This window comes from Thamnophis elegans, chromosome 5, assembly GCF_009769535.1.
Source record: "Thamnophis elegans isolate rThaEle1 chromosome 5, rThaEle1.pri, whole genome shotgun sequence".
Taxonomy (NCBI): Eukaryota; Metazoa; Chordata; class Lepidosauria; order Squamata; family Colubridae; genus Thamnophis; species Thamnophis elegans.
Window position 1 is genome coordinate 85,393,288 of NC_045545.1, and position 72,089 is coordinate 85,465,376.

The 72,089-nt window shown below is 42.7% G+C and overlaps 1 protein-coding gene across 1 annotated transcript; it reads left to right on the top strand.

Annotated features, from left to right (window-relative positions):
• Positions 1 to 15,910: 15,910 nt before the first annotated feature.
• C5H20orf85 (chromosome 5 C20orf85 homolog) lies at positions 15,911 to 42,061 on the top strand. The gene is made up of 4 exons (XM_032217481.1): positions 15,911 to 16,113; positions 22,007 to 22,088; positions 25,310 to 25,408; positions 41,906 to 42,061. The coding sequence occupies exons 1-4, from the start codon at positions 16,067 to 16,069 to the stop codon at positions 42,059 to 42,061; spliced, it is 384 nt and encodes a 127-aa protein (XP_032073372.1). The 5' UTR covers positions 15,911 to 16,066.
• The last annotated feature ends 30,028 nt before the right edge of the window (positions 42,062 to 72,089 follow it).

Consider the following 72,089-nt stretch of genomic DNA (forward strand, 5'->3'; position numbering starts at 1 on the left):
TTCATCTCTTCTTAAAAGGTTGGGTCTTCATTGAATACAACTCATTTTTTGATCTGGTGGTGGTATTCAGCTGGTTTGGACCGGTTGGGGCAAACCTGCAGTGGTGACTTGCAGGTGACCCCGCCCCAGCCCCCCAGCTCTATGTTGTCCTATTTAGCCACGCTTTCTAAGCCGTGTGCATGCATGCAAGCCGCAAGAGAGAGCAAAGCACAGACGTGAAAAGCACCCACATGCACGAAGCATGTGTATATGTGTGCATGCTAACAGTTTCAGTGTTTGGCGAACCAGTGGTAAAATTATGTGAAACCCACCTCTGATCTGAACCCATTTCATTAGCATATGAAACTGTATGATGCTCAGTCAAAGCATACATTCATAATACTTTGGAAGGATTTTAATCAGATTTGATGCTTTTGAATGAAATGCACACTTGGCTGATGTCTCTCAAAGAGGGGCACATAATCCTACAATCATTAAAACTCTGATCTGGGTTTAATTGATGCTAATGACAGGATGTCTATTTATTGCCTTGTTCCAAGATCAGAGTCCAGATATTCTCCTAAATTATATATGTTAACATTCTGGCTTCTGCATAAGCAGGAGGAAATGAAGTTGAGGAGGGTGGGGGGAGAACAATAGAGCCTCGCGCAAAATAAATTGAGCAGCTCAAATGAGTTGCTAAAAAAAACAATCTTCTTGTTTATTTGCAAAGATATTTCTGTAAGACAATAAAGATCAATCACTTGCTTTTGATTGCTTAATAGCATGCTAATACATTTCATCTTTAACATTTTAAATTTTTTCCCATAGAGCTCCTTAGTCACTGCAACTGAATTTTTGTAAGCAGCTCATAACGATGAAATCTATATTGGGAGCAATATACTGCATGAAATAACCTAAAATGAAGACACTTTGAAAAGATAGGTCCCCTTGATCAAAACAATGGGGAGAATTTAATTTATGGCATATTGACTTATCTACAGTAAACCTTATTTATTTGTTTGCTTGCTTGCTTTATTTGTACGCCACCGATCCCCCAAGGCTCTGGGCAGTTAACAATCAAGATCAGCATAAAACAAAAAAACGGCATGCTCAAAAACCATAAATAAATCCGCCTGTAATATAAACCAAATTGATACCATCAAAATAATAACAGAAAGTAAACAAAGTCATTGGGCCATCAGATTCCAACTTTCGCTCACAATATGGCTCTCTTCTATGCTAGATGGAAACAACTGGGTCCTAACTGCTCTCTTGAAACCTAGGAGAGAAAGGCCAAACCAGATTTTTATGGTGAGGGATTTCAAAATGTGGGGCCCGTGATTGAAAATGCCCACGTCTGTGATCTTGCCAAATTTGTGACCTTGTTTAATCAGATGAGCAAATGATTGTGATCAAAAACAGACCTTCAAATTGCCTGGTCCGAGCTCCATGTGGCTTTATAGGTGACAAACAATATATTGAATTGCACCCAGAAGCCAACTGGTAAGCAATGCAATGAGATCTCTCATGTCCAGTGGTAGGTTTCAAAAAATTTTCGAACCTACTCTGTGGGTGTGGCCTCCTTTGTGGGAGTGGCTTGCCGGCCATGCAACCTGGTGGGAGTGGCTTGCCGGCCATGTGTTCTCTCTCTCTCTCTCTCTCTCTCTCTCTCTCTCTCTCTTTCTCTTTCTTTCTTTCCTTCCTTTTGTCTCTCTTTCCCTTTTTCCTTTTTTTCTTTCATCTCTCTCTCACTTTTTCTTTCTTTTTTTCTTTTTTTCTTTCTTCCTTTTTTTCTCTTTCTCTTTCTCTCTCTGTGTGAGTCTGTCTGTCTGTCTGTCTGTCTGTGTGTGTGTGTGTGTGTGTGTGTGTGTGTCAGTGGTGGGTTTCAAAAAAATTTGGAACCTCTTCTGTAGGGTCCACTGGTGGAACCTCTTCTAACTGGTTCGGTAGATTTGACGAACCGGTTCTACTGAACTGGTGCGAACTGGTAGGAACCCACCTCTGCTCATGTGCCTCGGTGGTGCAGTGGTTAGAGTGCAGTACTGCAGGCTACTTCTGTTGCCTGCCGGCTGCCTCCAATTTGGCCATTCAAATCTCACCAGGCTCAATGTTGACTCAGCCTTCCACCCTTCCGAGGTGGGTAAAATGAGGACCCAGATTGTTGGAGGCAATATGCTGACTCTGTAAAACCACTTAGAAAGGATTGTAAAGCACTGTGAAGCAATATATAAGGCTAAGTGCTATTCCTAATAATGGGATACACCATAATTGCCCAGGCTGTCTTATTTTGTGCCAGCAAAACTGTAGCTTCTCAAACTTTTCCAGGGCATTTCGAATGGTTTATGGCTCTGTTTTTTAAACTAGGCAGCTTGAAGATGTATGGACTTCAAGTTCCAGAGTTCCCCAGCCAGCATGCTGCCTGGGGAATTCTGGGAGTTAAAGTTCATGCATTTCAGATTGCCAAATTTGATGAACACTTCATTACAATAATCCAAGTGGGAGGTGAGTAATGCATGAGCAACTAGGGATCTAGGGAAGGCCACAATTGGAGCAGAATATGTAACTCTACAAAATCCCTCCTGGCTCCTAAGTGGTAGAGACAGAATGTACATCATCATATGAAAGTGCTTTTAGATTTTTCTCTCAAAGGGACCTTTCCCCGTGGCTTTTTTATGACAGATATTGTTATCTGTATCGTTTAATATAGTCCTGCTGACGGTTCCAAGAAATTCTGAAACTTACTGCTTGATTCCTATGACCATCCCTACCACCCTGGCCACTATTCCAGATTTACATTGCAAACGTAGAAGGAAGTTGGTTTGTTTGTCAGTGAAGAAGAAACACAATTTAGTGGGCTATGATGCAGTGGTGGGATTCAAACAATTTTACTACCGGTTCTATGGGTGTGGCTTTGTGGGTGTGGCAGGGGAAGGATACTGCAAAATCCCCATTCCCTCCCCACTCCACTAACCTGCTTTCCAGCTCTGTTCTCCTGTTCAGGGCAACAAAAGAAGATCAGCTGGGAGGCAGCAGGGACAAGACAGCCTAATTGCTGGTTCTCTGAACTACTCAAAATTTCCGCCACCAGTTATCCAGAACCTGTCAGAATTGGCTGAATACCATCTCTGGCTATGAGAGTAACTTTCGGAGACAGGAGGAAAAGGATATCTCAGCCCACATAAGGAATGGAGGTAGAACAAGCAACAAAGAAGGCAATAGCAATAGCAATAGCAGTTAGACTTATATACCGCTTCATAGGGCTTTCAGCCCTCTCTAAGCGGTTTACAGAGTCAGCATATTGCCCCCCACAGTCTGGGTCCTCATTTCACCCATCTTGGAAGGATGGAAGGCTGCGTCAACCTTGAGCCGGTGAGATTTGAACCGCCGAACTGCAGATAGCAGTCAGCTGAAGTGGCCTGCAGTACTGCACTCTAACCACTGCACCACCTCGGCTCTATAAGGGACACCCCTCCCCCCAGTTCTCTGAAATGTAAAATTAAAGGAGGTGGGAAATCGTTTCAGACTTGTAAGATTCTGTTAGTATAACCTTTCAATAAAGGGATGATTAGTACTCATGATTTTGGTTTCATTTCTGGATAACCTCAAGCTGACATAAAGACTAGATAAAGGTTTCCCTTTCAGTCGTGTCCAACTTTAGGGCACAGTGCTCATTTTCATTTTTTGGCCGAGGGAGCCAGCATTGTCCATAGACAATTTCTAGGGTCATGTAGCCAGCATGGGCTATATGCCAAAGGCATAGAGAATGCTGTTGCCTTCCCACCAAAGTGGTACCTATTAATCTACTTGCATTTGCATGCTTTTGAACAACTAATTGGGAAGGAGCTGGGGCAAGTCATGGGAGCTCGCCCATTGCATGGAACTCAGGTCTCAAACCCAGGCTATCAGCTCTCCAGCTGACAAACTCAACATCTTTAACTGCTGAGCCATCACAGTTCCCTGACACAAAGACTACCTTCAAGTCAAATTGAACATGGATATATACACCTACATGAAAACAATGGCGAAGTGGGTGCTTTCGGGATCTCATTTCAGCTTTTTAATCTACCCTCAGCCAAGACATATTGAATCTCTGGGTAGTCTGCCATTCTTGTATTCAAGAATTCAGAATAGAGCAGGAAAGGACCTTGGAGGCCATCTAGTCCAACCCCATGCTCAAGTAGGAAACCCTATGCCATTTCAGACAAGTGGCTGTCGGGTCTCTTCTTAGAAACCTTCAATGATGAAGCAGCTACAACTTCTGAAGACAAGCTATTCCACTGGTTAATTGTTCTCACTCTTAGGAAGTTTCTACTTAATTGTAGGTTGCTTCTCTCCTTGATTTGTTTCCACCCATTGTTCCTTGTCCTGCCCTTTGGTGCTTTGGAGAATAAGTTGATCCCTTCTTCTTTGTGGCAGCCCCTCAAATACTAGAATATTGCTATCCTGTCACCTCTAGTCCTTCTTTTCTGTTGACTGGCCGTATCTAAATCCTGCAACCCTTCTTTATATGTTTTAATATGCAGGTTTTTGATCAACTTAGTTGCGCTTCTCTGCACTTTTTCCAAAGTCTTAGTATTATTATTTTTTTGTAATGTGGTGAGATCAGAGGTGGGTTCCTACCAGTTCGCACCTATTCGGTAGAACCGGTTCATCAAATCTACCGAACCGGTTAGAAGAGGTTCCACCAGTGGACCTGGAAAGCAGGCCACACCTACAGAAGAGGTTCCAAACTTTTTTGAAACCCACCACTGGTCCTTGGATATGATTATTCTACACTATCATGCTCATATTTATAAAACTCAGAGCCTCTGTGAAAGGTAAGGATGACTGCTGTGTTTGTGGTGCAATCAGAACATTGCGTGTGTTGAAGTTGTTTTAACGCAAACCAAAGATGCCTTTTAAAAAACAAGTTTACATCATATTCTTATGCATGCCAGTGCTGTGTGTGAGGTAATTTAAGGTGGTTCTGACAAGTGTCGTCGGCATCTTCATATCCGGTCACATGGGCGGCAAGCCACTCCCATCCAGTCACATGGGCAGCAAGCCACTCCCACAAAGGAGGCCACACCCACAGAGTAGGTTCGAACAATTTTTGAAACCCACCACTGGGTGAGATCCAACATTGTTTAGCTCTTTTAACATATTTCCCCAAAGTCTAGAAAGCAATTTATAAATACAATTAAGCAAGCAGACAAACAAATGCTGAACACCTGCTGGAAACCTAACAGTGTGTACCTTTGCTTTGTTGCACAGGATGTTCCCCTCAGTCTGTCTTCCTACCATATGAGGCATTCTGCAATATATTATTTTTCCTGAAACTTATTCCTTTTTCTTCCAAATCTCTTTAAAAAGGATTTAAAGAATCTTTTAAAGATTCTTTTTAAAATGCCTTGCTGTTTGGTCCTTGTGATCTCCTTAGATTATATTATTCCTGCTACGCTTTCCTTGATGTTGTACTAAAAAAAAAAAAGAAGACCAAGACTTTCACTTTAAAAAAAAAAGACTATGGAAAACCCCACCTCTTTCTCTCCTGAAATTGTCCCTTTTTACCACGCTGCCTGGTTAAAAAGAGAAGCAGCAACGCTGATGAAAGAAGAGGAGGTGTAACCAAGAATAAATTATGTAGGTTATCTGCCATCTTGATTTTCTACAATTCTCCCTGTCGTAAGCACCCTGCACCTTAGAATATATCTAGAACTGCAGTATGAGAGAAAGAGAAAGTTCAGAAAATCAAGCGGAGCTAATTTTTCCGTTCTATAAACCAGTGTTTCTTTTTTTTTCCTAGAAAGTTTTTATTTTCCATTTTCATAGCATATAATCACATGTATACTATTACGTAGTCATTATCATGTTGTATTATTAAGTAATTACATCAATTCCTCTTACCATCAACTACCAAAGAAAGAAAAAAGAAAAAGAAAAACCCAGTTATTGGCTCTACTGCTCTCCAAACACCATATTTATACCTTATCCGACGCTTTCTTCCCCCTCTCTCCTCCCCCTTTCTACATCCTGTCTTCCCTCCAACATTTTCTATTCTACTTCCCCTTCCTTTCTCCTTCTCCTCTCTCCCCTTACCACTCCTCCTTATACACCTCTATAAACCAGAGAGTTGACGTCCACGCAACCTAAAGTTGCTCTGTTGACAAACACTGGGACAAACTAACAGCACCTAGGGAGTAGATTCTTAAGTTTCATTTTTGAATGTCACTTGAGTGGCGTGGTGGCCTAGTGGTAAAGACTCTTGCTTACCACTTGGAAGATTGAGAGTTCAATCGTAGGTACGTAGTGGCAGATGTTTCTCTCCTAGGGCTCAAAGAAAGAAAATACCTGGTGGTAGAGGATGGTAGAGGAGAGGAAGGCCTAGAGCAGTGGGTCTCAATCTTCCTAATGCCGCAACCCTTTAATACAGTTCCTCATGTTGTGGTGACCCCCAACCATAAAATTATTTTATGTTTTCCGTATTTTTTTTTGAAAATATGTGTTTTCCGATGGTCTTAGGCGACCCCTGTGAAAGGGTCGTTCGACCCCCAAAGGCGTCCCGACCCACAGGTTGAGAACCACTGGCCTAGAGGAATGTTGTCCATGGGGTCACGATGGGTCGGACATGACTTTGCAACTAACAACAGCAGCAACAATTCTGCAAATATAATGGGTGTCAGCTGAGAATGGCTATACAAGAAAACTATTCTTCTCATATTGTAGTCCTTATCTTGATTAACTATGTAGGGTTATTTGCTACATTACAGGGGAAAATATTCATCTTTCATTCCTCATGCTGTTTCAGGAATTACAAATCTTTCAGATGGCATGTTTTAAATATATTGGACAAACAAGGTTGGATAATATAAGAAGTAACACTTCACAAGCTCCATAATAACTTGGAAGCTTCCTAAATTGCCTGTCTATTCTCATAGTCAATAGCGGAGTCTTAAAAAAGCATCACACATGCAGCCTTTGCAAATTATTATACACTTTCCCCCTTTTAGAATGCAAATTAACATTTTATATTTGCGTATCTAGAACAAATTTCCTTAAATATTTAATGGCAAGTCAAAATATTACATTTACAAGTTCAAATAATAAAAAATTTATCAGCGTTTTGAAAAATTCAGTGGCTGGATTATACAAATTTGAACAGCGCCCAGAGATATACCTTAATGGTAAAGAAATATATTCTATTCAGAGCTACTGTTTGCATCTGAACCGCTTCAGATGAGCCATTTTGTGTGTATCTGTTTCTAAAATTAAAAAATGTACACAGGGGTTTTAGCACATAGAGAAATAAACAGAATTAGGACCAGATGCTGAGAAACAATGAAAGTATTTCAGCCAAATCAGATGTCTGGTACTTTGTTCTTCTATAGTATTGTGATATGTGATATATAATGAATATGCATATCAATGGCACTTAGACTTATATACAGCTTCATGGTGCTGTACCAAACTCCCTAAGTGGTTTACAGAATCAGCGTATTGCCCCCAACAATCTGGGTCTTCATTTTGCTGACCTAGGAAGGATGGAAGGCTGAGTCAACCTTGAGCCGGTCAGAATCGAACTCCTGGCAGTGCGGCAGAGTTAGCCTGCAACACTGCATTCTATTTGGTATATATTCACTATATCACATACCACAACATGTGTCGGTTTGTGTGTGTGTATACTGTTCATGTATACATGCACACATCAGAGGTGGATTCCTATCGATTCAGACCAGTTTAGCTGAACCGGTAGTAACTTGACAGCCTGGGTTGCTGGAACCGGCAGCACCCTAGGCCTGCCACGCCCCTGAACCGGTTCTCTTGTTTTTGCCTTCTGTGCATGCGCAGAGCAATTTTTGTTGTATTGTGCATGCGCACATGCATGACGCATCCCCGAGCAAACCAGCAGTAGCGGCAGCTGGAACCCACCCTTGGCACACATCCACACACACATATGTATAATGCACTCAGAGGTGGTATTTTAACGGTTGGGACCGGTTCACTTGAACCAGTAGCGGAAACCACAGGTGGCTCCGCCCATTAGTCCCAGCTCTATGGCATCCCATATAGGCCATTTTTTCACCAAAAGTGCATGTGCGAAAGGCTATGCTCATGCGTGGAGGTGGCACGCACACACTCACATTTGTGAACTGGTAGGGAACGTAAGTGAATACCACCCCTGCATACACTCACTCACACACACATGCTAGAGAAAGGGGGGTAGGATATGTCATAGACCCTGCTAGTTAAAGAATTTTTACTGGTAAGGAGTAGCCTTCTCAGCTGTTGTCCCCATTCTATGGAACATCATGTCCTCAGAAGTGAGGTTGGTTTCCACTCTTCTGCCACTCCAGAAGAGTTTGTAGACCTGGCTCTGCCCACCGGCATGGGGGATCGAAGAATGGTATTCAAACTTGAGGGGGGCTAGTGGTTTGAGGGTGCTCCCTCTGTCTCTTGGCTCCTTTTTAGTTCAGGTTTTTCAAATTGTATGTTTTTGATATTATAGCTTTTATTTATAAACCATCGTTGAACCGTAGGAGCCTCGGTGCTCTCTGAGCTTGGATGCTTTTCTTGCTGACATTTTACTACCAAACTAGGTAACTTCATCAGGGCACATCTCCAGGAAAACAACCCAGCTCAGAGAATATACCAAGGAACCTCCCTCTACATTTATGTATTGGGATATGTTCCAGCCTGTCTGGGCTTAACAGGGGGAGAGCATTTGGAATGTAGCACAAGCTAACATTGCTGGGACTTAAGAAACAAAACCTAAGAAATACAGGTAGTCCTCAACCTACGACCACAATTGAACCCAAAATGTACATTGCTGAGTGAGAAATTTGAGGGAGTTTTGCCCCATTTTATGACTTTACTTGTCACGTTGGTTAAGTGAATCGCTGCCGTTGTTAAAATATGATAGCAATAGCAATTAGACTTATATACCACTTCATAGGGCTTTCCGCCCTCTCTAAGCGGTTTACAAAGTCAGCATATCACCCCCAACAATCTGGGTCCTCATTTCACCCACCTCGGAAGGATGGAAGGCTGAGTCAACCTTGAGCCAGTGAGATTAGAACCGCTGAACTGCAGATAACAGTCAGTTGAAGTGGCCTGCAGTACTGCACCCTAACCACTGCGCCACCTCAGCTCCTTAAACGATCACGGTTATTAAGTGAATCTGGCTTCCCCAATGACTTTGCTTGTCAGGAGGTCGTAAAAGGGGGACCCCAGGACACTGCAACCATCATCAATGTGAGTCAGTTGTCAAGCATCCAAATGTAAATCGCTTGATCGTGGGGAAAAAAAGGTCATAAGTGGCTTTTTTCAGTGCTGTTGTAACTTCAAATGGTCACTAACTGAACTGTTGTAAGTCGAGGACTACCTGTATTGTTATTGGTGGTTTGTTGCAGAGTCAGCCAGATGTTCATACTGGATTTGTCCAACTTTCGAGTCTTTCCCAAGGGCCTGCGACAGTCAGATGTGTTATTATGTTTAGGCATAAAATTAGGCAGCAAGGAGAGGTTGGTGGATACCACTGTTCTGACCTAGGCTTCACCAAATCACAAAGCAGACTCCTTGTCCTGACAAAACCCCTTTTTATTAAACTAATGTGAGTTCCTCTCATTCACATCCAGCAAAGTCCCAACAAACAGTCTTTCAAGGGTGACTTTACAATCACAGACTTTATTAGGCTTGGAGAGCTGCCAGGCAGATATCTTCCAAACACAATGCTTTACAAGAAAATACTTGGCAAAGGAGTCTCTGAGAGCCAACAAATCTTCACACAAATTAAGTGAACTAATTGTCTCCTGCAAACTCCACTCCCCTTTCGCTCCTCTTTTATTTCCTCTGGGAGGGGCCATTCACTGTCCACCTGTGCCTTTATTCTCAAGTCGGCCCTTGTTCCTTAACTGTTTCCTTCTCCTGACAGCTCTGTGCATGCACACATTGGGAACAGGCTTCAGCTGTTCTTCTGTCCCACTGATCTCCAACTCCAAAGGCAGCTGAAAACTGTCGGACAGCCCTGGCCCCGTCTCTGCCTCCGACGCAAAGCACTCATCAGAGCCTTCCCCAGACTCCAGGACTGGCCCATGTTCCTCCCCAACTTCCTCATTGTCTGAGTCTGCCACCAGCTCCGCTGGCTGCTGGTGGGCCACCACAACCAAGGACTTGTTGTGGGCCTTGGCAATGATTGCTGATATAACAGAGGGAGATAACCCTGGATCCTTCCACCAGCATGAGAAATAGAATTATATCCTTCCAGGTTTCTGAGCTAAGATAAATCTCTGCTTTAGCAGTGCTTCTGTAAGTGGGGTATGCCTGCTTACTGAGGTGAACTAATGGTCTGATTTGCCAGGAAACAGTTTAATCCTGTACAATAAAATCATAGTTCATCACCAATTAAGGGTTTTTACCCTGCCTGTTCATTATCTTTAAAAGAATATTTAATTTGCTGTCACCAGATTATGAATTAATGGCATTCGCTTTTTGTTTCACTGTCAAAGAATTGTTCATGGAAATTATTGGTATCTACGTAGGAGTGGTGACATCACCTTCACCATTTCAGAATGCCTTTTCTGCTTTAACTTTCATGGAAAGCATTAATTTCCCACCCTCCAAGCAGAGGAACTCTCAGAATTATTACCCCAATTAATAAAGCGGTATTAAATGCTTGGAAATAGGCCGTGGCACCCACATGGATGGAGTAAAGAAAAAGCGACATGGAGGAGCAATGTTGTGATGCAAGCTTGACCATTTTTATATGCATTTCAATATGGCAAAAGGGGGGGCTCCTTGTATCATGACTAGACATCCATCAATGGAACAGAAGTTGCCTTCAGAAGTTGTGGGAGCTTCATCACTGGATGCTTTCAAGAAGAGACTGGGCTGCCATCTGTCAGAAATGGTGTAAGGTCTGCTTAGGCGGGGGATTGGATGAGATTAGGGGTGGGTTGCTCCTGGCATTACTGCCAGTTCAGTGCGCATAAAAAGTTGATCTTGCCCAGTAATTTGAATGTAGTAATCTTATTCTTTTCTATTATCAAATCCCACGAAATATGATGCACCAGAATTTCTAAATTAAACATCACAGAATTTTTTAAAAAATAACCAAGTTTTATATCCAATCAGCTAGTATCAGGATCTAGAAAACGTCACCATTCAACCATTTAAAGAGAGACTAGTGTTACGTTTTATGGGGAAAATGGTAAAAAGGAGCAGGTTTCAATCCCATGACGTCTCCCACTCAATATATACTATTAGGAATGTAATCTAACAGTTGGGTTGGCAATATATAAACCATGATAGTAACACTGTATCTTTAATTACTGCTGTAAATGTGATTGGTTGCTGTTTCCTCAAGCGGCCATAAGATGGAGCCAGACTGATTGTTATATGTTGATTGTTGAATGATGATTGTAGATGTGTCATGTATTGCTCAGCGTGAATTACTGTGAGTTTTGCAACTGTTAGCGACTTTTGTGTATTGAACTGTTTATATGATTCTGGATTGTGCTTGTTGGATCACCCCTTAACTGTGAACGTTGATGACTGACTGTCTTAATCGTGTATGAATTGGACTCTGTATACCTCTATTTCCACAGAAGTACAACACTATCTGCTTTACAATTCAGTCTCTCCGTATGCTGGTTTATGTGTTCTTCTACACCACTCTCACTATGCTTCTCTGCACGTACTCGTTCTCCTAATGGGGAGCTTACCTAACACTATGACCAATAATGGCCTAAACATGAAGATCAGAGTTGTTTCTCACTGAAATCTAATTTTCCATCCCCTGCTCTATGTTAACCCAAAACTTGAGGAAGGAATAAATAAACATTGTCTGTATACACTACACAGAAGCCAAGAACCAGAATGAAGACTATTCAAATCCATTCATTCTTTCACTAGGGATTCTTAATCTGGTACAAATTACTCTGTGCAACTTCTGGATCTGTGATTCAGCCAAATTGAGTGCACGTTGTTAGAGAAATAATAAAATATAATTCATCGTCAATATGAAAGCTCTGTTTGGCACCTAAATAGACAGTGTCATTCTTATAGAAAATACTGAGATAGCATTCTGCAGTCTAAAACTAAAATTTAAATTGTAATGTTTTCTGACGTTTTCTAAGGGAAAAAAATGTTCTTTTGCTCTCAAAGGATTCAGATAGAATAACATCAGTGTTGAGATTATTGTGATTATGGTACACTGACAGCTAGCATCCAAGGACCATTGTTTATTAATGTCCCATGCATACAATTATTTCTGTGTACATCTATCGTCTGTCTGTCTGTCTTTCTATCGTCTGTCTGTCTGTCTGTCTGTCTGTCTGTCTGTCTGTCTGTCTATCTATCTATCTATCTATCTATCTATCTATCTATCTATCTATCTATCTATCTATCTATCTATCTGAGGCTAAAACATATAAAGAGGCTAAAATATATGTAGAATGGTTGCAGGATCTGGATGTCTAGTCTTATAGAAAAAAAGGACTAGGGGTGACATGATAGCAGTGTTCCGATATCTCAGAGGCTGCCACAAAGAAGAGGGAGTTAGACTATTCTCCAAAGCAACAAGAAGCAATGGGTGAGAACTAATTAAGGAGAGAAGCAACTTAGAACTAAGAAGAAATTTCCTAACAGACAGAACAATTAATCAGTGGAACAATTTGCCTCCAGAAGTTCTGAATGCTCCAACAGTTTTTAAGAAGATGTTGGATGACCATTCGTCTGAAGTGGTGTAGGGCTTCCTGCCTAAGTATAGGGTTGGACTAGAAGACCTCCAAGATCCGTTCCAACTCTGATATTTTGTATTCTATCTATCTATAAACATTTTAAGCAATTCTCCTGCAAAGAAACTATATATCATAATAATATATTTGGAAAGTTAAACATGAGAGTCATTAAAATATCTTTGATTTTTCATCAAAAAGAACACAAGGAATAGTCCTGATATGAAATGCAAGTTGAATGACAAACAAAAAACTACTTTTGACTGGCATTAAAATGGGGACCAATCCATGAAGCCCAGAAAACTACTGTAGATATGTTTTCCAAAATAATAGTCAACTGATGTTATTTCGCTGAAATGTCAAAACATATGATGGCTAACGGAAACTTTCCCAAATGCACCCAGTCAGAGGATCATGGGACTAATGAGCCTCTTGCAAATATTTAGGGGAAAAGTCTTAATTCTGTCTCTGTTGCATCTCTGACTTCTTTTATAACAGGTGTGTCAAACTCACAGCCTGCGGGCCAGATGAATCACTCGCTGGCAATGCCCATACTCGGTTTAGTGAAGGGAGGGAAGTCACGTGATGACGCCGTGATGCGAGTTTGACACCCGTTTTACAAGGTAATGGTGATAAAATTCCTTAGGACTGGAAAATCCACCAGCACTCTTACACAATAAGCTGTTATTTTCTTAAATTCTCTTTTCTAAAACATTTGTGAATGCAGCATTTCCTAGCCAAACATTGGTAACGGCAGAAATGTTCACAGATTCACGGTCTCACTATCAAACCCTGACAGTCTCAGCAGTGGTGCAGCTGTCGCTACCGGATCACCGGAACTGGACAGAACCGGCTGAATACCACCTTTGAATCTCATATAGATGAATGTCCATATGCAATGCAATGGTCATAAGTCACTTTTTTCAGTGCTGTTGTAACTTTGAACAGTCACTAAATGAACTATTGTAAGTCTAGGACTAACTACTATGTATACAGTTAGTCCTTGATTCACAGTTCATTTAGTGACTGTTCAAAGTTACAACAGCACTGAAAAATGTAACTTACGACCTTCTTTATACTTACGACTGTTGTAACATTCCCATGGTCATGTGATCAAAGTTCAGATGTTTGGCAACTGCTTCATATTTATGACAATTGTTGGGTCCTAGTCATGTGATCACTTTTTGTAACCTTCTGACAAACAAAGTTAATGGGAAAGCCAGATTCACTTAACAACCATGTTACTAACTTAACTGCAGTGATTCATTTAACATCATAGCAAAAAAAGTCGTAGAATGGGACAAAGTTCACTTAACAATTGTCTCGCTTAGCAACAGAAATTTTGATCTCAATTGTTGTCATAAGTCGAGGACTATCTGTAGTATCATACTATATGCTTGTAAAATCAGTGCAATTAAAATCAATATAATTCAGTCTTTTTATTGCCACCAGAAGGGGGAAAGTTGAGCTAAATTACTGGAAATATGACGTCCAAATCCTGACTTAATAACACTTCAAAGACAGAGGCACACATAACTGTTTCTCACAGTACGACTGACCCTAATACTATACAATTAATCTCCTCAACGAAAGATTTTTTCGTATGTAGCAAACAACAAAGCAAAATAATTGGGAAGGGGGGAATGTGTATTATTCACTGATTTTAGATGGTGGAGAAAAGAATGGCTGAACATACTTCCTAGCTATATTTGAAAGTCTGAGAAAATATTTACAGCTTGTAAAAAGTTCACTATGTTCTAATGTATTAATATTTTTGGCTTTCTATCAACTTTCCAGAACATTTATTTTTCATCTTGCAGTGGCTGTATAAAACATTTCAACAACAACAAATGAAGCCAACTGTATTTTTCATTTAAATAGTTCACCATCCACTTTCTTCTTAAGAAGGGTTTTCTATCGAAAACACAGTGATGCACTGATTTATACTGTGAGGCAACTTATACTCAGTTGTATAAGTAAATGCAGCACAGAATGTAAGCAGGCTTTGTTTAAACCAGGGGGACTATGGGCCTTTTTCAGTCTGTGAACTTCAACTCCCAGAATTCCTCAGGAATTCTGGGAGTTGAAAGTTCACAGACCATACAAAGGCCATTGTTTCCGATCCCTGGTATAAATTGTAACAGTTCTCATTTATTATTAATCCTATGTTAATCTTAAAGTTAGACTACTGTTTCTTTATAACATCTGCTTATTTGAAGTAAGCAGGAATTTAATAAAATGTATCATTCAACTGAGCATAGGAAGGAAGTGAATGATGAAATCAAAAAGTTTTGTAAGAAATGGAATCCTAATTTGCATGATAGAAATGTGTTTGATGAGCTATAAAGTTAAATGCTAGAATGTAGCCTTTAAATTGTTATTTTGAATTTGCCGTATCATTTCTACATGGCAGAAAATGTGATAATTCTGCACAGCTAAATAAGCAATAAAAGTGTTAAATCTGTAGGGCCAAATGCTTTAAAACAATACAACATGATGTTCTGAAACAGCTGTTCACAAGCAGGACCTTAGCTGTTCTGCTGTGATCTAATAAAAACTACCTTTAGGAAAACTCAGGACAAAAGCTAAGACTCTGTGTGTGTGTGTGTGTGTGTGTCTCTGTCTCTTTCTCTCTCCCTCTGTCCCTCTTTCATTATTTCTTTCTCTCATTCTCTCCTTTTCTCCCTCTCTCCCTCTCCCTCACACTCCTTCCCTCCCTTCCTCTCTTTCATTCTTTCTCATTCTCTTTCATTCACCCTCTCCCCCCTCTTTCATTCTCTCTCTCCCCCTCCCTCTGTTCCTTTCATCCTTTTCTCTCTCTCTCTTTCTCCCTCTCTCTCACACTCTTTCCCTCCCTCCCTCCCTCTCTGTCCCTCTTTCATTCTTTTTTCTCTCGTTTTCTTTCTCCTTCCCCCTCTCCCTCACACTCCTTCCCTCCCTCTCTCCCTCTCTCTGTCCCTCTTTCTTTTTCTCTTATTCCCTCCCTCTCTCATTCTTTATCTTTCATTCTCTCTCTCATTCCCCCCTCTCTCCCCTCCTCTCTTTCTTTCCCTCGCTCTCGCTCTCTCTCTCACACACACACACACCACTGTTTGCCCTCTTATCTCAAGCGTGAAGCCAGGATCCTGCCCTCCTCTGCAGCAACTTCATCCATCCAGCCACCCTTGGCAGAAGCGCCCGGGCTCCACCTTCCGTCCCTCCGCGTTGCCCAGCCGTCGCCTGGCAACGGAAGCCGCCGCAGCAAGCCCGACAGCGCGTCTCGTCGCTGCCTTGTGCTTCGCCGGCTTGTGCTTTGGACCCGGCCCCAATTGAGTGGGACGTTTGTCTTCCTCCTGGCCGGAGACGTTGGCTAGTTCGAGAAAGCCTCGGCCATGTCCCAGAAAAACAAGCTCAACTTCGTGGCTGAAGCGCAGATCTGGTAAAGTCGCCGCTGGACCACCTCCACCCCGTCGCCTCCTCTCTTTTTTTTTTACATCTCTCCCCCCCGCCCCCGTTCTGGTATGGGATGGCTTCCCGGGCCCCACCCTTCTGAATTGCTCCAAAACTGGGGATATTAATTGCCTTTCCCAGTATCAGCCTTTATATGTGGACTTCAACTCCCAGAATTCCCAAGACATCTTAGCCATTGCTAAAATTTGGAGAGTTGAAGTCCTTACATCTAGAGCAGTGGTTCCCAACCTTTTTTTGGCCATGCCCCGCCTAAGCATCTTTAAAATCAGGATATCCCCCCCCCCCCCAAAGAGGTGCTGGCTGCAGATTAGGGAAATCCAAGTTTATTTATGTTCCATACCAAATCTGAACATCTAGCAGTCACAGAATTTCCCAAAGCCACTGAATTTTTATATGTACAGACATCAACGCATTCACTCGTGTCCTTTTTCTTAGAAAAATCTGGGTGACTTTTCAAGGAAAACGAGAAAGTGCTTGAATATGACACAGTGACATATAATTCTTACTTTACTCAAAAAGTGGACTCTACTCAACGGAGAAAGCCTAAAAGGCCATTAATTAGGTTTAAACAAGGTTCAAATTGCCCCCATTAAAAATCAAATTGCCTCCCTGTGGAGCCTGGGCCCCATGTTAGGAACCACTGACTAGAGTGTGCCAAGAGGGGCAAAGTATTCTGATGGAGTGAATGACCTCCAGGTGTGTTGATAAGGGATTCTGAAAGTTGAAGTCCAACATATCTGAGGACATCTTGAGGAACACCTTGAAAACCATCTCCCACCATAGTGGAAGTCTCCAAGATCCAGATGTTTACTCAGGCACCTCAGTAATTGCAGTGTATCTCTCCCCATTTTCTAATTACCTTGTGGCTAATTTGTATTGGACGGAGATGTGAGAAGATACCACATTTCTGTGAGAGAAGATGGTGGAAGACAGTAAGGTTTTAATGCAGACTGAGGAATCAGTATTCTAGCATCATCTTAGACTCCCCAGAAGATTGATGCCACAAATATAAATACCAATCATCTCCAAAAGGGTACCTTTCAGAGGTGCTGGCTGCAGATTAGGGAAATCCAAGTTTATTTATGTTCGTACCAAATCTGAACATCTAGCAGTCACAGAATTTCCCAAAGCCACAGAATGTTTATATGTACAGACATCAACACATACACTCATGTCCTTTCTTAGAAAAATCTGGGTGACTTTTCAAGGAAAACGAGAAAGTGCTTGAATATGACACAGTTTTGTAGTATTGCTCTAGCAGTGTCGGTTTTATGACACAAAAAGTATAGTTATCACAAGAGGCAAAAAGCTGTTTTTAAAACTGACAGTATTTCACGCGGACAGCCAAAGTCAAAAGCTTTCTCTACATTCAAGATTCCAGCCTCAATGTTTTAAGAGCTCTTGTCATAGAAAGAAACTATTTGGTTTTTTATAAATCTCAAAAGGCAACAGGGTAAAAGCTTAGCCAGAAGGCCATTCAAGTCAAACTTTCTTTTTAACAATTGCATTGAAGAGAAATAAATTTAGAATGCTAGGATATTAGGAGTTCATTTTTTTTTTCACTTTTTAAATGATCCACCTGTTGTTTTCGACTATTATATAGATATATTTCCTCAAGAAGGTACTTCTATTCCAAGGGAGACATAAAAACTGGATGAACAATGTAGTGTGTACCTGAGAAAACATGATATTTCTCTCCATTGCATCTAACTAGAACCACCTTTTTAGATCTGGTATATCCCGATTTATGTGACTCCCTATATAGCAGTATTTCTCAACACTTCTATAACTTTAAGATGGGTGGACTTCAACTCCCACAATTCCCCAGCCAGCCATGGTCATGGAAGTTGAAATCCACACATCTTTAAAGTTACCAAAGTTAAAAAACACTGCTATAGAATATTTTATGGTAATTGTAAATTAATAATTTTAAATAATTCAATTTACTAGGGTTTTTTGTTTAGTCTGCTTATTGCTTTTATTGATAATTGAAGATATCTTTTTTGATATATTGATATACTTTTTGGTATATTGCTTGGGGAGAACTGATATCATTGATAATCACTATCAATACAAAAATATTCTTGTATCCTACTGAATGCTACATGAGGCATGGGTATGTTTGAGACAGGTAACCTAGCCAACAGGTAAAAGGCATTATGTAAAAGTCTTAATTGCTCTAAATCATGATGAGTAATTGAGATCCGTATCCATGGCCCTTTCTTGTGACAACCATGGAATATGGAAGACTGCTACTTGAAAGTTAGAAAGAGTATGTGGTGAAGAGGATGAATTAAAAGAAATTAGACAAAGGAAATAGTTTCATCAAAACATTACATTACTAAGAGAAAGGGGAAGGAAAAATGTGAATGATCTTGTGTGATTCAACCATATAATAATGCGAAATGTACTGAAGCATAAGGTTAATTAAGAGTGAAGCAACTAAATGATGATTCAGGAAGTATGAATTAGCATCATCATATTGTTGGGAATATGGATAAAAGTAGAAGATTATAGATTGTATAATGGAAATAAAAAATAACAAGGAGCCAATTATGGCAAAATATGCCACATTCTATATTAATGGAAGAGAAAGAGGGTATTTTGGTTGATGGGTGGAAACAAGGGGAGAAAGTTTTTTTAAGTCATTGGTGAGTATCTACTTTTAAAAAAGTAGTACTAAGGTTTCGCACAGAACTCCATACTTAGAAAAAGGTCTCTTTCAATTACATGGTTTAAGTAAATTCTGTTCATGTGTACACTTGGCAAAGGAAGAAGTCTAAATCTAAAAGCATGATTCATTTGAACTTTTGTGATGACTGGCTGAGAGAATTAATAAAGAAGAGAAAGGTTAGGAATGTAAGACCGACTCTACTCTGATAGAGTATGTGTTGGGAGGAAATGGACATAGAAGAAAAAGAAGAAATGAGGAAAAAAGTAGAAAGGTTGTTGGGAAGAGAAAATATGGCTCATGTTTGAAAAAACTATTAGAATATAAATATATGGATTGACCGGAATAGATGACTCTTCCAACTGAACAAATGCAAATTGGATGTAAAGAATGTTGATATGGAAGCTACCAAAAAAGTATATGGAAAGAGCCTAATAGGGACTATAAAAAAAGAATAGCCAAAATAATATAGTGGAAGAGGCTGAAAGAGAGGTGTATAAGAGAATGTTGTAAAAACATTAGAGTGACTACAACTATTGTACATGGTATGTATAATATCTATATTTTGTTGTTGCGAAGTCATATCCGACCCATCGTGACCCCATGGACAACGTTCCTCCAGGCCTTCCTGTCGTCTACCATCCTCTGGAGTCCATTTAAGCTCACGCCTACTGCTTCGGTGACTCCATCCAGCCATCTCATTCTCTGTCATCCCCATCTTCTATATAATATCTATATAAGTGGTGAAATTCATTTTTTTTTTACTACTGGTTCTGTGGGGGTGGCTTGGTGGGCATGATAGGGAAAGGTTACTGCAAAATCCCCATGGGGGAAGGATATTGCAAAATCTCCATTCCCACTCCACTCTGGGGCCTGTCAGAGGTGGTATTTGCCAGTTCTCCGAACTACTCAAAATTTCCACTACCAGTTCTCCAGAACCTGTCAGAACCTGCTGAATTTCACCCCTGATCTATATACTACAAGTATATAAAGAAAAAAAACAGTGTTAATTTGTTAGATTTATATAATTTATCCAATTTGCCAGAACAACCCTGGGAAATTCACAATAAAAATATAAAGCAAGGAATTAAAAATAAAGCTATAAACAGAAAGCCCAATAGAATAAGCAAAATAATAATAGCACCTGAGACCCATCAACATATATCTCATTCAAGGGTTTTATGCTCTACAGAAGTTTATCTTACATTACAGTCCAATGCTTGGGGGAAAGTTCCTTGGGTTTTCCAGAGAGACAGAGGGACTGTCTGAATCTTGGGGGATGTCCCATAGAGGAGGCATGGTGACAAAGAAGGTAGACCCCAGGGGCTCACTAAGTGGCATTGTTTCATGGAAGTAACCTGAAGCATGATTGCTGTGCTGGATTTTATGGGACAGTAGAGACGTTTGGAGACAGCCAGTCCCACGGGTAACCAAGCCTTGTGCCATGAAAGAGTTTAAGAAGGATAACCAAAACCCTTAAAATGCACCTGGAAGCGTATAGAGAGTCAGCAGGTGTTAAGAACAGAAAGAGACTTGAGCCCTGGAGATCTTCCATAATGTAGGAGCCTTAGGCTATAATCTCTCATTCCCAACCTTTCCAACTGGGAACAGCCATGGAGGGAGGGAGGAAGCCAACGTAGCACTGTATTCCCATTTTTAAATCTTGAAACTGGTTCCGAAGATAGATTTGCATAGAACAAAGACCAGAGACAAAGTTTAAAAGAGGCAAAGAAAATGCAAAGTGATTCTGATGGAAATATAACATAGTTTTTGCAAGCTTCCAGAGTATAAAGGGGCCTCTGAAAGAGCGAAAGTAATTGAGAATAAAAGTGTTTCAATGATGTGGAATGAAACTAAGGTAAAGGAATTCTGGAAATATATCAGGGATCACCTTCACATCTCCCTAATTCAGCACAAATGTGGCCCAGTAATTCTTTTTTCTTTTGCTTGTGCTCATGACATTTCTTTCATTTCATCCATAGCCCATAAATTTAGCTAGTTTCCTTTTTTTTTCTTATCTCCTGACATTAAATTCTTTTTTCCACTGCTTCTCACTTTTTTGTGATCTGCTTAATACAGATAGTCCTCAACTTACAACAGTTTGTTTAGTGACCTTTCAAAGCCATGGCGGGTTTCCTGCATGCACAAAAGCGTCGGGCGGTTGGGCAAAGCCTCCCGCCACCGCTACTACTGGTTCGCCCAATCCGGACTGAACCGGGAGCAACCCACCTCTGGTTCAAAGTTACAACAAGCCTGAAAAAAATTACTTACGATTATTTTTCACACTTACGACCATTGCAGCAACCCCCATGGTCACCTGATCAAAATTCAGATGCTTGGCAACTGGTTCATATGTGCAACAGTTGCAGTGTCCTGGGGTCATGTGATCCTCTTTTTGCAACCTTCTGAAAAAATAACTTAACAACTTCAGTGATTCACTTGACAAGTTTAGCAAGAAAGGTCATAAAATGGGCAAAACTCACTTAACAAATGTCTTGCTTAGCAACAGAAATATTGGGCTCAATTGTGGTCAGAAGTTGAGGACTACCTGTATTGCTTACCCCAAAGAGGAACTGTATGATGGATACCTAGAATAAATGTCTCATCACCAACATGCCATGTGCCCAGCTGTGCCATTAAAACAACTAGACAATGATACTCTGGAACATTCCTCCTCTACATGGCCACTAAATGCAAACCATATTAGGCTAACATGACCACATGAGTGCGCGCTCACCGAACCGGTTGTTAAACCAGTAGGATCCCACCCCGATCGTAGGCCTGGAAGTTAACCCACTTCAGAGGAAAAGGTTACAATCTGCTAAGCGCATACTTCAAAATGTTTTGTGCCATTGCTTTACATTTAATAAGCTGTGAATTGCTGCAACGCGACACACATGGACAAAGAAAAGGTATTTAATAAAACTTGCAAGACTTCTTTTTATATGTGGTCGTTTCTTCACTGATCAGAATGATGCATTTTAATGGCAGAAAGTATCAAGTTGACTTAACCTACTAAATCCTTCTCAAGGACTTAGGGAGAAAATATCTACAGTACAGCATGCAAGTATAGCCTCAAAGTTAGGACCCAATACATTTTGAGGCTCTGCTTGACCAGGGAAGCAATCTAAATGGTTTTGTTACATGACTTTGCCAAGTTTTACAAACACTTTTTTTTTGCTTGGAATAGGAAGAATCACATTGAAACAGAGCGGGAAGCTGCCCGAAAATGGCCCAAGCGGTGGGGATTTCTGTTGACGCCACTTGAAGAGGTATCATTTATTTCTCTGTAATATTTATATATGAAGAATGGATGTAGTTCATGACCTGTGTTGGGACGCTTATGCTAGAAGAATAGGATAGGATGTAATTGTGGTTTTTCTGAAGGAATACTCTCTCCCAGCCTTAGCAAACGGCCTCAAGGTAGTTGGGGCAATGAATTAGCCATTGAAATAATTTGTTCTGCAAGAAAGTAAAATGGAAGTGTAGGAATTGTTGGAAGAAATATCCATCTGGTTCAATCCAAGCCGAGAGAAAAACACTGGAAACATTTAGGCTGATTGGAAAGAGGGTTTAATGGTGAAGCAGAAGCACATGGCTGGTTCTGGGCAGCTGACCACATGGAGTTGAGAATGAGGGTTATACCTTCTCTTGGGCCTTGCCCTTGAGCTTCCTGTTCCTGTGCAAGAAGATGTATTCTATTGGCTGTAGAGGTCATAGCTAACTCTGTGTAGGCTATCTGAGAAGTTTGGTTGAAGCCTGGAGCGTGATGCAATATCCCCAGGTGATTTTGCAATGTGGTGAGTTCTGCTACTAGATAATTCTATTATGTCCTGGAGGGTCATGTCTAAATCCCATCACCTTGGATCCAAAGGTCTTTTCTTTTGTAGATAGGTTGGCCCAGTCTTTCTCAATGGGCACCAAATATTTGCTGGGGCAAGGAGCTGAAGGTCTGGGTTTCTGTCTCCCTTAAGATTTTTTTTATTTCTCTTTTATCCTGTCTTTTTTCTAAACATTTCTCAAAATATTTCATTCTTCTAGGAGGGGTGGCTTCCCTCAGATATAACTGCATGACTTGAGTGATGCCACGAGTTACTTTGTAGGCCAATCCTAGCTACACCTGCATATCATTTGAACATCAAAAGGAGACTGGTAGCAGCATTTCAGACTGATAAATGCTGTTAATAAACTAATAATAGAATTTAATAACATCTGTAAGTGGGATGGAATGTTATCCAGAGGAGTTATTCCAGAAGAGCAAGAGACAAGCGTACAGAGTTTGTGTGAGAGAAAAAGGATGGAGGTGGCTCCTCCCTAATAGTTCCCAGAGTATATGTTTTATAGTGCAAATAGTTTGCTTTAGTTTGGCAAGATTTCGGTCTACAGATAAGGAACATTAAAGAAATCTGCTTAGAAGAATACAATACAATAGCAGAGTTGGAAGAGACCTTGGAGGTCTTCTAGTCCAACCCCCTGCCTAGGCAGGAAACCCTATACCGTTTCAGACAAATGGCTATCCAACATCTTCTTAAAGACTTCCAGTGTTGGGGCATTCACAATGTCTGGAGGCAAGCTGTTCCACTGATTAATTGTTCTAACTGTCAGGAAATTTCTCCTCAGTTCTAAGTTGCTTCTCTCCTTGATTAGTTTCCACCCATTGCTTCTTGTTCTACACTTAGGTGCCTTGGAGAATAGTTTGACTCCCTCTTCTTTGTGGCAACCCCTGAGATATTGGAACACTGCTATCATGTCTCCCCTAGTCCTTCTTTCTCTTAAACTAGACATCCCCAGTTCCTGCAACCGTTCTTCATATGTTTTAGTCTCTGAATGACAAGAAAAGCCCAGTTGCTTCTTGAAAAAGCACCTTTGGGACAATCATAATCTGGATGACTGAGGATCTCCATAGACAATGGTCATTATGTGAATCAAAGCTTCACTATGGATGGAGCTTTGCTGAAAGCCAGAAGCAAATGCGGAGCTTTGGCAAAACCATTGGAAAACATGTCGGTCGCGTGATCGCAGGATGCTACAAAGAGCTATAAACATGGGCTGGTTGCCAAGCAAAATGTCATGTGACCATGGGAGGAAGTGACTGTTGGGATTTCAAATCCAGGTCATAAGGTACTGGTCAGAACTTTGAATAGTCACTACTGACAAGTTATAAGTCAAGAACTACCTATAAAGATGTATACTATAGTGATGGCAAACCTATGGCCCCAGGTGACACACAGCGTCATATTTCCAAGGTGGCACAGTGGTTAAATGCAGCACTGCAGGCTACTTCAGCTGACTGCAGTTCTGCAGTTCGGCTGTTCAAATCTCACCGGCTCAGGGTTGACTCAGCCTTCCATCCTTCCGAGGTGGGTAAAATGAGGACCCGGATTGTTGTTGGGGGCAATATGCTGACTCTGTAAACTGCTTAGAGAGGGCTGAAAGCCCTATGAAGTGGTATATAACTCTAACTGCTATTGCTATTGCTGTTCCTAGGGCCATTATTCGCCCTCTCCAGGCTTCAGGAAAACCTCTGGAGACTGGGGAGGGCGAAAACCAGGCACAATGGGCCAACTGGAAGTTCGTTCCCGAACTTCTGGTTGGCTTGTTGGGGCCATTTTTCGCCCACCCCAGGCTTCAGGAAAACCTTTGGAGACTGGGGAGGGCGAAAAATGGCCCCAACGAGTCAACCAGAAATTTGGGGACAGGTTTGGGAACAAACTTACATTTGGCCCATTGGGCCTGTTTTTTACCCTCCCCAGCCTCTCCATGAAGCCTGAGGAGGACGAAAAACAGCCACAGTGAGCCAACCGGAAGTTCAGAAATGATCTGTTTCCAGCTTCCAGAGGGCCTCTGAGGGCCCGGGGGAGGCTGTTTTCACCCTCCCCGGGCTTCAGGAAAGCCTCAGGAGCCTGCAGAGGGGTCGTGCGTGCATGGGCGGTGGGTTGCACGCCCATGCGCGGGTGGGCAGGGATGATTGAATTGGTGTGGGCACGCGTGCGCCCGCAATAGCGCGCGCACACAAAAATTTGGCACGCCGTAAGAAAAAGGTTCGCCATGACTGGTACAGTGTAAGTTACATTACTTTTAAGCTATATTACATTATTTAAATCTGGCCTCCAGATTATCTTGCTAGCTTTAAAATGAGACCTGTTTTTTCGATATAAAAGATGCATTTAAACAGCATCCAAAGCAGTGGTAGGATTCAAATAATTTAACAACCGGTTCTCTGCCCTAATGATTTCTTCCAACAACCAGTTCACTAAGCAGCTCAGAAAGTTAACAACTAGTTCTCCCAAAGTGGTGCGAACTGGCTGAATCCCACCACTGTTCCAAAGGTACACAATAAATATCCTTGTATAGTATCAGATGCCAAGTACGAGGTCTTCAGGTACTGCTCAGATAGATATAAATATCTAGATGGATATGAACTATTACGTTATCACAAAGCATGATTCAGCCTGGAGTGCCAATTTATTTTATTACATTTTTCTATTTTTAGTTGGTAAAAGATGAAAAGAAACAACTTGCTAAGCCGAAGATCCCACTTCCAGAACACCTGCAGATCCGACCTCTGACACCGGTGGAAACATATATTAAGGTTAGATATTTGTGAAGCAGTTTCAAATGACAGCACATCGGTAAAAAAAATAACAGTACTTTTTCAGAGACCATCTTAAGTTTGCTAGTAAAGGTTGAGATCCTAAGAACAAGTTTTAAAACACTCAAGATAGGAAAAACTGCCTTTGGGTGTTCTGATTATTGGAGATTTCATTGCACAAACTTTAGATGACGCAAAGAAGTTATTGTCCTCTTAAGATATAAAGTTTTATGTACCATGGCTTACTGACCTCATTGTGTTAGAAAAAAAGATAGGAGCCCTTGTCTGTTTCAGTTGCTTTTTTTCAGATTTGTATGAACTAGGAGTCCACAAACTCTTCAGTCCATCAGTGTAGTGGTGAGTTCCGGGCGGTATGCCCAGGCATACTGGTGGTAGTTGGGAACAGCGTGTACCGTACCGTAATGGTGGCTCGGTTGGCCCACCCATGTTCCTTACAGCTTTTTGATGCAAATGGGCCAATTGTGCAGACACGCACAGCATGTGGCGCCTGCGGGACCTCCGCCGAGCAGCTGGGTGTTGCAGGGTGGTGGTGTGGGCAGGTGTGCGCAGCACGTGTGCCCGATGAAGATTCCCAGCCCCACGCAGCATCCGGAACTCCCCACTGCATCAGTGTAACAGTAGTGCTTTGGGAAAATCTGCAAGAAATGCACCACTGCTCTGCAAGCAATATCTGATTGGGAGCACAACATAGTGATAGAAAAGAGAAAAGGAACAAGATCTTTTTTTTCCCCCAACCTTTCATGCATTTCTCACTTTAACGTTGCATTTCATAGACCAGCAATTCCAACGCCTTCCAGATGTGTTGAATTCTGACTTCCAGAATTTCTCATTAGCATGGGGGTTTTTTTAGACAAGAGTGGGAAAGGTGTTTGAAGTTACTATCTCAAAATTCTGGGGGCTGCACGCTGGGAGAGCACCGTTTTGGGAGACTGGCTTAGATTTAGTACCATTTTTTATTACAGCTTTTTATGAAAAGTGATCATATATTCTATAAATTAAAGCAATCCCATCAGGTTTTCTGAGGAATAGTTCCCCAGAATCAAGCAATGAAAAAAAAAAGCTTTCTGTCTGTAGAAACTCATCGTAGTTTATTGCACCACCGTGTTTACAACGTGGGAATTCCAGAGACCAGAGAAGAAGGCCCGTGGGCACATTCATGTTTCCCAAAAGGACAGGAAACCTGCCTGCGTTCTTTGCCCTTCCTTCATTGCATCTGCAGTTTGTTTCTTGGCATAACATGTGCGCTGGCAGTCTGGACCTCAGCTTTTCTGTGCATTGTTTACAAGAAATAGCTTGCTCATCAAAAAAGAAAATAAAAGCTAAACAAAAGAAAGCAAAAAAAACAACCCCAAACCACATGGATTTGGGGATTAGATGGAGGACAATACGATCCGTTTAAACAGCTGTGGCTCGCAATCGTAATTTATTTTCTCTTATGAGCCTGAAAAGCTGCATCCATCCCTTCCCCTGGATGGTCTGTGCAAAAAAAAAGGCTTCAGCCCCTTTGGGCTTCCTCGGATGTAGAGCAGCATGGAGGCACGCGGACATAATTGCCTCCATTGTTTCCCTCCATGGGTGGTGTGCGTGGCCACAGGAGGGAAAGAAAGACGAGGCAATCCTTTCAAAGGGAAAATGCTCCACCTTGAACATCACCCACATTTTCTCAGCTTTGGCTCAGGAACAAAGCCAAAAGGGCCTTGGCAACAGAACAAACCAAAACATTGCTTTCTTTCGCTGTGGATTGCTGAGCGGGGTAAGTCCCCAGATGTTAAAAGTGTTATGGGAGAGAGGACATTCCACATGCATTATGGAAGTAATTCAGCCCAACAAGCACAACGGCGGGGGCTGAGATGAAGAAGGAGCTTCAATCTTTATTCCATGCCTCCTCCTCCTACACCCTCCTCTAGATTATCCATTTTAACCCCTTTCGTGTTTAGTAAAGTTGAGGGATCGGCACATTTCCCCAGCTGGTGTGCTCCAGATGTGTTTGACTGATGAAGCACAAACTCCCCAGAGTTTGCCCATGCTGTTGAAGAAGAGTGTCTGCTCGCTGGCACCTCAACGTGGCCCAGACATGGCTTGATAACATCATTTTTCTGTGGTCTGTGATCACATGGCACTATCTCATCCTCTGCCCCAAGAATGAGAAGGGCTAAAGTCATCTTTAGGAGTTGTGGTGGCTCAGTGGTTAGAATGCAGTATTGCAGGCTAACTCTGCCCACTGCCAGCAGTTCAATTCTGAACTGCTCAAGGTTGACTCAGCCTTCCATCCTTCCCAGGTGGGTAAAATGAGGACCCTGATTGTTGGGGGCAATAGGCTGATTCTGTAAACTTCTTAGAGAGCGCTGTAAAACATTGTGAAGGGATATATAAGTCTAGTGCTAGCTGAATCCCAGAAAATGTAGTGTTTCTTCCATCAAAGTGAGAGCATCCAATAAGCCACCACGAAGTGTGTAAAATCTTTTGTGCTTATTTTATTTTGGAGCATTGTCTGATTATCAGAAACGTAGCACTTATTGGCAAGGTGATCAATTGTGCTTATGCAGCCTTCCTTTTGATTTCCTGGTCAGCCTTTGCTTTCCCTATGATAGTAGCCTTAAAGAGTTGGATCCAGCAGCAGTTTGTCAGTGGCGTGTCAAACTTGCATAAATCGTGCTAGACTCCCTTGGACAAAGGTTGTGCAAGTGCTTGAATTCCGTGGCCTTTGTCAGGCTAGCGCAAGGCTGAAATAGAATTGTGTAACAATGAAACAGTTGAAATGGTTGAATTGTTGGAAAATAACTATAGGCTGTTTTTCATTCAGTGACTACCCAGCCAATCTCTATATCCCAATTAAAGCAAGCACATACCCCACTCAGTTCAGCTAGCAAAATATACCAATAAAGGAGAGCACTGATCATGTTACCTAGTTGAGTAATGAAATGATCCCTGCTCTATTCTATGCTGCTAAAGAAAAAAATTGATGGACAGGGAGGATGTAGGGGGACTGGAGGCTAAAACGTGAGAAGAACAGTTGCAGGAACTGGGTATGTCTAGTTTAGTGAAAAGAAGGACTAGGGGAGACATGATAGCAGTGTTCCAATATCTCAGGGGCTGCCATAAAGAAGAAGGGGTCAATCCTCTTTTCCAAAGCACCTGAGGGCAGGCCAAGGAGAAAAAACCAACTTAGAGCTAAGGAGAAATTTCCTGACATTTAAAAACAATCTATCAGTGGAACAACTTGCCTCCACAAGTTGTGAGTGCTCTAACCCTGGAGTTTTTTAAGAAGAGATTGGACAACCATTTGTCTGAAGTGACCTAGAGTTTCCGACCTAAGGGTTTTAGGGTTTTATTAACACTTATAGGCCGCCCTTTTCCCTGAGGGGACTCAGGGCGGCTTACGTAAAATAAGGGGAAGGGATATACGAACAATAACACAAACAAAACATAGAATAAAATAATGAGCAACATTCATTCATCATTCGGGTGGGGGCAATTATCTTTGTCCCCAGGCCTGACGGGCTAGCCAGGTCTTAAGGGCTGTGCGGAAGGCCTGGACGGTGGTGAGGGTACGAATCTCCACGGGGAGATCGTTCCAAAGGGTCGGAGCTACTACTGAGAAGGCTCTCCTCCTTGTAGTTGCCAGCCGGCACTGGCTGGCAGATGGAACTCGGAGGAGGCCTAGTCTATGAGATCTAATTGGTCGTAGGGAGGTAATTGGCAGAAGGCGGTCTCTCAAGTACGCAGATCCACTACCATGGAGGGCTTTATGGGTCACAAGTAGCACCTTGAAGCGCACCCGGAGATCGACAGGTAGCCAGCGCAGCTCGTGGAGGATAGGTGTTATGTGGGTGAACCGAGGTGCACCCACGATCACTCGCGCAGCTGCATTCTGGACTAGCTGAAGTCACCGGATGCTCTTCAAGGGCAGCCCCATGTAGAGCACATTGCAGTATTCCAGCCTAGAGGTCACAAGGGCCCGAGTGACTGTTGTGAGAGCCTCCCGATTCAGGTAGGGTCGCAACTGGCGCACCAGGCGAACCTGGGCAAATGCCCCCCTGGTCACAGCCGTCAAATGATGGTCGAAAGTCAGCTGTGGGTCCAGGAGGATTCCCAAGTTGCGAACCCTCTCTGAGGGGTGTAGAATTTGACCCCCCAGCCTGAGCGACGGAGCACTGGTCGAATTGTTGGGAGGAAAGCACAACAGCCACTCGGTCTTCTCTGGGTTGAGTACAAGCTTGTTAGCCCTCATCCAGTCCATAACGGCCTCAAGACCCCGGTTCATCACGTCCACCGCTTCATTGAGTTGGCACGGGGCGGACAGATACAACTGGGTATCGTCCGCATATTGATGGTATCTTATCCCGTGCCTTCGAATGATCTCACCCAGCAGTTTCATGTAGATGTTGAATAGTACGGGGGATAAGACCGAACCCTGCGGCACCCCATATGTTAGGGGCCTAGGGGTCGATCTCTGCCCCCCCACTAACACCGACTGCGACCTGTCCGAGAGGTAGGAGGAGAACCACCGTAACACAGTGCCTCCCACTCCCACCTCCCGCAGTCGTCGCAGAAGGATACCATGGTCGATGGTATCGAAAGCCGCCGAGAGGTCGAGGAGAACTAGGATGGAGGGATGGCCTCCATCTCTGGCTCTCCAGAGATCATCGGTCAATGCGACCAAAGCGGTTTCTGTGCTGTAACCGGGAGAAGGGAGTTGGACTAGAAGATCGCCAAGGTCCCTTCCAACTTGATTTCTCTGTGATGTTCATCCATTGTGTTCAAAGAGGACCTTGACATCTAACAGGTTGGGGGCTGTCCACGATGTGTCCACAGGTAGCTGATTAAGCCTATACAGCCATGAAATGTTCTGCCACATGTCGGGCAGAGGTGTGCGGGCACCATTGTTGCAGCATTTGCAGCTCTGGCTTTGCGGAGTGCTCACTTCTCTTGTGCTATGGTGGTTCTTCTGTCCTCAGATGTCTGGCAGCCTTGGTGGATCAGTGTGCGCCATGTCGATCGATCTTGTGCCACCACCAAGTGGTGTTGATATCCAGGGACTTGAAGGAGGCTTTCAACACTAGAAGATCGCCAAGGTCCCCTCCAACTCGGTTATTCTGTATCTAACAGAAATAGCACTGAGATAGACAGAATTGCTCCCTTTTACAATGCATCTAGGGAGAGAATTGGAAAAAATCAAGAAATGAGAATTTGTTGTCAGACTAGAATAGGCAAGGCATAAATAATAATGCTGCTCATGACATGGGTCTCTTAGTAACATTTATCTCTGTGTTTTTCTTTTCAACTCATTCAACTTGGCTTATAACAGCAAGTTATAAAGAGGACATCTAAACCAATGATCAGAGTATTGCAGGCAGATAAATCCCATCTCTGCTGAAATGGTATAGATGTTTTCCAGCAAGCTGGTGAGGGGCAGAAGAGAGAGGGGCAGCAAAGCTGGAGGAAACCAAATGATTGTTTTCCTTATCATGCACCACACGCAAAATCAGGACAGCTCCATTAGCAGTGGGTCAGAATAGACACACCAGAAGCAGGATAAGGATCAGCAATCAGGATGGCCAATTTCATGGCTATGTCATTCTCTTCCAGTTCAAGGATGGGTGGATAGCTCTTTCACACAGCCATTGGGGAAGACTCTTAATTAATTATCCTTCATGCTGAAGTCATCTTAATTAATAATCTTCCTTGTTTCTGTTCTTAGAGCTCCTTAATTTCCTCCTCCCCCACCCCAAGAAATAAACCTTTGTTTTGTATAAGAGCTTTAATGTTTCCCATCTATCAACAAAGAACCCCATTCTCATATGGGATCCTTGCTTCCATATCACTGGGACTAATTGTCCTGATTGTGTTGAAGGAAGATTTTACTACTTGTGGAAAGTAGATTATGACCTACTTAAACATTTGTTTGAAGGGGAAATATTTATTTACTTGCAAAAAAGCCAGATAGAATGTCAACAACCTCAGATACGCAGACAATACCACTTTAATGGCAGAAAGGGAAGAGGAACTAAAGAGAACTAAAGAGGAGGGTGAATGAGGAGAGCACAAAAATTGGCTTGAAACTTGAACATTTAAAATAATTCAGATCATGGCATCCTGTCCCACCGCATCCTGGCAAATAGAAGGGGAAGAAATGGAAGCAGTGACAGATTTTATGCTTTTGGGCTCCAAGATCACTGCAGAAGGCGGCTGCAGCCATCAAATTAAAAGATACTTTTCCTTGGGAGGAAAGGTACGGAAAACCTAGACAGCATATTAAAAAAGCAGAGACGTCACTTTGCCAACAAAGGTCTGTATAGTCAAAGCTATTGTTTTCCCAGTCGTAATATATATCTGTGAGAGTTGGACCATACGGAAGGCTGAGCGCCGAAGAATTGATGCTTTCAAACTGTGGGATTGGAGAAAACTCTAAAGAGTCCCTTGGCCTGCAAGGAGATTGGCCAATCCTAAAGGAAATCAACCGTGATTGTTCTTTGGAAGGACAGATACTGAATCTGAAGCTCAAATGCTTTGGCCACCTAATGAGAAGAGAGGATTCATTGGAAAAGACACTGATGTTGGGTGTTCTGACCTAGCCTTCCCCAAAAAGCACGAGGCAGAGTCCTGGTCCCGACAATACCCCTTTTATTGAACGAATGTGAATTCCTCTCATTCACATTCAGCAAAGGCCTGGCAAACAGTTTTTCAAAGGTGAATTTATGACCACAGACCTTATCTAGCTTGGAAAGCTGCCATGTAAATATTTTCCAAGCGCAGTGCTTTTCAAGGAAAGACTTGGCACAGAGTCTCTGAGCTTCACGGACAGATCTTCACACTCCTGAAATGAACTAACGAATGAACGAATAAATTGTTTCCTGCAAAAGCCCACTCCCCTTTCGCTTCTCCTTTATTTCCTATGGGAGGGGCCATTCACTGTCTACTTGTGGCTTTACTCCCAAGTTGACCCTGATTTCTCAGCTGTTCTTTTAATCTGACAACTCTGTGTATGTGCACACTGGGAACAGGCTCCAGCTGTTCCTCTTCCTCACTGCTATCTAGCTCCGAAGGCAGCTGAGAATTGCTAGACAGAAGCCTTGGCCCCATCTCTGCCTCCAATGCAGAGCCCTCATCAGAGCCTTCCCTATCCTCCAGGACTGGCCCATGTTCCTCCCCAACCTCCTCACTCTCTAACTCTGCTGCCAGCTCCCCTGGCTTCTGGCAGGCCACAACATTGGGAAAGATTCAAAGCAGAAGGAGAAGGGGACGACAGAGAATGAGATGGTTAGATGGTGTCATCGCCGCACTGGACATGAGTTTGGACAGACCCCAGGTGACAGGGGGAGGATAGGAGAACCTATCCCAAAAGAATTAGATGTGATTTAGAGACTGAACGACGACAATAAAAGATAAAAAGAAGAACAAACTAATGATAAGTGCAACAACCAACTTTAGAAGTCACAATGAATTTAATAAATGGGAAGATAAATAAGCCTTCTCCAGGGTGATCTGTCTCTAGCCTGCTGGGCCTTCAGCTCTACCAGTGATGTGTCCATTGTCACTATAATCAAGTTCATTCTTTGCACTACTGGTCATCTTCTCCTTCTCTTTCCCTACTTTTCCAGCATTAGAAACTTCTACAGGCAGCTTTTGCACAATACATACAAAATATCATAATTTCTTCCCTTCATAATGAAATGTTAAAATGTATGCAGATAGTCCTCAACTTACAACCATTCATTTACTCACCATTCAAAATTACAACAGCACTGAAAAAGATCACCAGTCCTCATACGTAGGATCATTACTGCATCCCCGTGGTCACCTGATCAGGATTTGGACACTTGGCAACTGGCATGCATTTCGAAGTTTGCAGCATCCTAGAGTCGTGTGGTTGCCATGTGCATGCGCAGAATGTCCGTGATGATGTCTGGGCAGGTGGGTGGAGCCTGCTGCCGCCGCCACTACCAGTTTGCCCGAACTGGGGCAAACAGGCAGAATTCCACCTCTGATGTGCAACCTTCTTCTGACAAATAGTCAATAGGGAAGCCAGATTCTCTTAAAAATCACATGATTCACTTAACAGCTGTGGCAAAAAGACAATAAAGGTGGGTGTGACTTACTTAACAACTGCCTTGCTCAGCAACAGGAATTCTGGTCCCCATTGTGGTCATAAACAGAAGTGGAGTTCTCAAACTTTGTGATTGTCCTCTGTGGAACCATTGAAAGGCGAAATGGGGTACAAAGCTTGGAGTGAGGTTTACACATCTAGAATGTGCAAAGATCCTCTAAGTCAAGGGTGTCAAACTCAATTTCATTGAGGGCCACTTCAGTGTGGGTGTGGCAAGCTCTACCTCACTCATGTCAGGGCTGCCTATGACAGCCTGAGCACTCTGCCAGCGAAAACAAGCTCTCGAGCTCTGTTTTCGGCTGCAGCGGCTTCCTGCAATTCTCTGCCAGTGAAAATGGAGCTCGGGAAGGCTGGATTCAGCCTGCGGGCCTTGAGTTTGACACCCCTGCTCCAGTGATGGGATCAAAAAATTTTACTACCAGTTCTGTGGGCATGGCTTAGTGGGTATGGCATGGCCTGGTGGGCTTGGTGTGCGTGGCAGGGGAAAGATACTGTAAAATCTCCATTCCCTCCCCACTCCAGGGGAAGGTTACAGCAAAATTCCCATTTCCTCCCAATCAACTGGGACTCGGGAGGCACAGAATAGGTGGGGGCGGGGCCAGTCAGAGGTGGAATTTACCGGTTCTCCGAACTACTCAAAATTTCCCTTACTGGTTCTCCAGAACTGGTCAGAACCTGCTGAATACCACCTCTGCCCTGCTCTAAGTGAACATAAACTGTTGGGAGATCTCAAGTCACAGATTGAGAAATACTGCGATATGGGATGTTAGAAGTTCTTTGCAGAAAGCAAGGAGGTAAAAACTATCATGTCCAGATAGGGGTAATTGTCCGGCTGTTTACATGTGGTGCTTGTCCTACCATTGTTGATTGGGAGATTGTTCCTTCATTGATTGCTCTCAGAATGAGGTATTGTTTCTTCATTTATGCCTGTGTGAATGGGGTATTGTTTCTTCCTTGATTGCTGCTGTTTGTCTGATGCTGCTTCCTATTGAGCTGGTGGTTAATTAATAGTCATGCGTTGAGGAAGGGGCTGCTTAGAGCTGTTTGCCCCTTTCTCTGACCTTTGGCTGATTCCTTTTTTCAACCGGCTGCAGATGAAGCTTATCTCAGCGTGTCTGCTAATGGCTGATTTGTCAGAGTGCCAAGGAATTCTCTTGCATTTTTGGATCTGGCTTGATTCCAAAGAGAACTGGCTTGGGACTTCTAGGTGTTGAAGTCCACAAGTCTTAAAGTTGCCCAGGTTGGTTTGCCTTGCCTAAAATGTCTGCAGTCTCCTAATCGAAATTTGTCAATCTGCTAGGAAGTTGAAGCATTTTCCCTATCACCATGATAACGTTCAATCAGAATAGAGCTGGAAAAGACCCTGGAGGTCTTCTAGTCCAATACCCTGCTCAAGAAGGAAACCCTATACCATTTCAGGCAAATGGCTGTCCAGTCTTTTCTTAAAAACCTTCAGTGATGAAGCATATAAAATTTCTTCAGGCAGGCTGTTTCACTGGTTAATTGTCCTCACTGTTAGGAAGTTTCTCCTTATTTCACCCCTAGACTTCCTTTTCTCTAGACTTCTTGTTGTTCTTGTTGTTGTTACTTGTGACGTCGTGTCCGACCCATCGAGACCCCATGGACAACGTTCCTCCAGGCCTTCCTGTCCTCTACCATCCTCAGGAGTCCATTTAAGCTCACGCCTACTGCTTCAGTGACTCCATCCAGCAGTGGTGGGATTCAGCCAGTTTGCACCTATCCGGGAGAACCGGTTGTTAACTTTCTAAGCAGTTCGGAGAACCGGTTATTGGAAGAAATCTCCTTTTGTTTTTGTTTTTTCCACTTTACAGGGCTAATCCTGAAAGGAAAGCAGGAAGAAACCATTCTGGTGGTGTTTCTAGCCTAATCTTTATTGCTTTGCTTACAGAAACTGCCTCTTTGGTTAACCCTTATTCCATTGTAACAGCTAAGGCAAAGCGCCCATCGATGGGAGTGACGTTGAGTTGGCCATGCCCAGCCAATCACATGACCTCCGAGCCCCGCCAACCCAGCTGGTCATTAGGGCAGAGAAACAATTGTTGAATTATTTGAATCCCACCACTGCCATCCAGCCACCTCATTCTCTGTTGTCCCCTTCTTCTTTTGCCCTCAATCTTTCCCAGCATTAGGCTCTTCTCCAGTGAGTCCTTCCTTCTCATTAGGTGGCCAAAGTATTTCTCTAGACTGGCCATACCCAATTCCTGCAACTGTTCTTCATATGTTTTTGTCTGTAGTTCTTTAATCATCTTAGTTGCTCTTTTTACACTTTTTCCAAAGTCTCAACATTTTTTTTGTAACGTGGTAACCAAAACTGGATGCAGGGTTTCAGGCATGGTTGTATTAAGGCTTTATAAAGCTGAGTTCATGTGATTTTGATTCTATGCCTCTGTTAGTACAACCAATGATTATATTAGCTTTTTCAGCTGCTGCTGCACACCACTGGCTCATGTTTATGTGATTCTTCACTAGGACTCTAAAATCCCTCTTACAGTTACTGTTTTTGAGCCAGGTTTCAGCTAATCTGTACTTGTACCTTTGGTTTTTCCTGCCTAGCTTTGCTTTTTTCCCCCGCAATAAATTTCATGGTTTTGGATTGGACCCATTGTTCAAATCTGTCAAGATCCTTTTGGATCCCGAGCTTGTCTTCTGGGGGTATTGACTATTCCTGCCAGTTTAGTGTCATCTGAAAATGTGATGACTTCCCCTTCTATTCCCTTAGCTAAGTCATTTTATGAAAATATTGAAGAGTACTGTGCCTAAGGCTTGTGGTACCCCACTGCTTACTTCCCTCCATAAATCCACCTGGTGGTGATGCTGTCTATCCCACATTTTTCTAGTTTATCAAGAGGTAGGTTGTGGTCTACTTTGTTGAATGCTTTGCTAAATTTTTAGTATACTATGTCCATGTTTTGCTGGTCTACTAATTTAGTCACTTTGTCAAAGAATGAAATAACTTTGGTTTGGTATGATCTGTTTTTAACAAACCCATACTGTCTACTAATTATAATTTTGTTTCTAGATATTCACAGATCTGTTTTTTAAATTATTTTTCCCAGTATCTTCCCAGGTATTGAGGTTAGGCTGATTGGTCTGTAGTTTCTTGGGTCTGTTGTTTTTTTCCCCACTTTTTTTGAAGATGGGAACCACATTAGCTCTTTCCCACTCCTCTGGTCTTTCTCTGAAGCGCCAGGATTTTTTTTTATTAACAAACATGTAAAATACACACACACAAAACTTAGACGTACACCACATTTACCCAATACAATACGAACAGGAGCTTCCTGTTCTTTCTAATAGTAATTATCAATCGATACCGCTCACCTTATATTATTTCCCCTTCTATTGTATTTCATTTAGATTTCACCATTCTTAACCCTCTTATTTTACTCATAACTATTATTTTTTTAGTTTTGTTATATTCCTTCATTGATTCTTGTTTCTTTCCTCCATCCACCTATACCATTTATCCCATATCTGGTAGAATTCTGATTCTTCTTTTCCCTGGATTTCTTTAGTTAGTTTGTCCATTTCGGCAGGATTTTTTAAAGGTATGGTATAACGGTTCTGAGATAACATCTGACAGCACCTTCATAAATCTGAGATGTAATCCACCAGATCCCAGGGATTTATATTCACCAGGATCAGACAGGTGTATTCTCTTACCCTTTTCTTGCTTATTTTAATTTTTATTTCTAGTCTGCCTTTTACAGTTATTGGTTGTTGTTGTTGTTGTTGTTGTTGTTGTTGTTGTTTTTGGTAGGTTGGGCTATAGTTTATTTTTATGTAAAGACTGATGCAAAGAATGAGTTAAGCAGCTCTGCTTTCACAACTTCTGACCATTCATGGATATGTTCTTGACAATCTTCTACCCAAATTTGACTTGGTTAGTGGCTGACCGAGTTAAGCATGTTATGAGAAGGAAGCTTGCTTGTGGGAATAATGCTCCCATTGTCTTTCATGTCACATCTGTTGGGACTAGAAGAGAACATTGTAATTTTCTTGCATCTGCTGACTTCCATTGCTGCTGTTGAGTTGAAATGTTCACTGTATAGGTCAGCTGTGAGTCATCACTTGAATAGAACTGGTAAACAAGTTGATGGATACCAGCTAGTGATCTAAGTGCACAGTTCCTAGGTGACTCAAGGATGTCCTTTTGCTTCTCACAATGAGGGAAAAGAGGAATGGTCAATTTAAGATTATGACAAATGGATTATATAGAACCATTGTCTTTAATTGTGGTGGCTCTCTCTAGCATAGTTAGCTCCTAAATTGGAATCATCTGGGTACAGTCTGCCTACTCCTGAATCCATTCTTTCTTCATATGATAAAACAACAATGGTTTCCAGATGTGTTAGACTTCCCCACATAGGGGAAACTTGAAATAAGGCACATCTGGACTGAGAGAAACACAAATATGGGGAAGAGGAGAACATGTTGAGTTTAAGGATATTTAGGAGCCCTTATGTACTTAAGCCTTTAAACAGGGACAAGATTGACACAGGATATTCAACCTTAGTTTTACAGAGCAATCCAGCTGCCTTTTCAGCGCATTCTGATAAATCCAGCGCTCCCTTGTTATTTGATTGGCAGAATAGAATTGAGGGTGGAATAATGTGCATTGCCTTCCCCCTTGCCGTTATTATTTTTAATTCTCTCCCACTGCTCAGGAATTAATTCAGCTTGCTGCAATACATGACCTACATTCCTCCCCTCACCGGGGGCATGGTAAAAGGTCGGTATGCTCAGCTCTCTTTCAGATACACAACCCTCTCCTCCCCCTAAGACCCTGATAGATCCTCCCCAATGTTGATATTTCTCAGTCTGAATAGCCAGTCCTAGAACCTGAGAATGAGGCATCAAATGGAATTTCCTATTAAATTTCCTCTTTACCTGCTGGAGCATTTTCTCTCTACTTCTGATGTTCTGTGATAGCATCTTAGTGCCACATGACTGCTGTCTTATTGATATCTGTGCAGAAGGAAATCGGAAGGAAGACGTGCCTTTCCCCGCCGTGCATGTGCATATACCCCGCACGCCCCACGCCCCCTGTGCATGCGCAGCAGAGACTCGACAACCAGCTGACTGGCGGGAGGCACACGTGAATGTGCGGTGAAGCTGAAGTAGCATAATAGTCCATGTGCCCAGAGAGAGGGCACTCTGTGCCACCTGTGGCACCCGTGCCATAGGTTCACCATCACAGTTTATGGACTATTGGCCATCTGTAGTTTTGCACTCCAGCTACGATAGTTCTGTGCACACACGATATCTTTGTTTTTGAATATAAGTCAGTAAAACTAGAAACGAATGTTGCCCTGCACGAATGCAACAGAATGCAAACAGAAATTCTGCTCCCAATTGTGTTTGTAAGCCGAGCACCACTACTTGTACTTCCCTGTATTATGTATTTCCATAATCTTCATTTTCAGATTAGGCTTGCCATCAAGCCTTGTCAACATTTCATTTGCCCATCAAGGGAGAACTTCTGGCACTATTTTACATTTTCAAGGAATATGTCATTGGAAAAAAAAAATCTGCATTTCCCCCTTTGTGCCTCTAATGAAAAATTGCTGTTGTTCTAAGCAACATGTTATCCAAGGCAGCATGTTATGCAACCCCCCACCCACCCCCAGGTTCATGCAGAAGTCAAGAGAAGAATGGCAGAGAGGTTTGAAGAGCTTCTTCCTAATACCTTTTAGAGGCACACAGTCCTAATATATATTCTGTCCCCATTCAATTTCTTTTGGAGGAAAGGAAATAGATTCAAGCAGAGACCCAAGAGCACCTACAGAGGGATTTTTAGCTATATATTTTTGTGGGTCTGACAAAATGCTGCTGACCTACTTAATTAAATGTGGTCGGATGCTGACAACCAAGATTTATAAAAATCACTTAGACCTTTATTGAAAAATCAATTATTTCTAACATGCAAGCAAAACAAAAAAAATATATATGAATAAATAAATATGCCAAAGAGCAATGCTTGGTAAACTGACCATAATCAATATGGTTAAAAAATACAGCACGCAACATTTTTCACATTCCAACGTTCCCATCTTTGATTCCCAGGGTGAGATTCTAAAGTTACAGTGCTGAATCTTTTAATATTTTATTACTTGAAACTTTTCAACCAGCAAGTGGCACAACCAATCCTGTCAAGTTAACTCAAGTAGAGGTCTTGAACAAATTTAAAAATAAAATAATCATAATCAAAAGTGGGGGGGGGGGGTTGTAATTAACTTATTCTTAATAAAATGCATTCAACAATAACATGGGCGCTTCTAGCAAAAATATAGTGTAAAACTTAATGAAAAGTAAATATAGAGAGTCCTCGATTTATGACCGTAATTGAATCTGGCAATTACGGTCATTAGTTGTTGATGGACATAAAGTGAGTCACATGTGACTGGGCCTGTTTTTACAATTTTTTGTGGCAGTTGTTAAGCAAAGATGGTAGTCACTAAGCGAACACTGCAGTTGTTAAGCAAACGGATTGTTCTCTTTTTGTTGGAAACCCAAAATAAACACTGGTTTCTAACAAAACCGTCATAAATCACAGTCACATGGCCATATATAGGAAAAGAGCAGGGTGAGTTGGAGGGCAGAGTTAAATGTGTCATTAGTTTAAAGTCATTGCGTTGCAACACAAGATCCAAGTCCAATCCTCTTTGTTTCTATTGGCCCTTATTTAGCTTTAACCATTATTGAACTAGATCCTTGGGTATAGGATAGGTAGCAATAATAAACTCTTCTATGATTTGAACTCAACAAATACTCCTGATTATTTGCACCTGATATCACAGGGTGCCACAAAGAGCATTAAAAATGGGCCAATTGCTGATGTCCCAAAATGCAGTCATGTGACTGCAGCAGAAACAACATTCGAACTTTGAAATTTTGATCAAGTGTCTATGGGGATGTCAGCGTGAAAAATGGTCATAAGTCACTTCTTTTCAGGGCCATTGTAACTTCAAACAGTCACTAAATTAACTGTTGTAAGTCGAGGACTACCTATAGCAAGAACATTTCTTCTCTGTACACTGCTTAGAGATTGCTGTAAAGCACGGTGAAGTGGTATATCAGTCTAAATGCTATTGCAATAATATGGGCATACTAGATTCAATGGTAACTTTTCATTACAACTAGCTGATAACCCGCCACTGCCTGGGTATTTATTTACCCCAACCCTCCTTCTATGAAAGTTGCCGCAATTTCTAATGTTGGATTTTCCTCCTTACCAGAAGGAGTCCCCTTATGGAATACTGTGAAGCTGTTACCATGGTGACTCCACTGCGCTGCATAGTAGAAGCCATTTTACAGCAGTACGGTAGAAGCCATTGTAAGGCACAACAGGCTGTATCTTAGCAGAACACACACCCCAGGGGGTGTTAGGGGTGTCTTACCCCCATAGTATTTGTTTCCAGAGAGTAAGTCATCTGTGTACCAAGTTTGGTTGAAATTGCTTGAGGCATTCCAGAGTTATGATGGAACATACACACATAAACACAGCTGTTTTTATATACCATATTTTTCGAAGTAAAAGATGCACTTCCCCCCCCTAAAAGAGGGTGAAAATTTGGGTGCGTCTTATAGACCAAATGTAGCCAAAAACGCAAGGCACAGAAGAGGCAATGATCTGTGGCAATTCCTGCAGCCTGGAACAGCTGATTGCGGGTATTCCAGAGGTCGATCCACCCACCAATCAGCTGTTCATGCTGAATCAGGCTGCAATAATGTGCTGAAGCTGACCTGGCTGTTCTCTATTTGCTGCAAGGACGTGTCAGAGTTTGTAGCAGCAATCACATTAAAGAAACACACATGAGTAACTGATGCAGCAGAATTCAATAACTTATCTTTATATATAATATAACACATTAAGTAAATATACAATACTAAAAGCAGGTTTTCCAACATGGTAGTTCAGCAGAGGAGAGAAGTTTCACTTTCAATTTTAGTTTCAGAGATCAGCACAGCAGGCAGCTTTACTACAGAATAAGCCACGCCCTGACTCCTTGCTGTCTCCTTCCTTGTTGCTCACACAGCAAATACTGTTTGTTTCCAAACAGCTCGCAGTTCTCTTACACACTGACAGGATGCTAGCCAGATGAATACCATGAATGCTGGTAGGCAGAGGCAGATTTTTTTCCCCTTATTTTCCTCCCCAAAAACTAAGGTGCATCTTATACTCCGGAGCCTCTTATACTCCAAAAAATACAGTATATAGATTATTATATTTGCTCCCTTTTAATTTGTTTGGAGGGTTAGCTGTCTCGAGTTTGATTGATTATAGAAAAAAAGCAGGTTGCAAGAGCCTAAATCGATAAATAAAACAGGTGCTCCTCAACTTCCAGATCGTCCCATCCCCGCCTGTTCCGCAAACAACCCAAGGGTTTATCGGCTGGAGATCTTCCGTTACCGGCTTAGAACTTGAGCGTTATTATCAGATCAAAAGCTCCAAAGGTGCCTTTTACAAGGACTTGAAATGGCCAAATGAACCAACCGACTGACTTCAACCAGTACGTAGGCCGACTTTGGTTTCTTTTCATTTCCTTTCCTTTCCTAAGCATCTTTCAGCCATCTCTGTTCAGGAGTTACCTTACTATTGGTATCCTGTTTGTGTGTCACGCTTGCAATGCTTGGGGTTAAAATTAATTACGGTACAGGAAGCGTAGCCTAGTAACAGCAGTATTAAACACCAGTTCTGTGCAATGTGCTATGTTACCTTACTGTTTTGTTACCGGACTGGTCCTCTCTTCCTTCATAACAATTTGGGAGCCACAGAAGATTTATAGCAGAATGGAGCAAAGGAAACATTGCCCATGGAGATCCATATGACCTTCAAAACTGCCCCACCCCCCCAAATTCATTTTAGGTATAATTGACAAGCCTCTGCCATTTTGAGATGGGACATACACCAAACTAGTACTACAAAAGCCAAATAAAATTAATATAGTTTTTTAAAAAACAAACACCTACTCCAAAAAAGGAAAAATCCTAGACTTTTCATGGATGTAATATGGTTCCATCTACTTTACAGCAACAATCATTCTGAGGTCTTGGCATCTCCAAAAATGCTAAGAGCAACCCAGAGGTGGGTTGCCAATTTTTTTATTACCAGTTCGGGCATGCTCCCGTGCTCGCGCACAACACTTCTGCACATGTGCAGAAGCGTCCGGGTGGGGGGGGAGGCTCCCTCCACTGCTACTACCAGTTCACTCCTTCCGGGCTGAACTGGGAGCAACCCACCTCTGGAGCAGCCATCAGAAAGTTGTCTACTTCTACATTAAAATGTAACATGGTTTGCTGGTTTGTGTCCTAGAGTATTATCTATGAATGGTGGTTTAAGTCTAGATTGTGTGAGCTCAGCCGGTTATGATTTATTCAATAAATAGAGCTTCACAAACCTTTTAAGAGCCTTTTATTCAATAAATAGAGCTTCACAAACCTTTTAAGATGGCGGGGAAATGAATAATGCTAACAGATCTGGGCTACCAAACTCCAGGCATCTACTCAATGGAATCAAAAAGATACAGGAATTTAACACAAGTTTATTACTTATTTCCTGGATAGTTTATATTTCATACACCAAATGTGTGGTTTCTGCTTGCGGTCATGGCTGTGTTCATACAACATGTTTAACCTGACTTTGTATTAACCCACTTAAATAAATTGAATCACAACCATATTGGTTTGCACAACATGGAGAGCCGCAAAAATTCTAACCCAGGTTAATACTTATCGAGCTTGCGAGATAATGTGTATGCAATAAATGAGTTGGCGAAGCATGTTGTATGAACCCATCTGGTGTCTAACAGGGCTTCATTTGATTTTGCTGGTGATCTTTTGAGTCCTAATTCGATTCAGCTTTGCTCGATTCCTTGAGATCTGCTAAAATTGGTTAGCTTTTGTCATCTAATGAACTGTGGAAAAAAGAAAATGGACAGCTGTTAATAGAAGTGAGGAAGAGGTGGATCAACCAAGAGCAACTTGATCAAAGATTCCCCAAAACATAGAACCAACAATAGGTAAAGAATTTAAATGCAATATGCCAAAATTCAGCCAACAGAGGGTTAAATGCCTGTTCTCTAAAATCCGTGATCTCAATCAGTGACACGCATAACTCAGGTGGGACGCAGCAGTTATCAAAGTGAGACATGGAATAAGTCAATAAAATTAAGTCTTTAAAACTTAATTAAATGAACAACGTTGAGATATACAGTAGTGTTGGCTGGGCTTGCCAATCTCAAAAACTGAGTAGATTTAGTATATCATTTATACTAAATGAGAAGGGTGAATTGAAAACCAGATTAGAATTAAAAGACTAAGAGGTGTGGAACTGGAGTGGTGGTCATACCTGCAGATACAGTCATGTTACATGATGTGAAAACATGGGGTTTTTATAGAGAATAAACAACATTAGACCAATTATTAATGGGATCGCTGAGAAATTGATAAGGATACTATACAAATATTTATTAGATTATAAAATGAAGAAGAACAGGTTAAAGAGACGATGGTTGTATGGGCTAAAAATTTTGGATATATCATTGATTTGAACAATTGGCAAAAGCTTTAGGAGAGAAATCGGAAATAGACACTGCCCACATCATATAAGATTGAGATTGAGATTTATTAGATTTATATGCTGCCCTTCTCCCAAGGACTCAGGGTGGCATACAACAATTAAAAGAAACACATAATATAAAAGTTTTTTAAAAATTAAATGGAATATCCCAAAACCAATTAAAATTGACAATACATTTTTTTTAAAAAAAATCGAATTAAAATTAACAGTGATCAATAATTTATTTTGTTTTGTTCAGGCCAGGCTGGCTTGCTGGAAAAGCCAAATTTTTAGGGTCCGTCAGAAGGACCGGAGGTCGGGGATTATACGAAGCTCCGGGGGCAGCTCATTCCAGAGGGAAGGCACTCCCACAGAGAAGGCTCTCCCCCTGGGGGTCACCAGTCGACACTGTCTGGCCGACAGCATCCTGAGGAGGCCAACTCTGTGGGATCGCACTGGACGATGGGAGGCTACCGGTGGCAGTAGGTGGTCTCGCAGATACCCTGGGCCTAAGCCATGGAGCGCTTTAAAGGTCATAATTAGTACCTTGAATATAAAGAGAATCTTTATAAAATATTTTATAGGTGGCATCTCCCCCCCCCCCCCGCCAGAAAGATTGGCCAAAATGTTTAGCAATATGTTCCCAAGCTGTTGGAAATGTAAACAAACACCAGGCACATACTACCACATGTGGTGGACCTGTAAAAAAGCAAGGAAATTTTGATTCATATGTGGTTAGGAAAAATGGTTAGATAACATATAGAGTTCAAGCCAGAATTATTTCTATTAGGCATTACAGCAGATGATAAAAGAACAGTATACCTAATACTGCAATGAAAGAATGAAAACACCCCTTCAGAGGAGAAGATAATAAGGAAGATACTAGTCTGTGCAGAAATGGATAGACTAACGTTAAAAATAAAAGACAAAGGAGAGACAGAATATTATGACACCTGGAACAGATTTTATCAATGGTTAGATGCACGAGGTGGAAGTCAGAATAGGAAAAAATTAGGGTAGGGGGACCTGGAATGTGATACTATATATGTATTAGAATGAATTTGATGGTCAAAAATAATTGTACAACACTAGCACTGTTTAAGTAGTATATATATTATTTGTTTTCACTTTTGTTTTTATGGCAGATGAAATGCCAGGACAATCACACTGTGTTCAATATAAATATATGTAAATAATAAAAATATTTTTTTTACAAAACTGAGTAGATTAGGTTAGCTTTGACCGGCTCTACCCCTCAAGATTCTTGAGCTTAAATGTGGCTTGAAAAAAAGCTTTTGGAAATATATTTGAGGAAAACAACTTTTAAGTTAGAAGCAAAACAGCAACAAGAAGATTTTACAGAATTACAAATAAAGGGCTTTTCTATGTAAGTTTTTGAATGCCGTTTCCAAGAACAATAATGTTTTTCAGGTTCAGATCTGGAAATGAATTGTCTGTGATTTAAATGATATTTAGCAATAAAATGTGATGTTAAGACTAAAAACATTGCATGTCATTGTCCATGTATGTTTTTTAAAAAATATCAGGCATTGGATAACAATGCAGGAAGATTTGCTGCTAAGTACCGTGCGCTACAAACTGTTAATCAGAGCTCCAACATCTATAATTAACTCTGTCTTTCAATGATAATATGAGCTTTGTATAATATTGATTTCCCCCAGATGTAATAACTTATCAATATATTGTACACTAGTTTTTCCATATAGTAAGGACATGCATGCATGCATTCAGTACAAAACTAATTGGATTTCATCTCAAAGATCATTAAAACATTGCCTTTTGCAAAAGATTAGATGGGGAACTTTTAGACGGGCAAACAAGGACTTTCACTGTTTGATTTCTACAAAGGACTTATCTCTGATATCTATCTTAAAGTCGCCAAGGTTGAGAAACACTGGTCTAGACCAATCTTGGAACTTTTGAGACTTGTGGACTTCATCTCCCAGAATTCTCCAACCAGCATGGCTAGCTGGGAACTCCTGGGACTTGAAGTCAACAGGGTGTTCACCTTTTGAGTTCCACAAAGGACTTATCTATAACATCTATCTCACTAAGTCTAGATCAGGAGTGTCTAATCTTGGGACTTTTAAGGCTTGGGGACTTCATCTCCCAGAATTATCTAACCAGCATGGCTGGTTGGGGAATTCTCAGAGATGAAGTCCATAGGTCTTAAAATTACCAAGGTTGGACACCCCTAGTCTAGAAAATATGAGCACCTATAATGAAATGTGGGGATGAAGATGAGCAGAAAGGGGGAAGAGATGAAAAGAGATTTCAGAAACTCCTTCCTAAATTTCTTTCTCTGCCTAGGAAGCCGAGACAAGAGAGGCAGGAGCCCCCAGTGACTCAACAGGCAGAGGAAGAAACTTAGGAAGGCAACCAATTTCGTTGTATTTAAGTACAATGACAATAAAGATTATACTTATATTCACACTAATGGGTCAAACAGTTAAATTGGTGATGGGAAGTCTGTACTTTCAAACTTGTAACATTCTGTTAATGTAATCTTACAGTAAAGAAAAAAATGTTCCTCTAGTTGGGTTTCCTGTTTGGTTTATCCAGGATGGCTGACAGCACCCAAAACTTTCACAGCTGATAATTATACTTAAAACTATAAAGTGAGCCTATTACAACTTCAAACTTAAAAGAAGTTTGGCTCAACTCAGACATTCTTTTAAACTGGTGGTCCAGGGCAGGGGTGGGTTCCATCTTCTTTTACTGCTGGTTCGCTCAGGGATGCGCTTTGGGCACGCGCACACTTGATGCACCCTACATGCACATGCGCAGAAGTAAAAAAAATGCTTCTGCGCATGCGCAGAAATGAAAAACAAGATGGCGGTGCCTACGACTCTGCCGATAGAACCGCTACAGTCACGTGTCCACTGAAGTTACTACCTATTCGGCCGAACCATACAGTACTGGTAGGAACCCACCTCTGGTCTAGGGTACTTAAGACAGGGCTGCAAATAATTTAAGCTGTGGAGGATTTTCTGCAGTTCTAAAATTTTACTTGTTCTGTGTGTGTGTGTGTCCATCTGGGCTTCCTCTCTTCATTTAGCCATTTTCATCTGTCAAATAATTTTTAAATATATTTCTTCATTAACCAGATCTCTAACATGGTCCTCCTGGATGGATGTTCTTTTTTTTATTTAAAAAAGGGGGATAACAACAATAACAGTCACCTTCAAACACAGTTACAAATTAATGATAAAAAGGTCTGGCTAGTGAATTGCAAACAGGCAGCATCCAAGTATTTAATCACTCCAGCTATGAAACCTGGCATTTAATCTATGGAAATTAACCTCCTTATTGGAATCCAACTGGGTACATAAATGTCACCAGTGCTTTAAAAGGCCACACAATTGCCAAGGTCACAACAGTGTAAGTAAATCTGATGTATTATCTTAGGCATAAGCATCAAGACCAATTCCCATGTGACTTTTGTTCTTGTCCTTTAAAGATCACCTTTAGGATTTGAAACGAAGGCTTCCGTGTTAATTTTTGCGGGTGCATATTTTTGTTTCTTGTTATTGGTTAAGTTTCTTAATCATAACAAGATTCTCTTAATGCTTCACTGTGAGATGTAAAATAGAACAGCACCAGTACTCATAGCATAGATATAAGATTAAATAGGTATGGGGAAATTGTTTGATAGAATAGATTGATAGATTCAGTGATCAATTCATTGAGTCATTCATTCATTATTGTGTTATAAACCCAACCAAATTCAACTAAAATAATTCCTGCCAATCATTTATCCCATTCTTTATTATGAACAGTATTCTGAATCAGAATTCATAGGGTGATAATGAGGAGCTCTTATTAAGAGGGTAGAAAAAGCCTATTGAGAGGTTGCCACAAAGAAGAGGGGTCAACTGGTATGGCCAGTCAACAGAAAAGAAGGACTAGGGGTGACAGGATAGCAATATTTTAGTATTTAAGGGGCTGACACAAAGAAGAGGGGATCAACCTATTTTCCAAAGCATCAGAAGGAAAGATAAATGGGAAACTAATCAAGGAGAAAAACAACGTGGAATTAAACTTCCTAACAGTGAAAACAATTAACCAGTGGAGTGGCTTGCCTTCAGAAGTTGTGGGTGCACCACAGGGGTGAAATTCAGCAGGTTCTGACAGGTCCTGGAGAACTGGTAGTGGAAATTTTGAGTAGTTCGGAGAACGGCAAATACCACTTCTGGCTGGCTCTAGGCTTTTACTTTCGTGGAAATAGAGGTAGCAGAGTCCATCAAACAGTCCAAGTCATACACGGATAAGACAGTCAGTCATCAATGTCCGTTAAGGGATAATCCAAATAACATAGTCCAGTATCATATAATCAGTTTAGAACTCAAAGTTTGCTAGCAGTTGCAAAACTTACAATAGCTCACGGCACTCAGATCAGATCAGATCAGCCCAGCATCTAACGAACAGAGATCTAACAGTCATTCTGGCTCCCTCTTATGGCCGATTGAGGAAAACAGCAACCAATCACATTTTAGGGTATGATTTAAAGAAACAGGTATAGCATTGTTACATGATTTATATATTACCAACCCAACCGTTAGAATTATATTCCTAACAGGGTGGGAATGGAGATTTTGCAATATGCTTCCCATGCCACGCCCACCAAGCCGTGCCCACAGAACCGGTAGTAAAAAAAAAAATTCAATTTCATCACTGGTGTGTTATCACAGGAGGTTTTTAAGAAGAGGCAGCCACTTATCCGAAATGGTATTAGATCTTCCACTTGAGCATGGGGTTGGATTAGAAGACCTCCAAGGTCCCTTCCAGCTCTATTCTGATTGATCAGAGTTGAAAGAGGCATTTGGGACCACTGTCTCTAACTCTTAACCAGAGCTGGACTGACATTAAAGCATTCTTGACAATAGCTTAACTTCTGCTTTAGCTCATGAAGAAAGAGCTCACTATTTCACCATGGAACGGTCCTTGCTATTAGGATATTTTTTTCCCCCTGAAGTCCAACTGGAATCTACCATTTTATATTAAAACAATTTTTATTCCATATCTCGCATTCTAGAATGAAAGGGGCCATCATATTGTATTATTTTAATAAATAGAAAAATACACAGACCGTGGCAAAAGTCATACACCATTCTGCTATGATAAGAGCCGTAATGGTGCAGTGGTTAAAATGCAGTATTGCAGGCTAATTCTTCCAGCTGCCAGGAGTTCAATCCTGTCCGGCTCAAGGTTGACTCAGCCTTCCATCCTTCCAAGGTGGGTATTTGGGGGGAGGCAATATGCCAACTGTGTAAACCATTAGAGAGAGCTGGAAAGTACCGTGAAACGGCCCATAAGTCTAAGTGGTATTTTTATATGTAGGCTTAATTATTGATCATCAACCGCCTAGAAGAAAGAATGGATGGTCTGGTGCTAAATGTGAGTGTATATCCGTGCCAGTTTAGACTTCAGAAAATTGTGTTCCATTCCCATGAAACCTATGATGAATTCTGAAGAAAGAGGACCTTTTGTGTCACAAAAGACTTCCAACGGTGTCAGGGAAGTTTGGGAGATGTTCTCAGCTGTTTCCTTCTTTCCTACATAGAGATAGTCTTTAGCTTATGACCATTTAACAACTGTCGAAATTATGATAGGACTGAAAAAAGTGACTTATGACTGGTCTTTGCACCTATCTGTTGTTGTATCCGCTTGGTCACCTGATCAAAGTTTGGGTGCTTGGCTACCAGCACGAGTTTATGATGGTTGCAGCATCCCAGGGTTAACATGATCGCTATTTGCAATCTTCCCAGGGGGCTTTCAAAGGCAAAGTCAGTGGAGCAAGGTTAATCACGTGCAATTTGCTTAACAACCACTGCAAGAAAGGTCGTAAAATCAGCCACAGTTCACTTAATGACTGCATCACTTAGCAATAGAAGTTCTGGTCCCAGTTGTTAGTCAATGACTATCTAATACTAGAAATTCACGCAGATGAGTGGAATTGTCTTCCCCTTACAAAGGTGTGATAACCCAGGCATGGCACAGAAGTAACACAGAAGTTGTATTACAACTTACAACCCCTGGGGGCGTCCCCCGCAATAGTCTCACCTCGTCCTGTTCAGCCATGTAACCTGAGGAAGCCTAATTCTTATCTTTCTCCACAATGAAATGGTCCACGCCTTGATTTTTCTGGGCTTCAACCTTTTGAGTCTCACACCATCCAGGGACTTATCTCAGGATCAAGTCCAAAAGTAGGCAGCTTATGGTCATTCAATCACCCTTTCTCTGAGTCAGGATGGCACACGTGTCCACTCCAAGAGCCTTTGCTATTTAAGTTCCCTGGTAATAGCTCAGACAAGCTCACGAGCACTTAAGGGCGGCTGCCCCCAGTGAATGTACAGCCACCGTGCCTGGCCAGATATACCATAATTCTTAAGAACCATTCACTCTCCTCTCAACTGCCAACTTACTGTATTTTTCGTAGTATAAGACGCACCAGAGTATAAGACGCAGCAAGGTTTTCAAGAGGAAAATAAAGAAAAAAAGGTTTTGCACTCTGCAAACCTCCCAAAAGGTTTTCCACGAAAATGGGCCTGGTTTTTCCCAAAAAAAGGCATGAATAGCCCTTAGGGAGCTTGCAGAGTGCTCCTTGAGGGGGGCAAAAATGAGCAAAAAATGGCCCATTTTTCACAAAAGAAAAGGGCATAGATAGCCTTTAGGAAGCTATTGCTGCTGGGGGCTGGGGGGGTAAAATTGAGCAAAAAATGGCCCATTTTGCTCATTTCTGCTCTCCCCAGCCCTCACGAGCTCTCTAAAAGCTTCCTAGAGGCTATGCACGGCCATTTTGGTGAAGGGAGCGGGATTTTGGGAGGCAAAAAATTCTGCATTCAGTGTATAAGACGCACCCAGATTTTCAGCCTCTTTGTTGAGGGGAAAAGGTGCGTCTTATGCTCCAAAAAATACGGTACATGACCTGGAGGCCTCCCCTCTGATTTGTCCCCCAGACAGTAGTGGATCCAAGCGTGTCTGCCCACATTCTCCACCAAACTGTTTTCCCCAAAACTGGGCTCTTGCTTGGTGTCGAAGCCAATAAGTCACTGGACACAAGGTGTGATACAGAATTATACTTTTATTTTGGTACCAAGCTATAAGGGCCTGGTTTGAAAAGCTAAAACCAAAGGGCCAAGATTAGAATCTTACAGCAGTTTTTATAGCCAAGGGATGGTGGCATTCAACCCTTTGCCCTTCCCCTAATAATGCATGCATAACAGATATGCCTCTGGCAGTTCAAACTGCTCTTTTATTGTGCCAAATTTCCCCAAATGCTCCCAGGTTTCTGGCAGGTCCCAGAGCAAAGTGATCACGCACACATACACACACTTGCAAACCGGTACCAAAGGTAAGTTGATTTCACCCCTGATATTAAGACTTTGGGAAAAAGTGCGAAGAAGAGCAACTAAAATGATCAAAGGCCTGGAGACCAAAACATATGAAGAACGGCTGCAGGATTTGGGTCTGGCTAGTCCAAAGATAAGAAGAATTGGGGGGGGAGTGACATGACAGTATTCCAATACTTGAGGAGGGGCTGCCACAAAGAAGAGGGAGTCAAACGATTCTCCAAAGCACCAGAGGGCAGGACAAGAAGAAAATGGGTGGAAACTAATCAAGGAGAGAAGCAACCTGGAATTAAGGAGAAACTTTCTAACAATGAGGACAATTAACCAGTGGAACAGCTTGTCTTTGTAAATCGTGGGCGCTCCATCACTCGAAGTCTTTAAGCAGAGTCTAGACAGTCTCTTATTTGAGATAGTATAGGTCAGGGATGGCAAACCTTTTTGGCACCAAATGCCCAAACCGGAACACGCGCACATACATGTGCATGCACCAGAGCACTGGAAACCCGAAGACCAGCTGGCCAACGCATGCTTGTTTTGGGCCGTTTTCAGGCTGTTTTTAGACTGTTTTGTGTTTTCCGGCGCTCCAACATCCGCCAAGACCAGCTGGCCGGTGTGCATGTAAGCGCCAGAAACCAGAAGAGCAGCTGGCGACAGCGCATGTGCCCACAGAGAGGGCTCTGTGTGCCACCTCTGGCACGCAGGTCATAGGTTCACCATCATGGGTATAAGTTCTCCTGCTTGAGCATGAGGCTGGACTAGAAGATCTCCAAGGTCCCTTCCAGCTTCTCTTCCCTTCCCTTCCATTGCATTCTATTCCATTCTATTCTGTTCTATTCTATTCTTCCATCTATCCAGGACACGGTACATAAGCAATCTTTGAGCAGAGTCCACAGGATTAGATGGGATGCTACACATCCATTACCTGTTTTCCTTGTACCTTCTGGTAGGAGCCTTTGTGGCACCTGAAGCAGAACATCCAGATTCAGTCACAGTTTTGTTCCATACACCAATAGCATCAACCTAGTGAACTCTCAAGTTTCCTCTTTCCGGTACATGTGTGGGGGGGGGTGGGTGTAAGTTTATATCTAAGTATGTAGCATGTGTGTATGTGTGCCATGTATGTGTTTGGGTAGATGCACACTTTCTCTTGGAAGCAGGCAACAGAACTTCATTTTTATGGGGGCCAGTGTGTTCGCAGTAAAAAAATAAAATTGACAATAATGTTATCTATGAAGAAATACACCTACGTGCAATGGTTTCACTCATTCTTACAGATCTATCCACCCACGCGCCCATCCCACTCTTCCTTTGGGGAGCAAGTGACATCATGCCAAGTGCAGAAAAGGGCGAGCAAGTCAAAGAAATCAAAGGCACCAGAGGAGAAAAAGGAGAGGAAAGATAGCTAAACTAGCCTAAACTAACACGATTTATTCCATTCTCCATAGCTTTCTAGTGTAAGAAATTAGCAACCACCCCTCTCCTAGAAAAATGAAATATCCTGGGAAATATTGAAAAGGCTTTATATTTCCCTGGATCAGAAATGGAGAAACGTGTTTTTAGGCAGGAAGCAGACTCACTCTTAATAACCCCCACCTTTGTCAGCGGGCCATTAAGAAAGCCTGAGCCAGTCTATTCTACATAACAAAGATGTCCCCCTTCAGGTCCAGGGTGATGGGATTAAGGCATGATCGTATTAGCCCTTTACCCATCTCACCACAGGGCACCTGGGAAGAAGCAATGCTCAACCAAACTTGGACTCAGGACAGCTTACAGAGTTGCCCCTGCATGGCCCCATGGGAGTCTGACAACCAATCAGAATACAAGATCAAGATCAAAGGCCAGAGAGGGCATAAAACCAGGAACTCTTTTTTTTTTCATCTTCACCCAACATCTGGAAGCATGTGATTCCCCCTTTTCTGTTCAGGAGCTCAAGCCATCTGATTCTATTCACCATTAAACCATCTTTCCAAGCAGCCGCCATGTTTCCAGTGTCTTTTCCCCCACTTGGAACTGAACCCACAAGGATATTTCTTCCAACACTAGGTGTTTCTCCTTCCCCCCCCCCTCAAACCTGTTGAGTTTATGCCATTCCCCCTGACAGACACAGTTTCTTTCATTGCCTTTGGTCCTTTAAACTTCTCACCTCTCTTTCTGGAGGATTTCATCCCCTCTTGTGCAGCCAGGAGACCTAGCACCGAATCCATTCCAGTCGAAGCACTGTGAGCTTTGCCCGCTCCTCCTGCATCTCTCTCGCCTTTGTCAACTCAGCGGAGACCTTCCGCTTGTAGTTTGCTGATGAGACGTGCTTTCTATACAGATTTCTGCAGGCGCAGAAATTCCATTTATATATTCCAAAGGCAAATCAAGTAGAAATTGCCACATCCGAAATGACAAATATTGGAAGGCCAATCTGTTTGATTAACATAATTTGCTTCCTCAGATTTGTTTATTTTTTTTAACCTCCAGTTCGCTTCTTTTCCTTCTGTTTTCAAGAGGGCACGGGGGGGGTGGGGGAGAGGTGAGAAAGGGGTGGGCAAATCTTTCTTGACATCACACACTAATGCCATGACCTTCTACTGGCCCTTTGCTTCCTCGCCTTTCTCTTTTCGCGGCCTCTCCTGCAAATAAAACCCCCGTTTCCAGCGGCAGCCGTTGGTCAGCGGCCGATCTCTCTTGGCTCTCAGCCAGACCCCTGGGGCTTCTGAGCAAATAAAAAGGGGTCCTTTTCTTATGACACACATTTAAATTTAGAACTAAGCAAAGCGGGAGGTGGGGAGATGGAGGGAAATATGTAAAATGTCAGCATCTGACAGGCAGAAAATTAGAATTCATTCCCCTGGGAATTAAATGGACTTTTCTGCTTCTAGTCACTAACTGTGACAAGGTTAACATTTCTCAGCGTAATGACTAAGGACATTAACTGTGCATGGGAATAAGGGATAAAATTAGGAGGGGGTATTTGGTTAAGTATTCGGTGACAAAAGGTAGCAACAGAACCAGGCTAATTTCAGAATAACTAGGACTGGCTCTCACAGAGATGCTAATCTTAGGATTGAATTTGGAGCAGTGGTGGGATTCCATTTTTTTTATTACCAGTTCTATGGGCGTGGCTTGGTGTGGCTTGGTGGGCGTGGTGTGGCTTGGTGGGTGTGGCTTGATGGGCATGGCAGGGGAAGGATACTGCAAAATCTCCATTCCCACCCTACTCTGGGGCCAGCCAGAGCTGGCATTTGCTGGTTCTCCAAACTACTCAAAATTTCCACTACCGGTTCTCCGGAACATGTCAGAACCTGCTGGATTTCACCCCTACTAAAAATGAATGGTTGTCTATGACAACCAGCCACTCCCCAAACCCCTCCTATTTATTTCCCAGCCAGGGAGGGGCTGGCTATCGTCTGCCTGTCCCTGAGAACCGGCTTACTGCTTTCCTTTGACCTCCTCTCTCTTCCTCTCGGCATATACGTGCATCTTGGATGGGCTCCATCTGTTCCTCCCCCTCACTCAGCTCAGGCTCCGAAGACAGGTGACTCTCATCTGCCTCTGATTCTGCTTCCTCATCGGAGCCTTCCAAAGGCTCCAAAGTTGGCCCAGGTTCCCCCTCCTCCCTCCTCCTCCTCATCTGGCTCTGCTGCTAGCTCTGCTGGCAGCTGGCAGGCCACAACAGACATGACCATGGGGAGCAGAGGTGGTATTCAGCCAGTTCTGACCGGTTCTGGAAAACCGGTAGCGGAAATTTTGAGTAGTTTGGAGAACCAGCAAATACCACCTCTGGCTGGCTCTGCCCCATCTATTCGTTGGCTCCTGAATCCAAGTGTCAACTCCTAAAGTTGCTATGGTGAGGAAAGGGTGGGGGAGTACATTCCATGCATACTTTCGGCTAGAGTTGGATGTCAGATTACCGCAGCAGGCTTGGGAAGGGTGCACCTCATTGGGGAATGTGATTTATGACACAGACTGAGGGAAGGAACGGGGGTAAAGTTCAGCTATAATTCAAATGAGGCTCAGATCTGACTGCAAAAAAGTCTTGCCAAAATGGTGCTCCTAATAAATGACTAGTTTTCTTTTGAAACTTGGCTTGAGACTCATGAATTAATTAGGACAACTTTTGGAAACCTGGCACTGAGATTTTTCAGTATCCCTGCTCTGGAGTGAAGTGAAAATGGAGATTTTGCAGTATCCTTCCCCTGCCATGCCCACCAAGCCATGCCCACCAAACCATACCTCCCAAGCCACGCCACGCCCACAGAACCAGTAGTAAAAAAATTTGAATCCCACCACTGATGGGAAAACTGCAACAATCGTATGAAAAATGTCCATAAGTAACTTTTTTTTCCATGCTGTTGCCACTTCAAACGGTTGCACAAAATGGCTCCATTTGTCCTGCTCAGCCCTTGCCTGGTCCTTGCCTCCACCCAAGGAGACTTTACACTGCTCCGTTTTGTAGGAGAAGAAGAGCAACTTGTTATCTTTAATTAAATCTCTAGTAGCTAATTTCACCTCCCAACTCCTTGGAAACATTACCTGTCAGAGCCAGAACAGGCCTCATCTATTTCCCTATCCCAGGATTGTACAACTGGGGGTTGTCCCTATGAAAATGAAAGTGAAAGAAAAACCCGGGGGCTATTTTTGACTCTCGGAGGGGAAAGCAAGCATTGCTAGAATTAATCCAGGCTCATTGTCCCAAACGTTTCATTATTTATCTGCCTCCCCCAGGATAATAAAAAGCAGTAAATTTGCTTTGGTACCTGCTGCACTTGGGAAAGCAAGGAAGTGTCTTAGCTCTACACTAGCAAATTATTATTTTCAGCACGTTTCTTTCCAGCCAAAGCTCCTTTTACAGGTAAGATAAATAAGACCAGGAGGCAAGGAAAACCAACTAAACTTGTGAATGTTTGTTGCAGCGCAGCAATCTAAAACAACGTCCAGTTCTCTATGGAGAATCTCCATCATGCAGGCCATGGTTGTCCCAATGGTGTGTTGGAAAAAAAATGTCCTTCTGGATTTAGTTCCAAGTCTGAAAACAGACACTGGATTCCAAACCCCCACCAAACCCCCACTGTAGGGAGGAGGAACCGACCAAGTGGTTCCGCCCCAGGCGACTTATGGACCCCTTGAGGTTCCAGACGGAGCTTGGGGTTATTCCTGATACTCTCGCCCACAATCCGGTAGAGACTCTGGTTGCTGCCTGGCACTCGGCAGCATCGGAGTCCCTCGACCGGATTGCGCCACTACGGCCACTCCGAGGTGGTGGATCCCGGAGGCCTCCTTGGTTTACCGAGGAGCTCCGGGAGAGGAAACGCCGAAGGAGACGCCTAGAGCACCTGTGGAGGTCCGATAGATCCGAATCGAACCGAGCACTTTTAACAACCTGCACCAAGGAATACATCAGGGCACTTAGGGCAACAAAAAGAACATATATTGCCTCCTTGGTTGCATCCGCCGAGTCCCGTCCAGCCGCCCTGTTTAGGATAACCCGTTCCCTCTTAAATAAGAGGGATACGGGGGACCCCTTGCAGGGTAGGGCTGAAGACTATGCCCAGTTCTTGACGGACAAAGTTGCTCGGTTTCGGTCGGATTTGGACTCCACCTTTGCAGATCCAGCCGAGGCACGAGTGGACGACCTGGTAGACCATCACTGGGTTGAGTTTCAGGATGTTACCCCCGGGGACGTGGACAAGGCCATGAGGGCTGTGAGTGCCTCCACCTGTGTACTGGACCCGTGTCCCTCCTGGCTGGTTGCTAACAGCAGGGAGGTGACACGGAGCTGGATCCAAGCGGTTATTACCGCCTCGCTTTGGGAGGGGCACTTCCCCGCCGCACTGAAAACGGCAGTGGTGAGACCCCTCCTGAAGAAACCATCTTTGGATCCAGCCGTACTTAACAACTACCGTCCAGTCTCCAACCTCCCCTTTATTGGGAAGGTTGTTGAGAAGGTGGTGGCCTACCAGCTTCAGCGGTCCTTGGAGGAAGCCGATTACCTGGACCCCTTCCAGTCCGGCTTCAGACCTGGTTACAGCACAGAAACCGCTTAGGTTGCATTGACCGATGATCTTTGGAGAGCCAGGGATGGAGGCCACGCCTCCATCTTGGTTCTTCTTGACCTCTCGGCGGCTTTCGATACCATCGACCATGGTATCCTTCTGCGACGACTGCGGGAGGTGGGGGTGGGAGGCACTGTTTTGCAGTGGTTCTCCTCCTACCTCTCGGACAGGTCGCAGTCGGTGTTGGTCGGGGGGCAGAGATCGACCACGAGGCCCCTAACATATGGGGTGCCGCAGGGGTCGGTCCTGTCCCCCGTACTATTTAACATCTACATGAAACCGCTGGGCGAGATCATTCGGAGGCACGGGATAAGATACCATCAATATGCGGACGATACACAGCTGTATCTGTCCGCCCCGTGCCAACTCAATGAAGCGGTGGACGTGATGAACCAGGGTCTTGAGGCCGTTAGAGACTGGATGCGGGCTAACAAGCTTGTACTCAACCCGGAAAAGACCGAGTGGCTGTTGTGCTTCCCTCCCAATAATTTGGTTAGCGTTCCACCACTCAGGCTGGGGGGCCAAATTTTACACCCCTCAGACAGGGTTCGCAACTTGGGAGTCCTCCTGGACCCACAGCTGACCTTTGATCACCACCTGTCGGCTGTGACCAGGGGGGCATTCGCCCAGGTTCGCCTGGTGCGCCAGTTGCGACCCTACCTGAATCGGGAGGCACTCACAACAGTCACTCGCGCCCTCGTGACCTCTAGGCTGGAATACTGCAACGTGCTCTACATGGGGCTGCCCTTGAAGAGCATCCGGCGACTTCAGCTAGTCCAGAATGCGGCCGCGCGAGTGATTGTGGGTGCACCTCGGTTCACCCACATAACACCTATCCTCCGCGAGCTGCGCTGGCTACCTGTTGATCTCTGTGTGCGCTTCAAGGTGCTTCTTACCACCTATAAAGCTCTTCATGGTAGTGGATCTGGGTACTTGGGAGACCGCCTCCTGCCGATTACCTCCTCGAGACCGATTAGATCTCATAGATTAGGCCTCCTCCGAGTGCCATCTGCCAGCCAGTGCCGGCTGGCTACTACGCGGAGGAGAGCCTTTTCAGTGGCAGCTCCGACCCTCTGGAACGATCTCCCCGTGGAGATTCGTACCCTCACCACCCTTCAGATCTTCCGCGCAGCCCTCAAGAACTGGCTATCCCGCCAGGCCTGGGGGTAAAGATTTGATCCGCCCCCACCTGAATGCTGAATGAATGTTGTTTACTTTTTAATTATGTGTTATGTTATATGTTACTGTTTGTATCCCCTCCCTATAAGTTGTTAGCCGCCCTGAGTCCCCTCAGGGAAAAGGGCGGCCTATAAATAAACTTATTCCTATTCCTATTCCTGGAAGTTGCTTGGAAAGAAGGTTTATTGAGGATGGACAGGACCACATGGTTTGAGGTCCTGGGGGGAAAGGGAAGAGATGCTGAGAGGGCCTGGGTTTTATGCCCTCTCTGGGCTTTTGAATTTGAGCTTGTATTCTGATACAAGCTCAAGGTTATCAGACTCCCATGGGGCCATGCAGGGGCAACTTTGTAGGCTGTCTGTGTCCCAGGCTCGGTTGAGCCTTGCTGGGTGATGATGTACTGAAAGGGCTTTGGGATTCATATATATATATTTGTGTTTTTTTTTTTATTTGTGCTGATAAATAAATAAAGGGAGACTAGTATCAGCACAAATTTAAAAAAACACAAATATAACAAAGGCAACAGTAAAAATATTGGGTTTCTGTCGTGATGGACTCTTGTGACGAGCCGAAGGACAGATGATGGAAGCAGTTAGCTTCCTCCCATAATTGGGGCTTACCAGGGGTTGTAAAAATCTAATATATATATATATTCCCAAACTTGGGTATGGCTAGCTGATGAGAGCTAAATAGCTTGAAATAGATCTATACTAGTCTCCCTTTATTTATTTATCAGCATAAATATAACATATATATATATGTGTGTGTGTGTGTGTGTGTGTGTTTTTTTATTTGTGCTGATAAATAAATAAAGGTAAAAATCTAATATATATATATATATATATATATATATATATATATATATATATATATATATATATATATATATATGGGGTTTTTATTTGTGCTGATAAATAAATAAAGGGAGACTAGTATAGATCTATTTCAAGCTATTTAGCTCTCATCAGCTAGCCATGGCTGATGAGAGCTAAATAGCTTGAAATTTAGCTGATGAGAGCTAAATAGCTTGTAATAGATCTATACTAGTCTCCCTTTATTTATCAGCACAAATAAAAAAACACACAAATATAACAAAGGCAACAGTAAAAATATTGGGTTTCTGTCGTGATGGACTCTTGTGACGAGCCGATTGACAGATGATGGAAGCAGTTAGCTTCCTCCCATAATTGGGGCTTACCAGGGGTTGTGACACTAAATATATATATATCGCCCCCACAATCTAGGTCCTCATTTTACCCACCTTGGAAGGATGGAAGGCTGAGTCAACCTTGAGCCAGTGAGATTTGAACCGCTGAACTGCTGAACTAGCAGTCAGCTGAAGTGGCCTGCAGTACTGCACTCTACCCACTGCGCCACCTCGGCTCTTATATATAAAGGGCTTTGGGATCTACCTCATATATATATGAGGTAGATCTTTGTTATGTAGAATAGACTGGCTCAGGCCTTAACGGCCCATTGACAAAGGTAGAAGGGCTGAATTTTAAGGGGAAATATTTCATTTTTCTAGAAGAGGGGTGGGTGCTAACTTCCTACTGGTGCTTTTCCAAAGGACAACTAGACTTATTTTTGGTTTTTATTCCTTGAAAACGTTTCAGTTCTCATCCAAAAACCGAAGAAGCTTAGAGATGGATCGTTCCCTAGCATGTGCTAATTATGTGATTTAAATATCCAGCTTTAGAGCCCATTAGATTAACTCTCTGAATCAAATCCTCTATTTCTGAACTGAATTCCCGATTCGAATTGGAATCCCTACATGAATCCCGGCGCCCAGAAAGAAGCAAGATTTTCAAGTCTGTGTCGGTTTGAACTGAATTAATCCCATTCAGGGATTAATTAATAATTAATTAATTAATTAATAAGGGATGTGTCTCGATCAGAAAGCTCGGCAGTCCGGCCCTTCGAATCCCTAGCACCGTGTAACAGAGTGAGCTCCCGTTACTTCTCCCAGCTTCTGCCAACCTAGCACTTGGAAAGGATGTAAAAATGCAAGTAGAAAAATAGGAACCGCCTTTGGTGGGAAGGTAACAGCGTTCGGTGGGCCTTCGGCGTTTAGTCATACTGGCCACATGACCACGGAGACGTCTTCGGACAACGCTGGCTCTTCAGCTTTGAAACGGAGATGAGTACCGCCCCCTAGAGTCAGGAACGACTAGCACATATGTGCGAGGGGAACCTTTACCTCTAATCTCATTCAAACTATTTAATCCAAACGTCCCAAAGGTGCTTTTTTTTTCAAAAGGCAACTGGATTTTGGTTTTTCCTTGAAGATGTTTTTGCTTTTTATCCAAGGAGCCTCTTCAATTCTGATCAGAACCGCCTTTTGTCGGGGGGGGGGGAATGGACACCTTTGGAATAACCATGACCTGAATGACTTGAGAGAGAATCTCCATTGGCATTTGATCCAAATAAATGCAACACTTGGATTTGAATGGAACTGACCTCCATTGAATTGAGGACGTGAATGAAATCAACGCTTTGAAATTGAACTGACAATTTGCGTCGGGTCGAGGTTGATTCGCCTGACTCTGTTTCATACCGTTAACTACATTTCTTTGTGGCAGCATGATCTACGTCCTACGTACTTCTCGAATGACTTTTGTAGCTCTGTCTCTCTCTAGCCTTGTTACCTCATTTGGCTTCACTGTTATAGCCCGTATAAATCACTCACCAGACCCTAATTCCAATGTCGTCAAATTATTTCAGGATGTTCGCTCTTTTTCCGTAGCCTCCTTCTTTTCCAACCCAACCTTGCGATGCTGTTTTGTATCCTCAGCACATTTCAGTCCATTTTGAAATTGCATCTGGCTCAAGGTCACCGTGCCTGTTTTAAATGCTCTCCAATTTCAACCCATCGTCTCAGCACCTGAGTCAACACACATCTGATTTGTTTATCCTGTTTATTAGTCACAAATTACCTCGGCTGCAACCTGGAATGCCAACGTAAAATTCCTTCCCTTTCTCTCCCTTCATCCTTCTGAAGTCGACGCAGAAAGCTAATCAGAAGTGGCGAAAAGAAGCGCCCGAAAGCAGAACAAAGCGTTACCTTGAGATGCTCCTACAGAAGTCATGAAGAGGCATGAGGGGAAGAGAACATGGCAACAATCAGCCAGAAGTAGACTTTTCTTAAATGCTATGAGTGGGTCACCAGAACCTAGAAATTAAGAAATTTTTCTATTGGGCAGGAAAACCTATTAGCTCACAAGATTTCAGTTATATAAGCGTACACAGGAATGCTTGGGTGGAAAAAAAAACATTGCTGATTTTTGAGGTATCACTTTTCATGTGTCACCATTTCACTACTGCTTCTTCTGCACTTCCTGTCTTACTTTACTGGAAAGCTATTTGCATAAAAGTCATTTAAAAAAAAAAAAAATCAATGTTCTAACAGCTTGGAAGCACCTGGGAATGTAGGAAGAATTCTGTTCCTATCTATCTTCTTTCTTTCTTTCCTTCTTTTTTTCTTTATCCTTTCTCTGATTTCTTTTTTGCCATTTCTTCCACTTTTTATTTTATTTTTATTTATTAAATTCATGTTGCCCCTTATAAGAGCAAACAATAACTCTGAGCAGCTTATCCATATATATATATATATATATATATATATATATATATATATATATATATATATATATATATATATATATATATATATACTTAAAGTATACTTAAATATTAAAGTAATAATAAAGTATTACTTAAATATATGTGTGTGTGTGTGTGTGTGTCTGTATGTCTGTCTGTCTGTGTGTCTGTGTGTGTATGTCTGTGTGTGTGTCTGTGTGTGTGTGTGTGTTTGTGTGTGTGTGTGTGTTTTGTGTGTGTGTATCTGGGTGTGTGTGTTTGTGTGTTCCAGCATAACTCTGGGTGTTTGTGTGTTCCAGCATAACTCTGGAACGCCTCAAGCAATTTCAACCAAACTTAGTACACAGATGACTTACTCTGTGGCAAATACTATGGGTGGGGGGAAGACACCCCTAACACCCATAGGTGTTTGTGTGTGTGTGTGTGTCTGTCTGTCCTGGCACACAGTTCAGCTCCACCGCACGTGCGCATGCACTTCCTGCTGGCCAGCTGATTTTTGGGTCTCTGCAGCACATGCCCCATGGCATGGGGGTTGGGGGGAGTGCAGGGGGAGGCAGCGCGATCCCCCCCGTCGTGGCCCATTTTGGCTCCCAGGAGGCTGCAGGGAGGCCTACTAGGCCCAAAACAGGGCTTGGGGGGTCATACGTGCATGCACGGGGGTGGGGGAGCGTGGAGGTTGCGCAACACTATAGATATCATTCATTCCTTTCCCTGTCTAATACAGGATTAGGAAAAATAAATCCCTAGGCAACACCGGGTTATCAGCTAGTAGGATAATTTAAAAAATCATACAAAACAATTAAACATTAAGAAAGATTAAATAAAGATTTAAAAAGCAAGAGGACAAGCAACACAGGGGTGGCGATCTTCTCCCTGCTCCCTCAACGACCCTCAGCTTCGAGTGCCCCTACCAGAGCCCCAGATCATCTGGCAGCGCCAAGATTTAAGGCCCTTCCAGAAGGCCAGAAATGCAGGAGGCGCCTTTGGGACGACATCCTTCTGGTGATATCCTGAGGGATCTGGGATCCTTGCTAGTATGTCAGGGACCCACTATGCCTTGGTGATGCATCTGGTGATATTGTTAATGCAGCATTTACAGGCCACTTATGGTACATAGCATGGTCTTTGGTTAAATCCCCCTAGTCCCATGATGGCGAACCTATGGCACACGTGCCACAGGTGGCACACGGAGCCACTTGTTAGGGCACAGAGGCTTCCCTGAAGGCTCCGGAGGGTGAAAAACGGCCCTATGAGCAAACCGGAAGTCACCGCTCCTGAACTTCCGAGTTGCCCATAGGGCCATTTTTCACCCTCCGGAGCCTTCAGGGAAGCTCCTGAAGTCTCTGGGGGCCGTCCGGAGGGTGGGGGAGGCTGTTTTCTCCCTCTCCAGGCTCCTAGAAAACCTCTGGAGCCTGGGGAGGGTGGAAAAATCATGCCAAAAGCGGGGGGAGCACTGGTCATGGGGGGGGTCGCACATGCATGCACGCTGGGGTTCCGTGCATAGCATTATGGGTGTGGGCATGCCTGCGCACAACTCCTCTGTGCTCCCTCCGCTTTTGGCGCGCGATCCATAAAAGTTTAGCCATCACTGTCCTAATCCCCTTTTTCTCTAGATTAACCAAACTCAACTCCTGCAACTGTTCTTCATGTTTTAGTCTCCAGGCCTTTAATCATCTTAGTTGCTCTTCTTTTCACTTTTTCCCAAAGTCTCAACATCTTTTTTGCAATGTGGTGAGCAAAACTGAATGCAGCATTCCAGATTTGGCCCTTACCAAGGCTTATAAAGTGATACTAATATTTCATATAATTTTGATTCTCTGTTTATACAACCAAGGATTGTATTAGCTTCTTTGGCTGCTGCTTATTTTGCAGGACACAAGTAACAGATGAGTAGTGGCTGGAGTTGGGGTACACAGGTTTGACTCACCCAGTCCCCCAAAGAATCCAAATGTGAAGATTCCAAAGGATGACCTAATTAATTTACAAGCCTCGAAACAAAGTTCAAAAGAAACCCATTCATTTATTAGGATCAACATTTTGGCATGTTCTTCTGTGGAGCCAAAACTGATTGCCACTTAATTGCATTTGAACTTTACTCCCCTGTATCCCCTCCCTTCTGTCTATGTCATAAATCACATTCACCAACAAGATGCTACAGCAGGCTATGAGCATGCGCATTTCACACACCAGCTGTCGGAATATGAGACCTGACTGGCCAAAGGTACGCATGGAATTCTACTCCCTTTTTTTAAAATGTCGACTTGATAGTAGTCATGGAAACGCTTTACAAGTTGACACCAAAGATCTGCTCACCCATTGCACCGAAACTAGGTTTAGATAACACAGTTCTTGTGTTTTCACCATGCTGAACAAATCAGAGTGTATGATCCAGTTTGGTTTCACGCTATCTGCTAAAACAAGCGATAGATTCTGCAAACCTTTATCTAAAGGGAGTTTGGAGGCCCTTGCCATAAAATTCGCTCTGATAATTTCAGCAGTAAAACTGAGAAGAAGGGAATAAAACACCTGTCAGCCAGTGAGACCGGTCCAGGGGTGATAATGTGGAACTAAAGCCATGAACTCCTCAGTTGCTTTCCAGACCTTCTCTTATGGCCTGTTAGCCACCGGTCCTTCCAGCAGCCAAATCAGATGAGGAGGCAACGTGGGAGTCAGAGCCAGCATCAGGGCAACTTGAGAGCTCCGAGTGGGAAGAGGGAATGGAGCTAGCAGAGAGAGAGGGAGAGGCAGAGCCTGGGCTGTCCGTCAGCCCTCAGATGGAGAGTCAACAGCCCTCAGGTCTGGAGGTGGCTGATGAGGAAGAGAAGGAACAGCTTGGTCCAGTGCCTGATGTGCGAATGTGCAGAAGGCAGAGGAGAGGAGAACAATGGAAATCTATGAGCCGGTCCTTGGGACAGAAGAGCCACTGCTGCTAGCGAAACCCCACCCCAACTCTAGGGATAAAAGGCAGAGGGCTGAGATGAATAGTGTGGCAGACAACTATTCATCTCCCTGATGGACAACCTTGTTAGCCTCCTGTGTGTGAGAGAAAGACTTTTTGCTTGCTGGCGCTCCTAATAAAGGAATCATTGATTTAACTACAGAGGGTTTGTTGTGTTTGGCCGAGTCACATCACCTTCCTTCTCTGCTCCTCTACTTCAGAATAGAATAGAATAGAATAGAATAGAATTTTATTATTTGTATGCCGCCCTTCTCCGGGAGGACTCAGGGCGGCAAACAATTCAAAGGGGAAAAAGGGGAACATAAAAAACAAAATACAAATAATAAAAGTAAACAACAGTCGCACAACCATACATGTCGAGAGGGGAGGGAACTCATCACCCCCAGGCCTGCCGGCAAAGCCAGGTTTTGACGGCTTTTCGGAAGGCCTGGAGAGAGGTGAGGGTCCGAATCCCTGCGGGGAGTTCGTTCCAGAGGGCTGGAGCTGCCACAGAGAAGGCCCTCCCCCGGGTAATAGCCAGGTGGCATTGGCTGGTAGATGGCACCCGGAGGAGGCCAACCCTGTGAGATCTAATGAGTCTGTGGGAGGTAATTGGCAGCAGGCGGTCTCTCAAGTACCCAGATCCAATAACATGAAGGGCTTTATAAGTTACGACTAGCACCTTGAAGCGTATCCGGAGACTGATCGGTAACCAGTGCAGCTCGCGGAGGATAGGTGTAACGTGTGTGTACCGAGGTGCACCCACGATCGCTCGCGCGGCTGCATTCTGGACGAGTTGAAGTCTCCGAATACTCTTCAAGGGCTGCCCCATGTAGAGCGCATTATAATAACCCGTCATTAAGCATCCACCTACAAATGGTCACTGTGGTCATACAATGTGTCACTCTCAGGAGGAGACCACTCACCCACCTCCCAAAATAACCTGATGAAACCAGTGGCCTACAACCTCCTTCTTTTTTCTGGCACAAGGGGCAGGTTCCATGGAGAGAGGTTTTCCCATGGACTGGAGGGGGTGCGATTTCGCCTGCTGCCTGCATCCTATGGATGGGGCTTTGCTTGTTTGCACAGCCCGGTTTTTGGTATGCCGCGGCCCAGTACCTCTCCACAGACCCAGAGGTTGGGGTTCTCTGGATTGAACAATGCCTGGTCAGAATGCTAGTGGTAGGAAGTTAAAACCCACCCATCTGCTAGAAAACTGAAGTACTCTGGGAAATATTAAGAAGGCAGAATATTATGTTTCCCTGGATGTGAAAGGGGAGAAACGTGCTTTTAAAGACAAAGTAGCTCCCTGCCCCCCCCCCCACCTTTGTCAATGAACCTTTAAAGCCTGAGCTAGTCTACTTTACATAATAACGGTCGGATTAGCCTTCTACAGAAAGTCACCACATGGCATCTGGGAACTCAAACAAACTTGGACTCAAAACACAGCCTAGAGAGGTGCCCCAGCATGGCCCCATGGGAGTCTGACAACCAATCAGAATACATTTCTTACACAGGAACAGGAAACAGAGAGGTGGGGCCGAACAGAGTATAAAAAACCCTGAAAGCCCTCTTTTCTTGTTTACCCAACATCTGGAAGCATGCGACACACACCCCCTTGTCTGTTCAGGAGCTCAAGCCATGTGATCCTGTCCACCATTAAACCATCTTTCCAAACAGCCTTCAGTGTCTTTTTACCCCACTTGGAACTGAATCCAGGAGGACATTTCCTCCAACGTAATGGTGGCCAAGATCTGTGTGTGCTAGGAGAGAGAGGGAGTCTCCATGTTAGATTTTCTTCCCTCTTAATAAGTGTGTCTCAGGCTGTTAAGTGGGACGAGTTCTTGCCATACTGGCAAAGCAAATAAAGTTCAAACAGTAGATGTACTTCCAACCTTATGGCTGCCTTCACCTCTTGTCCAAATTTTTTTAAAAAGTCCAGAAATAATATCTTGAAGATCAGTGGCCTCTTAGAAGAACAAGGAGCCGCAATAGAATAAATGCCCAAACCTTGTCAGTCTCTTCTCAGGAATTTTGATAATAACAAAAGTTAACACCAAATAACAGCTTAAAAAGAAAATACTAAAATTACACATTAGGCTTCTTCATCAAAAAAAAAAAAAAAACAACTTCAGCCTTTGCATGTAATTTGTGTTGTGACAATAAAAGACAGCTACAAGTATTGCTGTATAGTTTTAAGATCAGTTTGCACACTTAAAATGGTCATAGGCAGGCAGAAAAGCCGTAAATATATGGTGTGTGCATGTCCCTAACTTCAGTTATTTATATTAATTCCTTGCTCCCCCCCCCCTTCCTTCTTAAATATGCATTTGCCCTGGATCTTTTAAAATAAATATTTTGCTATCTTTGGGCGTTGTGTACTCTACTGCAGTGATGATGGCAGCCTTCAAAATCCACATTTGAAAATAACTTCGTTGGACCTAGCAGCAGTCAGAAAGCAGAAGCATGCACTCGAGCTCTTCAGAGGATGAAAAGCAGTGGTGGGTTTCAAAATTTTTTGGAACCTACTCTGTGGGTGTGGCCTCCTGGCCATGTGACCTGGTGGGAGTGGCTTGCCGGCCATGTGTTTTCTTTCTTTCTTTCTTTCTCTCTCTCTTTCTTTCCTTCCTTTTGTCTCTCTGTCCCTTTTTTCTTTTTTCTTTCATCTCTCACTCTTTTTCTTTCTTTTTTCTTTCTTTCTTTCTTTCTTTATTTATTTCTTCCTTTCTTTCTCTTTCTCTCTCTGTGTCAGTCTTTCTCTTTCTCTCTCTGTGTCTATGTGTGTGTGTATCAGTGGTGGGTTTCAAAAATTTTTGGAACCTCTTCTGTAGGTGTGGCCCGCTTTCCGGGTCCACTGGTGGAACCTCTTTTAACCGGTTTGGTAGATTTGACGAACCGCTTCTACCGAATAGGTGCGAACTGGTAGGAACCTGTCACTGATGAAGAGGAAAAAAACCAGCAAAGAAAAAGTGACTGATTTCCAAGGCACCGATTTTGACTTAAAAGATGTCTCCATGAAACAAAGCACGAGTACGTTACAGCTATTCAACAATAGCATCGAAGATGTTGAGACATCAGCCCATCTGCAAGGCATTGTCCAAAGGATGCTTCCAATTTTTTGGAAAGATAAAATTCAGGACTTCTGCTCATTTGTAGATAAACCTATTTTCCTTAATAAATGAAAAGAAAAACATCAGTGGAAAAGAAACAAAGCTGATGTACAGAGCCAAACTGGCAATCGTAGAGCTCTATTTCTCAACCTTGGCAACTTTTAAGATGCGTGGATTTCAATTAAAGTAGGTGAAAGAGGGAAAAGAAATGTTTTTGAATGCAACAGTGACATGAATAAAGGAATAGAAATAAGAGGGGAACAAATATATATATCAGCAAAGTTGACACTATATATATAGTGTCACAACCCCTGGTATGCCCAAATATGGGAGGGAGCATACTGCTTCCCTTTTCTGTCTATCGGCTCACTCTGGGAGCCATCCAGGCAGAAAGCCATTTTTTTTATGTTGCCTTGTTACATTTGTGTTGCATTTGTGCTGATAAATAAATAAAGGAAGACTAGTATAGATCTATTTCAAGCTATTTTAGCTCTCATCAGCTAGCCATACCCTTACTGGGAATCGAACCTGGGCTGTATTACATACTAGGCAGTTATTATTTATTTCTCAGAAAAGGGAAGCAGTATGCTCCCTCCCATATTTGGGCATACCAGGTGTGTGTGTGTTTGTGTGTGTGTGTGTGTGGATAGATAGATAGATAGATAGATAGATAGATAGATAGATAGATAGATAGATAGATAGATAGATAGATAGATAGAGTGTGTGTGTGTGTGTGTGTGTGTGTATATATATATATATATATATATATATATATATATATATATATATATATATATATATATAGTGTGTGTGTGTGTGTGCGCACACACACACACACACACACAAGAAGATATATGTAATAAGAAGAGGGAGGTTTAGAAACTGAATGGTGGTAGTAGTAGATATGTTTAAACAATATGAAATGAAAATTAAATGTAATAACTGTGAGTAATAACATGTTTATGTGTACTAAAAAGTATGATACAAAGGTATCACACTGTTCACACATTGACGTATATATAAGCAATATAAAATAAAACAAAAACTTGACCCAAAAAAAGATGTGTGGACAGTTGGGAATTCCCAGCTGAGGAATTAAAATCCAGGCATCTTAAAAGTTGCGAAGACTTGAGAAAAACGGTTGTAGATTCTTTGAGACCAGTTTCTGTCCTCATTCTGGATGGCCTCCTGGCTTGTTCTCCTCAAAGCTAACAAATGAAGACCGTTCTCGGTGCCATCTCTGAAAGGGGACCCAACTTCTTCACTTTTTTCTTTTGTACACCCCCCTCCCTCCCCAACGCCAACAGTCTAGACAATTTTTTTAAAAAGCGACTTCCTTTTTCCTCAATCTGCAAAATGTTCAATAAGCAATAAATGTTTCGATAATAACTCTGGCATCTGTCAGGAACATGTTGCAAAACTGCCACAATTAGAAAGCAGTATTTTTGGGTGGGTGGATGAGGTTTTTTTTTTTTAAAGGAAGAAAACAGGCTGTACAAATCACAGGAGGCATATGGACGTTTTTTTTTACAGTTGCGACCTACAAAACAGTACATATGAATGTAGAGAGATATACCTGAATATTTTACAAAGCAAGGAGACAAGATCGTGGTGGCCAAAGAACTCTTCCTTATTTCTTGCCTTGCTCCATGATTACAACCATCAAGTGGTAGCTAAAACCCAGAATACAACCTGGATTCATTGGTTTCAGTGCTATTGTCATTTCTTTGGCTCTGTCCAATTTTGAAGGTTTTCCTGCTCTCAAATGTATGTCTCAAAAGCCCATGTTTATGGATTGATGTCCAGTCTTCTCGCACCCTCTGGTGGTCGCTGACAGAATGAGACTCCGATTGCTCAAACAGGAAGAGATAAGATATTCAAAAAAGGAGATTTGTCTTCGGCAGTGATATAGTTTAAAATTAGGAGTGGAAGGACCCCTGATTTAGTGGTTAGCTGAGGCCATAAAGAACCGGGGTGAACAATTCAGTAATAATTCAAGGAACAATATGGATGGTTTGGAATGTAATAACTTTGTTGAAACACAGCCGGCCAAGCAGAGGCTGGGCGGGGAATATTTAAAAGATCCTTTATCTGCCTTTTTGCTCCATAAAAGAATGGATATATATATATATAGTTAATAATAAATATAGCTGCTTATCCAGTTACAGTTTTGTACCAAAAAAATTGAAAAGATTACCTCTCCATTCCTCTGTACCAGTGGTGAGTTTCAAAATTTTTTAGACCCTCTTCTGTAGGTGTGGCCTGCTTTGTGGAAGTGGCTTGTTGGCCATGTGACCGGGTGGGAGTGGCTTGCCAGCCATGTGACAAAGTGGGAGTGGCTTGGCAGTCGTGACTGGGTGGGCATGGCCATCTTGTAAAATGTGGTGAAACTCACTTAACAACGCTCTCCCTTAGCAACCAAAACGTTGGCTCAGAAACTCTGGCACTTGAAGCATGCAAGTCTTAAAGCTGTCAAGTTACAAGACCCTTGCACCCCTAACCCTTTAGAAAAAAACCTTCAGAGGTGTTCAAACATGACAGCTTTAAGACTTGTGGACTACAACTCCCAGAATTCCTCCTCTGACTCTTCATCTTGATGATGTGCGGATGGGTGGGGGGAGGGTACTGGAACCAGTTCTAAACGGCACTGTAGATTTATGGAACCTCTTCTATAGAAGAGGTTAGAACTGGCAGGAACCCACCCCTGCTCTGTACTTATACAGGTAGACCTTCGACTTACAACCATTCATTCGTTCAGTGACTATTTGAAGTTACAATAACGCTGAAAAAAGTGATACATGACTAATTTTCATACTTACAACCGTTGCCTCATCCCTATGGTCATGTGATCAAAATTCAGGCGTTTGGCAACTGGCATGTACTTATGACAGTTGCACTGTCCCGGGATTATGTGATCACCATTTGTAACCTTGCTGGCTTCCTACAAGCAAAGTGAATGGGGGAAGACAGATTCGCTTAGCAGCTGCATGGTTCACTAAACAGCTGCAGTGATTTGCTTAACAGCTTTGGCAAAAAAGGTCATAAAATGGAGCACAACTCGCTTAACAACTGTCTTGCTTAGCAACAGACATGTTGGGCTCAATTATAGCAATAGCAGTTAGACTTATATACCGCTTCATAGGGCTTTCAGCCCTCTCTAAGCAGTTTACAGAGTCAGCATATTGCCCCCAACAACAATCCGGGTCCTCATTTTACCCACCTCAGAAGGATGGAAGGCTGAGTCAACCCTGAGCTGGTGAGATTTGAACTGCCGAACTAGCAATCAGCTGAAGTAGCCTGCAGGACTGCACTCTAACCACTGCGCGACCTCGGCTCTTCTAGTCATAAGTTGAGGACTACCTATATTAGGAAATAATACTAGGGAAACAATTTACTTATTTATTGATTTGTAAGGCTGTCCAACTCAAATGCTGGCCAGTGTACAAATAAAATAACCACACAATACAAAAATTTTAAAATTCCAATATATAAAATAAAAAGTAATTGTGAATTAAACAACCCAAAGGAGGCTCCCCATATGCCTGAAGACTAAGCCAGATCTTAGTAACTTTCTTAAGGACAGGCAAAGTTGTCATATATCTATCTCAATATTGTTTTATAACAAACTATTTCAAACAAGAAAGGTTGAATTTCTACCCAAAACTAAACTATTAAATCCTTTTGCTCAGGTGGCAAATGTGCAAACAGTTAGCTTATTTCACTTCAA

Bases quoted from the DNA above. Each gene is read 5' to 3' on its own strand.
- C5H20orf85 (XM_032217481.1), top strand. From the start codon at position 16,067: ATGTCCCAGAAAAACAAGCTCAACTTCGTGGCTGAAGCGCAGATCTG. The intron at 16,114-22,006 runs GTAAAGTCGCCG...TGCTTGGAATAG, and splicing joins GTGGCTGAAGCGCAGATCTG to GAAGAATCACATTGAAACAG. The intron at 25,409-41,905 runs GTTAGATATTTG...CTCAACTTCCAG, and splicing joins CGGTGGAAACATATATTAAG to ATCGTCCCATCCCCGCCTGT.